Source organism: Brachyhypopomus gauderio, chromosome 12, assembly GCF_052324685.1.
Source record: "Brachyhypopomus gauderio isolate BG-103 chromosome 12, BGAUD_0.2, whole genome shotgun sequence".
NCBI lineage: Eukaryota > Metazoa > Chordata > Actinopteri > Gymnotiformes > Hypopomidae > Brachyhypopomus > Brachyhypopomus gauderio.
In genome coordinates this window covers 4,263,931-4,336,019 of record NC_135222.1, presented here as the reverse complement: position 1 = coordinate 4,336,019, position 72,089 = coordinate 4,263,931, and the positions used below count along the sequence as shown (strand labels likewise).

At 46.1% G+C, this 72,089-nt stretch overlaps 3 protein-coding genes and 1 long non-coding RNA gene across 6 annotated transcripts in view; 1 reads left to right on the top strand and 3 right to left on the bottom strand.

Annotated features, from left to right (window-relative positions):
- LOC143528376 (uncharacterized) overlaps window positions 1-2,182 on the bottom strand; it is a 6,793-nt gene extending 4,611 nt beyond the window's left edge. Inside the window, exon 1 of the long non-coding RNA XR_013134443.1 lies at window positions 1,421-2,182. This is a non-coding gene — a long non-coding RNA (uncharacterized LOC143528376). The remainder of the gene's footprint in view (window positions 1-1,420) is intronic.
- A 17,029-nt stretch (window positions 2,183-19,211) lies between these two features.
- On the bottom strand, window positions 19,212-37,979 carry tle5 (TLE family member 5, transcriptional modulator). Of its 2 annotated transcripts, none has more exons than XM_077024508.1 (7): window positions 37,465-37,979; window positions 29,654-29,742; window positions 27,867-27,930; window positions 26,933-26,977; window positions 23,448-23,510; window positions 23,018-23,092; window positions 19,212-22,099 (listed from the first exon to the last, which is right to left on the bottom strand). In XM_077024508.1, the coding sequence occupies exons 1-7, from the start codon at window positions 37,489-37,491 to the stop codon at window positions 21,872-21,874; spliced, it is 591 nt and encodes a 196-aa protein (XP_076880623.1). In that variant the 5' UTR covers window positions 37,492-37,979; the 3' UTR covers window positions 19,212-21,871. The 2 variants fall into 2 exon arrangements, with proteins under 2 accessions (XP_076880623.1, XP_076880622.1); XM_077024507.1 differs by having other exon boundaries at window positions 19,212-22,102; window positions 37,465-37,956.
- Window positions 37,980-38,343: 364 nt separating this feature from the next.
- On the bottom strand, window positions 38,344-57,852 carry LOC143528682 (guanine nucleotide-binding protein G(q) subunit alpha-like). The gene is made up of 7 exons (XM_077024506.1): window positions 56,588-57,852; window positions 48,217-48,401; window positions 47,665-47,819; window positions 46,811-46,939; window positions 43,899-44,028; window positions 42,859-43,012; window positions 38,344-42,534 (listed from the first exon to the last, which is right to left on the bottom strand). Exons 1-7 carry the CDS (start codon window positions 56,721-56,723, stop codon window positions 42,344-42,346), a joined length of 1,080 nt encoding a protein of 359 aa, XP_076880621.1. The 5' UTR covers window positions 56,724-57,852; the 3' UTR covers window positions 38,344-42,343.
- A 1,763-nt stretch (window positions 57,853-59,615) lies between these two features.
- Window positions 59,616-68,276, top strand: LOC143528681 (guanine nucleotide-binding protein subunit alpha-14-like). Of its 2 annotated transcripts, XM_077024504.1 has the most exons (9): window positions 59,616-59,772; window positions 59,872-59,957; window positions 60,389-60,543; window positions 61,517-61,701; window positions 62,741-62,895; window positions 63,762-63,890; window positions 64,616-64,745; window positions 64,990-65,143; window positions 65,681-68,276. In XM_077024504.1, the coding sequence occupies exons 3-9, from the start codon at window positions 60,393-60,395 to the stop codon at window positions 65,881-65,883; spliced, it is 1,107 nt and encodes a 368-aa protein (XP_076880619.1). In that variant the 5' UTR covers window positions 59,616-59,772; window positions 59,872-59,957; window positions 60,389-60,392; the 3' UTR covers window positions 65,884-68,276. The 2 variants fall into 2 exon arrangements, with proteins under 2 accessions (XP_076880619.1, XP_076880620.1); XM_077024505.1 differs by lacking the exon at window positions 59,872-59,957.
- Window positions 68,277-72,089: the final 3,813 nt, after the last annotated feature.

The following is a 72,089-nucleotide window of genomic DNA, read 5'->3' as shown; positions in this document are numbered from 1 at the left end:
ACGCACAAACACACCACACGCACACAAGCAAGCAAAACAGAGCGAGGATTCCTTCCAGAGAGGCAGGCACACCACACGGTGATGCCACTGCTCATCACATGTCAGTTGTGTAAGATCAGGAAGCTCAAAGGGGCGACGTGTACGGGGCTGATGTTCAACTCGTGTTCTCGATCGTCACTTTTGCATTTCTAGACGGCGACGTTGGTGATGTCGGCGAGGCCGGCGTGCGCGGCTCACGGAGGGTTTACCACGATCCGTCTCGCTGTTTGGCAGCTCGGCAGCTGTAGAAATTCCCGCACGCTGACATGTTGCAAATGCCCGGGACGCGTTTGTTTCCTGAGTTCTCTCACACCTTACCACTGCTGCCGGCCAGAAAGCCTTTCTGCAGCGCCTTCAACCCTCCAGAGTTTATTCACCGTGGAGAAAGTTCTCTCTCTCTTTCTCTCTCTCTCTCTTTATATCACCCCCCCCCCCCCCTTTATATCACCTCCTCCCCCCACTTTGGTCCTGACCCTGTGTGACTGCGTCTGCACAGAGACATTCTGAAGGGCTAGTGATTAGCCACTAATAAGTAGGTTTTTTTTAAGGGGAAAATGCCTGTTAGGCAGTGATAGATTGGGGAGTGCTATGCAGGGTGATATTTCATGCAGGCGATCACTGAGACAGTCCTGGGCTAATCGCTTCACGCTGTCTCTGGCTATAGAGGCTGGCTGTGGCATATTCGGCCCAGTGAGACAGAATTACAGATTCTCTGTGGTCTCAGGTGGGAACACATGAAACAGGACCTGACCCACATGTTTTCACCCCACAGCTGATAACAAGTACGCTTGCTGTGACTGGTCCTGTTTCTTACCACGGACTCAACTGTGCAACACTGGCAGAGGGTTATTATACGAAGTACAATACACACACACACACACACACACATACACAGAGTACTATTCTACCCACACAACTTAAAATAAACCTGCTCTTGAGAACACCTGGGTGCAGCTGACAGGCCTATGTGTGTGTGTGTGTGTGTGTGTGTGTGTGTGTGTGTCTGTGTGTGTGTGTGTGTGTGTCTGTGTGTGTGCACGTGTCTACGTGTGTGTGTGATTGAAAGCCTCTGAAGAAAGACATCTCTCTCACACCGATTGTTTCATCTGCCTCATGCCTCCTCTTACAGCTCACTCTCATTGAAATAGAGAGGCAGAGTGTGTGTGAGTGCGTGTGTGTGTGTGTGTGTGTGTGTGTGTGTGTGTGTGTGTGTGTGTGTGTGTGTGTGTGTGTGTGGTGTGTGTGTGTGTGTGAGTGTGTGTGTGCACATAGGCGTGTGTGCACGCAGGCGTGTGTGTGTGTGTGTGTGTGTGCGCGCAGGTGTGTGTGTGTGTGTGTGTGTGTGTGTGTGTGTGTGTGTGTGTGTGTGTGTGTGACTTACCGGGTGTCTACCCTGTGGGTACATGATCAGTAGAGGAAAAGTTCTGCTGCTGGGGGTCCGGTGGCCAGTGGAGCCCCCCCTGGCCTCTGCTCCTGTATGGAGGGGGATTTGGCTGGAGACGGAGCCCAGAATCCGGTGCCGAGAGCCCGGTTCTACCCTCGGCGTGGCCCGTCCGGAGCCTGGAGCCCTTCGCTTCCGCGGGCAGTCAGCTCATCCAACGCGGGCACGCTGAGACCAGGACACCCCCCCCTCCCCTTGCCGATACCTTCAGGACCGCCCCACCTTTCTCCTTAGAGGACCCAAAGTCACACTCACAGCTGTCTTCCCTACTCTCTCTCTCTCTGATACGTCCGACGAAGCCGCGAGGTCCGAGGAACCACGTCCAGCTGTCCTCCTCCTCCTCTTCGTCTTCCTCAAAGCTCGCCGCGGAGCCACAGAAAACAAACACGCACCTCCATCTGAATCAGGCGCCGACCTCCTTCCTCTCGTAACAGAGAGACACAAACCCGAAACTAAAAGGTTTCCTTTTTTTCCCCCTCTCCAGCCGGACTCTGAAAGAAGAGAAGAAAAAAGAAAAAGGATGGTGTGGGGAGAGAAGAACCTGGGGTGAGAGAGAGCGCTTTGTTTTTAATCTAAATCTAGAGAGAGTGAAAAAAAACACACACAGAGGAAAGCAGGAAAGAACAGCAGGTCAGTGGAAGATCCAGCAGGCTTTTCAGCAGCGAGCCCTAGACTGTAATATATTGTGCCTGTTGGCTCCAATACAAACAAGCCAGCCTGCTCAGGCTGCATTTAAGGTGGCCCGGCACAGATAGCAAAGTGGGGAGGGTGGGAGTGAGGGGGAGGAGACAGAGTGAGAGAGAGACAGATCCTTTTTAGGGGGGGTGGTGGATGGTGGTGGGGGGGGGGGTGTCTGACCAATGCTGACAGCAATACACGCATGTGATGTATGGAATGATAACAGACATCTCTTTTAAGCAATCTGTGCGCTGGCAGTGGTCTACACACACCCGGATTCAAAACACGGAGCACAACAGAAGGGGAAATGAGGGAGGAAGAGTCGAGAAAAGAGAGAGGGAGAGAGAGACATGAGAAAGAGAGGAAGAGAAAAACATGAGAAAGAGAGAGTGAGAGAGAGACGAGAAACAGAGTGAGAGAGACATAAGAGAGAGCCATGAGAAAGAGAGAGGGAGAGAGAGAGACACTAGAAAGAGTGAGCGTGAAAGAGATTCCAATATGAGAAATGATTCAATTTGCAAGCAATTCTGTGAAGGCACCCGGCGTGTCCATCCACACCTTCTAGGTTGTGCTTGTGATAGATGAACATTTATTTGCCCTTTGAGAAGCACGCAGGCCAGTTTTTATCTTAATGACTTTGGTCATGATTGCCTCGCCCATCCATAGCCAGTTCACCCTCAGCACGCCCGCACACGCTCTCTCACTCACGTTCCTCCTGTGACGACTTCATAACTACTCACACCACACAGGCTCAGAACCATCCCAAAATGTCACTGCCTTCTCTCTCTCCGGCTCCTGTCCCCCGTTCTTTCTCTCCTTCTGTATCCGTACCTCTCTGTCTACGCCACTCAATCCCAACTCCTGTCCCCCCCACACACACACACACCCCTCTCCCGGAGGTGTTTTCCCTCCCGTCATCCCATAGCCCGCGACCCCTCCCAGGTCAGGGATTGCCCTAATCAGCGTTATCTAATTGTGAGGATTAGGCAGGTAATTATTCACATGAGCCTCCCAGTGCCCGACGCCCATGGAGCACGGTAATTACCGCCGTCGCCGTTGCCGAGGCTGCCGTTGCCGAGGCTGCCGTTGCCGGGGCTGCCGTTGCCGTGGCGCTCAAACAGCCGACCTGTGCAGAGAGAAGTGAGGATGGATCCAGTAAGATCCCCACACTAATGTTCAGGCTTTTCTGCACTCTTCGTGCCAGCAGTTGCCTGGGTTAAAAGTACAGTGTGGTCCTCGTGCTCAATTAGCGCACATCCCATCACGTACAGCACTTTATGGTTTATATCTACATTGTAAGTATTTAGCTGACGTTCTTGTCAGGAGCAACGTACAACAGCGTGTTGTCATCCTGTGGAAGTACAGCAGGGTGAGGTCAAAGATACCTGTGAACTAGAATACTGCTAAACACAGGAATCAGTGCTGTATGTACACACACACACACACACACATTATATATATATATATATATATATATATATATATATATATATATATATATATATATATATATATATATATATATATATATATATATATATATATGCATTTTTTCTATTTGTTTTGACATGCTTGGCTCAGCCAAGCAGTCCTACGTCAGGTGTGCCTGGGCCAGGAAATCACAAACAGATGCTGTGACACATCCTCACTGTGCCCAGTCTGGAACCTGGAACCAGTCTGCCTGACTGGAACCCAGAACCACTGGACTCCCCACTGCCAGGAGAAAAAGACAAAGTTGGACAAATTATTTATTCTGAACGGAACTACAGACGCCAGCTATGGCAACAAGGGACATGACGAAGTCTTAACTTACATTTGTAGTGCCTCAGTCTTTTAAAACTTATTTTGAACAGATGCCCTTTACGTGAACTCAGCCGATGTTAATGCATAGAAACAGTGAACAGTTAGACCTGTGTGCCTGTAGAAACCCAGTGTCCTATTCACTAGATCACCGAGTAATTAGGCTACAAAATAGCAACGCCTGCTCCCATGAGACTACACTCTTATTTTCTACCGGAAAAATAAGATAAATAAAACATGACAGTAAGGGGGCCACATTATTCCTCATAATTCACTCCAATTCACTGATGACCTAGTAAGCTTTGCTTATTGATAACAGAAAATGTATCGATCGACATTCCCCTAAACAAAAGGCGCCTAATATCGCTTTTTAAAAATGAGACATTTTCTACTCAAAGGGAATTGGGCAATACAGCAACTCACACCGTAAACGTGCAAGTTTACGTGACCTAGTTTACATGTAAGGATGACCTGCATCTGTAGACCTGCCCTTCTGATACCAAGAACAGGGAGGTGAGCAGAGGTGAAGGTTTATAACCCAACGTAAAGCTGTACAAAAGCTAACCTGCATATAGATAGGTTCACTTCTAGGAAAACATCAACATTATTATGCGACAAGTTGCAACGACGACTAACGGTACTTTTGGGGGTTGAACAACGCATGTTCTGAATATTATAGTTAATTTTAAAGGACCGGACACACTTCGAATGCTTGGATATTGTTTTTTTAACGAATGTATATTTTTTTCCTTATAGAAGAAAAGAAATGTGGATTAAATTCAAATATTAAAACAATAAACAGTCTCAAAGAAATATTTAATAACGTTTCGGCTAGCTGCTCTCATCCTCCAAGTCCACCTTAAACGCTCGGGACTGTGGGAGAGTCTCTTCGTTGGTCTGATTGGTTAAAGTGACCCACACATCCCAGCCAATGAACGCGCTAATGTCCCACGTTGTGTCTTGACATCATATGGTAAAACCGACCAATCCTAGCGCTTGTGGCTATTGACTGGCTGCGGGCGATGAAACAGGGAGGTGTGCGGTCTATGGGGATTGTGGGCATTGAAGTTTCAATTATTCCGCACACCCCCCCCACCCCAAACCCGGCTGTCAGTCACGCCACATAAATGCTCGGTAAATTCCGCTGTTAATTTCAAGCGTACCTATGCCCCTAACAGCAAAGCTAAGCAACAGTGCAAGCTGATTTTCTAATTCCTCAACAATTAATATAAATCACAAAATATTCTCTTTGTATTGTAGGTTACTGCCACATTATTAGATACTGTATTCCTGGCTGTCTTATTACGCTCTGCAGATGTGAGTGAGAAGAGACCTGGTTTAACATTGTTATTTAGGAGCACGCTGGTTCCATTGAAAAAGAACACTGGACCATTACATTTAGAAAGGTGTGGTGTCTGCACACATGATCAGATCTGAGCCTCCTGTACATCTCCTCATCTGTCAACCAAAATGTGTGTGTGTGTGTGTGTGTGTGTGTGTGTGTGTGTGTGTGAGTGTGCGTGTGCGTGTGTGTGTGTGTGTGTGTGTGTGTGTGTGTATGTGTGTGTGTGTGTGTGTGTGTGTGTGTGTGTGTATGTGTGTGTGTATGTGTGTGAGTGTGTGTGTGTGTGTGTGTGTGTGTGTGTGTGAGTGTGTGTGTGTGTGTGTGTGTGTGTGTGTGTGTATGTGTGTGTGTGTGTGTGTGAGTGTGTGTGTGTGTGTGTGTGTGTGTGTGTGTGTGTGTGTGTGTGTGTGTGTGTGTGTGACAGCCCCTTTGTCAGCAACTATCGATTGCTCTGATAGATAGGATCTATTCCCTAACCAAGCTTGGCACCCACTGCTAACCCCACCACCACCACCTTCACCTGCTAACCCCACCACCACCACCACCCGCTAACCCCACCACCACCACCCGCTAACCCCACCACCACCACCACCCGCTAACCCCACCACCACCACCCGCTAACCCCACCACCACCACCACCCGCTAACCCCACCACCACCACCCGCTAACCCCACCACCACCACCACCCGCTAACCCCACCACCACCACCACCACCCGCTAACCCCACCACCACCACCACCACCTTCACCTGCTAACCCCACCACCACCACCTTCACCTGCTAACCCCACCACCACCACCCGCTAACCCCACCACCACCACCACCCGCTAACCCCACCACCACCACCCGCTAACCCCACCACCACCACCACCCGCTAACCCCACCACCACCACCACCACCTTCACCTGCTAACCCCACCACCACCACCTTCACCTGCTAACCCCACCACCACCACCTTCACCTGCTAACCCCACCACCACCACCCGCTAACCCCACCACCACCACCACCCGCTAACCCCACCACCACCACCACCACCCGCTAACCCCACCACCACCACCACCCGCTAACCCCACCACCACCACCACCACCCGCTAACCCCACCACCACCACCACCACCTTCACCTGCTAACCCCACCACCACCACCTTCACCTGCTAACCCCACCACCACCACCTTCACCTGCTAACCCCACCACCACCACCCGCTAACCCCACCACCACCACCACCCGCTAACCCCACCACCACCACCACCACCCGCTAACCTCACCACCACCACCACCCGCTAACCCCACCACCACCACCACCACCCGCTAACCCCACCACCACCACCTTCACCTGCTAACCCCACCACCACCACCCGCTAACCCCACCACCACCACCACCACCCGCTAACCCCACCACCACCACCACCACCTTCACCTGCTAACCCCACCACCACCACCTTCACCTGCTAACCCCACCACCACCACCTTCACCTGCTAACCCCACCACCACCACCCGCTAACCCCACCACCACCACCACCCGCTAACCCCACCACCACCACCACCACCCGCTAACCCCACCACCACCACCACCCGCTAACCCCACCACCACCACCACCACCCGCTAACCCCACCACCACCACCACCACCTTCACCTGCTAACCCCACCACCACCACCTTCACCTGCTAACCCCACCACCACCACCTTCACCTGCTAACCCCACCACCACCACCCGCTAACCCCACCACCACCACCACCCGCTAACCCCACCACCACCACCACCACCCGCTAACCTCACCACCACCACCACCCGCTAACCCCACCACCACCACCACCACCCGCTAACCCCACCACCACCACCTTCACCTGCTAACCCCACCACCACCACCTTCACCTGCTAACCCCACCACCACCACCCGCTAACCCTACCACCACCACCACCACCCGCTAACCCCACCACCACCACCACCACCACCCGCTAACCCCACCACCACCACCACCCGCTAACCCCACCACCACCATCTCCACCACCACCTGATAACCCCACCACCACCACCACCCGCTAACCCCACCACCACCATCTCCACCACCACCCGCTAACCCCACCACCACCACCCGCTAACCCCACCACCACCTTCACCTGCTAACCCCACCACCACCACCCGCTAACGCCACCACCATCACCCGCTAACCCCACCACCACCTTCACCCGCTAACCCCACCACCACCACCACCACCCGCTAACCCCACCACCACCACCCGCTAACCCCACCACCACCACCACCTTCACCTGCTAACCCCACCACCACCACCTTCACCTACTAACCCCACCACCACCACCCGCTAACCCCACCACCACCCGCTAACCCCACCACCACCACCACCCGCTAACCCCACCACCACCACCCGCTAACCCCACCACCACCTTCACCTGCTAACCCCACCACCACCTTCACCTGCTAACCCCACCACCACCACCACCACCACCCGCTAACCCCACCACCACCTTCACCTGCTAACCCCACCACCACCACCACCACCCGCTAACCCCACCACCACCACCACCCGCTAACCCCACCACCACCACCACCTCCACCACCACCTGCTAACCCCACCACCACCACCTCCACAAAAACTAACTTCATGCTGCAGCATCACACTACTGCTGACCACCACTACAGCATTATTACTGTTACGATTATTATTACTATTACACATCAGTACTAACCCATAGCATTATTACTATTATTAATACTATTACACATCAGTTCTCCCAATAGCATTATTACTATTATTATTACACATCATTACACATCAGCACTTCCCCATAGCATTATTACTATTACTATTACACATCAGCACTCCTGCATAGTATTATTACTATTACACATCAATACTCCCCCATTGTATTATTACTATTACACATCAGTACTCCCCCAGTAGCATTATTACTATTACACATCAGTACTCCCCCAATAGCATTATTACTATTACACATCAGTACTCCCCCAGTAGCATTATTACTATTACACATCAGTACTCCCCCAATAGCATTATTACTATTACACATCAGTACTCCATCAATAGCATTATTACTATTACACATCAGTACTCCCCCAGTAGCATTATTACTATTACACATCAGTACTCCCCCAATAGCATTATTACTATTACACATCAGTACTCCCCCAGTAGCATTATTACTATTACACATAAGTACTCCCCCAATAGCATTATCACAAGTTTGGTCTTGACATGAATGTGACTTTTATAGAGAATCCTTGCACCTACTGTTATATCATAGATCAATTACTGTAATTAAGAGGTAAAAGCACATTGGCCAAAGGCTCCTTTATCTTCCATGGTAATGGGGTTGTGATGTTGTCATTATCCAGGTGTAATTGTAGCAGTGTCTTTGTGCATGCTTGTGTGTGTGTGTGTGTGTGTTGGGGCGGTAACACGTCTGAGTAGCTCTCATAAAGGGCAGTCGTTTTATTTTTTGTCATAGCGGGCAGTGTGGAGCAGGGCCATGAAAAACCATCATACAACACACACACACACACACACACACACACACACACACACACACACACACACACACACACACACACACACACACACACACACACAGCTCGCACTCACCGTTCTCTGTGCACTGCCTTTGTATGGGCTGTAATGAAGCATATGCGCACACATATACCTATACACAAACTGTATGCCTTGTATATTATGGCACTTTGTTGTGCTCATGGAGCTGATCTCTACTGGTCTGGTTGTGTGTGGGGGCGTTTGTATTGTTCATGGCCATATTGCTATAAGTTTTTCAGTGAGCACCAGTGGCTTCTTTTTCTGTTTATGCTTCTACCTATTTCTTCATCCTTTTTTATCGTCAGTGGGTGACCTCGATGTGATGGGGAATACACGTCTGTGTGTAGAGCAACACAGGGCTAACCTGTTCATTAAGCTAATGACTGCTGCCGACTGAAGCTGTTTTCTAGCTGGCTGCCCTAAAAATGAATCCAGGACCTGCTTTACCAGCAGAGATGGCTTCATCCCATTTCACTCTGACTGGAAAGCTGACCTCAGATCAGCGGTAACCAAAAACCTCCGGCACAGGATAGGAGGTGGTTTGGTGCCTTTATTTGTGTGGTGGGAGCAGCGGGGAGCAGCGTGTGGGTGTGTGTGTGGCGTAGCGGCTGTGGGAACAGTAAAAATAGGGCAGAAGTGTGCGGCTTGCCTGGGTCGCGAGAGCTCTGAACATGGAGACCTGCACATGGAGAAATGTCTGAATGTTACATTATGAGGACAGGACAGTGAGGAATGTTCTCGGCTGGCTTTGGGACCACACATCTGTCGTGTGTGTGCGGGTTGACATCAAATGCCATTTCTAGGACCATACTGGAGTTTTGTCTCCCACATGAGAATCCTCTTCTCTTTCTGCCAAGGGTTGCTTTGTCTTCCTCTCTCGCTCTGATTCCCTCTTCCTTACTCACACACACACACACACACACACACACACACACACCCGCACACAGGCAATGGTTCATTATGTAAGTGTAAAATGCACTGGCAGAGATTCTGGTGAGCAGATGTAGCGTACGTGTTCGTGTGTGTGTGTACATGAATATGCGTGATGGGAGAGGCACGGCAAAAACAGCTAGCGCTCAAAAAAGATAAGCAAAGGAGGAGGTCCAAACAAGCGAGAGGAGGAGGAGGAGGAGAGAGAGAGAGAGAGAGAGAGAGAGAGAGGACACGAGGGAGAGAAAAACAGAGTGAGACGGAGCGATAGAGGTGGGTACAGCTCTTGGCTAAGGGGCAGACGGAAAATGTCAGTGCTGAAAAATTCCAGATGCCATGTTGTAGAATCCTGCGGGAATTCAGTTGTTTAAATGGCTTAAAAACAGCTGCGCTTGGTACACAGGGGAGAGTGGACAGAGGGAGAGAGTGAAAGAGAGTGAGAGAGACAGACAGAGAGAGACAGACAGAGACAGACAGAGATAGAGAGACTGAGATAGAGGGTGAGAAAAAGTGAAAAAAACATGCAAAGACTAAGTGTTAATTCTGTATACATATGGGCACATGCACTCGAGAGCAAAGGAGAGGACATAAACAAAGACACACACACACACACACACACACACACACACACACACACAATCACCAAATGGCGCTCAGTCACAAAATACAACATAAACACACTCAACATATTAATATACTATAGTATTAACACACTCTGGTCATAATAGCTCATCTGAACCAAACTCAGTGTGCACATATGAACATAAATCTACTGGTGAGGAACCCCCATCTCCATGTCATTATGAGCCTGATTATTAGTTAATCAGCTGAATTAACTGATCCCGGCCAGTCCTGGTGCTATATTCCAGATACATAAGCCACAAGGGCCAGTGGCCATGCAGCCGTCACAATGTTATTCTCTACATCTGACCTCACAGCGACCCAACCGGGACACACCCCAAACTGTTTAGATCATATATTGGTTTTTATATTTGGAATAGCTCTTCCAGAATGCTTCAAAGCCAAGACTCTACATATATTAGAGCTGGATGTATCCTCCTAGTATTTTGTAGCTGAGAAGTGAATGCATAATTGGCCTAAGAAAGGATATGATAAATGAAAGCCCTCTCTCTCTCTCTCTCTCTCTCTCTCTCTCTCTCTCTCTCTCTCTCTCGCAGCTGTGGAGGGGTCTGGCTGGTTGGCGCGGAGCCTGGCCCATGTCATGCCAATTAAGTTCAGCGGCTAAAAGTCTTCCATCTGGGACGGTCGCCCACTCCTGACAGCGTCAACCCTTCCCTGAACTTCGGCTAACTCACACACGGAGAGATCGTGTAAACACCCCCCCCCCCCCCCATGTCTGTAATACATACTATTCAGACACACGCACACATACACACACACACACACACACACTTGTTCACTCTCTCCCTCCTCCCACGTCTCCCACCCGTCCCAGTGTTCCTTTGGTTGGCTGCCAATTGTTGTTTCTCTCAGTGAGTCTAGAGTTACAACGGGCGTGATTTTAGCCCTAAAAAGACACAGGCCTTCCACAAAGAACCACACGACCTGCCTCACGAAACCCTTCCAAACATCCAAACGGTCCGTGTAATCATTCACAACTCAATACTCAATACACAACTCCCACAGGAACGGACGGTGGAGGACTTCGCTTGAAGGTCGTGCCCAAGCTCCGAGCTTCTAATCGTCTGGGCCGGAGTTCGACTCAAGGCTCGTCTGCGCGGCACCGTCCGTCCGGGTGAGCGGCGGGTTCCCCCCGGGGGAGTGGAACAGAAGCAGGTCGGTGTCTGTCTGCTTCAGACCTGTCGACAGCCGCTCCGTCAGTGTGAGTCATCGCGCCTGCACCTCTGGCTAATACATTCTCACCTTTCAACTCTTCCTCGCTCATCGGTGTGACGCAAGCACCTTTCCATGCAAACTTTGCCCTCTCTGTGACCCCCATCCTATCCTTTCCTTCGTTCTCTCTCTCTCTCTCACACACACACACACACACTGATATACAGCCTACACAACTCTCTACGGTCTCTAAATATTGAATGCTGAGAGGGTATGGGAGATGCATTATAACATACCTGATACCCTTATTCACTGCGCTGATGCACACCACACTGTCCTTTATTTTTGCCTCTCTCTGCCACACACACACACACACATATTCACACTCGCACATGCACACACTTTAAATGCCCTCCTCAGTGGCTAGAGTCTCACTGTATGTGGAATCACTCTCATATACGGGAAGGTGAATATCAGGTGAAGTAAAATAAGGAAGCTCACTAGATTGAGCAAAAGAGCACACCATGATGCTCTACACGAGCAATAAATAAATACTCTATACATCTCAAATATACATATCTAGAAGTAGAACGAGGAGTTTGGTGAAGGGACAAGCGTCCTTGAGACCGTAGCTCTGCTCTAATGGACGGAGTATTGCTTCAGAATGGCACTCCAAAATTCTAATTAAATAAGTGCAAGAAATGAATCCATTTCTTTCCTTTCTCTTGCCAGTTTGAAATCATCGTGTGTGCATTGATGATTACATTATCCATCCTAATCACCCACACTGTCAGCACTCCATTGTTTTCCATTAAACCATTTTCAAAAAGCTAAATGTCAATTTGAATGTCATTATTCTCTGAGCTCCTCCTCAATCAAATTGTCTTTTTAAGCATTGTGATGAACTTTTGAGTGTTTTGGCCAAAAAGTACAACGTGTCCTGTGGAAGAATTAGTAGAAATACCATAACCATGGTAACATTAACAATGCGTGTTCACAGAGGTGGGACCAAGTCAGTGTTTTGCAAGTCTCAAGTAAGTCCAAGTCTTTATACCTCAAGTCCCGAGTCAAGTCTCAAGCAAAGACACTCAAGTCAAGTCAAGTCTCGAGTCAAGACAGGCAACAGTCAAGTCAAGTCCCAAGTCTGAAACTTGGAATTTCAAGTCCTTTCGAGTCTTTTTTTTTTTACCAATGTTGCAGGTATATTTTAAATGTAAATAATAGACATTATCTTTTTAAAATCTGTATTCTCCTCAAATCTTGATAAAACATGTGCAACTGAAAACACGAAGTATAAAAAAAAATTAAAATTACACCTCTTTATTGCACAGTTCAATTTGTTAAACTTAGCTGCAAAAATATTCATACTTTAAACTACAATTTTCCAGAAATAAATATTATGTGAAAAAGTCATAAGTAGAACTCCATGTTCAAATAAAAAGTGCTGATATTTTCACAGTACAATACAAAGAACCATAACAGCATTTTCCCTCTCTTCTCTTATCTGGTTTCTTGGAGAACATGTGTGAGTGACACAAGACAAACAAATATAAGAACTGAACAATTAACAGGAATCTGCAACTTTAGACATTTCAGTAAACTATTCTGCATTGCATTTGCTGGCCAAAAGTCTGTATGTCATTTGTGCACGATGAATGATGTCCCCATAGCGGAAAACTCGCTCCACTTTTGTCAATATATTTTTTTCTCGACGTAGATGTCTTCAAATACACAATCCATGCTGAGATAGAACTGGATATTATGATGGTGACAGAGAGAGGCTCTCTTCCCCGAGTTCAGATACAGAACCCAGGGTTGCCAACTCTCACGCATTGAGCGTGAGACACACGCATTTGACCGTCTTCACACGCTCTCACGCCACACATCCGATTTCTCACGCCGGAAAAAAATCTAGTTTATTTACCTCTGATCCACATCTATGATTCAATGAGTTACTAGTTCGCTCTGGCACCAACCACTGGCGATCGATCGATCGCGATATAATACTTAATTTGTGTCCATTTTACACCCCGCCCGGTAAAAATTTACGTTCGCCAACCCCCCATTTGATTGGTTGTGCTGCAGCTCATGCACACACACACACGTACAGAGTGTGGAAAAGCAGAGGACTGGTCTGCGTCAGAAGGACGGAAATGAAATTAATGGGGCGCACTTTATAAATATTAATATGCGTTTTAAAATTTAGATTTGGGGTAAAAAAAATCAAGTCTTTGCAAGTAAACAGGTTCAAGTCCAATTCAAGTCCCAAGTTATTGGTGTAAAAGTCCAAGTCAAGTCTAAGTCTCTGAATATTTTTTCAAGTCAAGTCAAAAGTCTTAATATTAATGACTCGAGTCTGACTCGAGTCCAAGTCATGTGACTCGAGTCCCCACCTCTGCGTGTTCATAAAATGACAAGGGAGAAACAAGTTCACAGAGTAAACTAACATAATAGCAGGTGAGTGCCAACTTACAATTAAACTAGGTTCATTTACAATAATCCCCCTAAAACCCGTTGGTACTCAAATAAAGATTATGCAAACAAAACCTATTACTAAAGCTGCAACCTCCATGGGTGAGCAAAATATTCCCACATTCTTCCCCCAAAGACTATAGCACTAGTGATTATGCCGTTGTTACGATGGAGATGATCATTCTTCTGATCCACAAGAATGTGTGGTGAGAAAAGCTTCATGCATTCAAACTCTGTCAGCCCCCAGAACTACGTTTACCATGCAGTCGTTTCCAACTTACTCTCTCTCATACACACGCGCACACACACACTGACTGTTGGCCTTCAGTGAGAGACACAAGCACTCTGGCAGTTTTAACAGACCGCATGACAACCACACTGTGCACCCAGCAACCGCGGCTATACAGCCAGCAGGAGCACACAGACCTCTGGGAGACGTAGTTGAGAGACGGGCTTGGCACCCCAGGATTAAACCGTAGGCCACACACCCTCCCACATCATTGTTACCATGGGCACATGAGCCGTGGCGGCGTGCCTTAACGACCACAGTAATGTTGTTGGTGTCATTACCATGTAATTATGAGACAAGGACTAGCTGACTGGAAAGGACAGGAGTGTGTGTGTGTGTGTGTGACAGAGATATAAAGAAAGACACACAGACTTTAAAAGTACATTTATTGATTTATTGTACAACTTCCTTCAGTTTATATGCCCTTTTAAATAAATATTTTTAAATCTCATAAACCTTTTTTTTTTTTTGCAAACATCAAGCAAAGTTTATTGTGGACTAAAGGCTGTCCTTAGTCATCCAAATCCAGAAAGCTTCTGTGTTTGCACACTCACACAAACTCTTGCAGCTTGTGGGTCATCTTAGCTTAGCTGCCACTGCTCCTTACAAGGCTGTGCAGAGATCCACTCCCTTGTTTATAGTTGACATCAACTTTTACTTGACCTGACTGAACACATTTCCTGCTCTTGGAATGGCTACGTTTTGACAGTAGCACTGTTTGTCCTCTCTAAGCTCCCTACACCAACCCCAAAGGTCTACTTCACTGCAAAAAAAAGGTGTTCCAGGATCAGGTGAATCAGGACAGACTCTCCCTACAGTAGGATCAGTGTGCACATGAGTCTGCTGGAGATCACGAATCCATACGTGCACGGTCCACCTTCATCTCTGAAGGAGCCATGGACAGGGATCTCCAGAAGAAAACCAGCAACCCTGTAGAGGAGACCGTTGACCACATTGGGGCCTTCACACCAGAAAGTAAAGAATGTCATTGCAACTGACTGACACATCTTCCACGTAATGGCTTTTCTGGAGGTATCTGGAGATGTTCATTGATTGTGGTGTCCTACAGAACAGGAGCAATGCCTTCACCTCCTGCTGCTCCACCACACCAGCTGAGACGCCCTGAAGCACAGAGAGGAGTGAGAGGGAGGGAGGGAGAGAGGGAGAAAGAGGGAGAGAGAAAAAGTTGAATGAAGGCGAGATGGGAGGTGAGAGAAAGTTGACAAGCAGTTGAAAAGGATGCGGGCAAAAAAGCGGAGAGGGAGCTGGAGTTGGGATGGACAACGCAGGAATGATGGAGATAAAGAGATGGAAGAACAGAGGCCAGGGGAGAGAGAGAGAGAGAGAGAGAGAGAGAGAGAGAGAGAGAGAGAGAGAGAGAGCTTGAGGGGGTGAGCAGAAGGGGCACGTTTGTAGTTCTAGCCCGGGGTGCTTTCTCACTTCAGAGCCCTGCTGGATGGATGAGGCAGTAAACGTGTGAATAAAGGATGAGAGGCAGGATGAAAGCCTCCTCCACCAGGATCTCCACAGGAACCACCACCAGACATCACCAGAAAGTTGGGCTGCACCGGGACACCACGACGAAGCCCACGATGTGGACTGTTCAGAGGAGGTGGGCCCGTCCTGAGACTCGAGAGAGCGGTTCTGCTCTGAGCCCGGCCAGATCGGAGAGTCACGGCAATCGGCACCACATCTGTTCTCAAGAAATCGTAATGCGCGCTATAGTTGCTGCAAATGAACGTAACTGTCAGGTTTGGTGGGTGGAGTGAAAGGGAGGTTTAGTGCTGTAGGGTGTGGCCTGGGCTGTAGGGTGCGGCCTGAGCTGTAGGGTGTGGCCCGGGCTGTAAGGAGTGGCCCGGGCTGTAGGGTGTGGCCCGAGCTGTAGGGAGTGGCCCGGGCTATATGGTGTGCCCCGAGCTGTAGGGTGTGGTCCGGGCTGTAGGGCGCGGCCCGGGTTGTAGGGTGCGGCCTGGGCTATAGTGTGTGGACTGGGCCGTAGGGTGCGTCCCGAGCTGCAGGGTGTGGCCCGGGCTATATGGTGTGGTCCGGGCTGTAGGGCGCGGCCCGGGTTGTAGGGTGCGGCCTGGGCTATAGTGTGTGGACTGGGCCGTAGGGTGCGTCCCGAGCTGCAGGGTGTGGCCCGGGCTGTAGGGTGTGGCCTGAGCTGTAGGGTGTAGCATGAGCTGTAGGGTGCAGCCCTGTAGCGAGGAGCAGGCGGGAGGTGTGGAAGATCACCATGGGCAGCAGACCAGAGCAGTCGTTACCCTCACTGAACCGGTCATAGAGCAAGAAACAGACAAGGCCCCTTACTCTCATAAACAAGTGGATATACAACACAGCGATGGCACATTCATGTGTAAGCAGATCTAGAATATATTGACACAAAGCAGCCATTACCTTCAGAAACATCCGTGTAAAGAACATTAGGTAATCGCAATTATTCAAGCAGTATATAATCGGGCACAGAGCAAGAGAGGAAAGGGAGCAAACTCAAAACCACGGCATGTTGAGCAATGTAATTATTGTTATTATTGTCATTACACTAACAACTGGACAAAGAGAAATTACTACAAACACTGAGGGGTAAGTTACTGGAGTGAAACAAACACATCACATGGATCTTATATACAGGGCATTAGCTACAGTATGTTCCAGAGAAGGCCTGTGAACAAGACACTGATTTTGGTTCACGTCGCACGTCATTTGCATGGAGAACAAGGCTGTCAATACACACTTAATGTGGAATAAGTCCATTTTTTTCCCACCCAGTTTTGGCTGATTTAGAGGCAGATGCTCAAAAAGCGAACCACTGCCGAATTGGCTGTAATCTCCATACACAAGAGAGGGGGAACTGTGATGGAGGAATAAACAGATGGAGGAAGAGCGGGATTAAAAAAAACAGACTCGGACAGCTTTCCCTCTCTCTCGGTCCATCTCCGCGAGCATCTGCATGAGACTCAACACTGTCAACACGGAGTCCCTGCTGAGGACAGCCTGTATGCTCAAGATCAACATGTGAAGGATACAGAGAGAGAGAGAGAGAGAGAGAGACAGAGAGACATGGAGAGACACAGAGAGACAGACATGGAGAGACAGAGGGAGATTGTCATCAAGGAATAATCTGTGTGTGTGTGTGAAAGAATGAAAAAGGGATTAAGATGAGTGGAGGAGGGTGGGTGTGGGGTGAGAAGACAGCCCTAACCTGAAGAGAGAACAAAAGAGAGCTAGACAGTGAGGGAACGACAAGAGGAGACAGAGATGGACGGAGAGAGTGAGCGAATGAGAAAGACAGCCTCTGCGAAAAGGAGGAAGAGAGATAGAGAGAGATTGACAGCCCCACGCTCCCTGGGACATGAATAAACCAGCACAGCGTGTATCTCCTTTTCCACAGAAAACGTCTCCATAATCAAGCTCTAAGACCGGGGGCCCGGGACAAGGTGAGGGAGAGTGGGGAACGTGCTGAATGAATCAATCAGGACTAATCAGATGCTCTCTTCTCCCTTGCTCCTCCTGCATTTTCGCTTGTTTCGCACACACACACACACACACATTCCTACGCAGAAGTTTAACTCATAAAAAGGCAGCCTGACATGAGACGCATGTTCAAACTGTGAGCGAACAGATGAGGTTGCCCACACATAAATACATCATGTTATATGTCGGCCAAGGCACAGAGATCAGTAGTAGAATGACGTGTGTAGAAGAGCTGGAGAAAATAAATAATGGGCCTGGACTGTTGCTTTTTTATTAATGAAAGGTTTCTTCTTTTTTGAATTAGGTAATTATCCATACTGATTTCAATAAATAAACCCAAACCAGTGTGAGCCTATAGAGAAAGTGAATGTTCCCTACAACTGCAAGAATGAATGAACACCACTGTCTCGCAGGTCCAGTTGAGTGTTATTATTCGCTGAGAGCCCATCATGCCTAGAGGTCTTCCATCATCCTGTGGCCCTTATGGATTACAGTAGTGTTGCAGAATATCAAACAGGCCACCATCCAAAATCTTTATTTGTCTGATACTATATGCAACTGTAACTAAACTGGAAAACATTTGTCTCTACTTACATTTAAAACAGAATTCAGGACAGTGGGAAGACTTAGCTCAGGTATGAACTCGAGAGAAATCACTTAGCCTCTCTCTCACACACACACACACACACACACACACACACACACACACAGTCAATCAATCAATCAGACAACACAGAAACATCAGCATTTCTCATTTTCTCCACTGATCTGATTGATTTTATTTGTAAGGCACCAGCAGCATTTCCTTACTGCAGAAATATCCATTTATCTGGAGTAAAAGGTTATTTTTATGTGTTAATATTTCATCCTTAAGCTATTGTATTACACAGTTATTTTTGCACTTTAGGTTATACAATACTCAGAAAATAAAGGAGTTTAAAAATGACCTTTACAAAGCTCAAAATGCTTACGATGCTTTATGCAAATAAATGCAAATGACGAAGCAAAGGGCAAGCGATGATTGGATAAGGGGCAGGGGTGGGAGTGGGGGTTAGGGCATCTCACCTTTTTCACAAATGCCTCCAACTGTAGAGTCCTCTAAAACAAAACCTCTCAATACTTGAAACATGGATCCACTGACACAGAGATTTAGTTCCATGTAGAGCAGTATACATTTACTGTATCTTACTGTCTCCATGGGACAAACACATTTAATCTGAATATGAATCTCAACTACTTATACAAACACAATAGTAGCAAGAACTTCAAAAAGAAAACAAACAAACAAAAATAATAGAAAACCAAAAACACAGCAAAAAAAAAAAACCCTCTAGTCTTCAAAGCAAGTCACACATATGCATGGTGGTGGATATGCAGTGTATGCTTCTGTTGGTCTCTTTATTACAGTAGCACAACCAGATTCTAAACAGACACTTCATCCATTTTTTAATATCAGATCCATCTCTCGAAACATTCTTCACATCTTTTCTGATAAAATCACCTGTCCTAAAGCCAAGGTCCCTCCGTGATGAAGCCCGGAAAGTAGGAAACAGGGCTTGTTTTAGTGTTGTCATGACATTACACCCCCCCAATTATCTGTGTAATGCTAGTCATTGTCAATTCCCACCTGCCAACTCCCCATCACACTGCACTGATGGGTTAAGATTTGAGGAGTGGAAGTAAAGAATAACCATAAATGTCTAATAATTTCATGCCTGCTGAGATGAACTGAATGTTGAAAAATCGTGCAGGGTCCCTTTAAGAAACAATCTGACTACGAAACAGTCAAACGTGTAGTGTGCAAAGTAACAGACAATGTTCAAAACTCCACACAGTTTGAGTTTGAGAATGGTATACAATTTCTGCATGTTCATGGCGGTAGATTAAATTCATACAGACATTTAAAGCAACAGACCTAAAGACCTAAAGCACATACATTATTACCACCAAACCAACTAAAAAATTTTTTATATATAATTCATTGATACAATAAATGTCACAAGCAAACGGGCACAAGATGTACCTGAAAATAGTCAGCATCTTTAAAAAACAAACACAAAAAACCACCTGTACATTGGTACTGCCATTGGTATACTGTCACAACAAAGTAAGATATGAGTTTCCATATACAAACATTATATGAATATGTGTCTGCCATCTGTCTAAGTATTACATTTGAAGTCCCATACACACTAAATTTAGATTCCGTTCCAATATTTAAAATATAGCATTCGTTTTCAGTACTTCAGGAACACGATAAATCAGTTTCTCTTAATAAAGACAGGATGCACTGAACAGGAACGCAAACTCACAGTGATGTCCTGGATCGGAGCTGCAGGCGAGTGCAGCTGTTCTTGCAGTGAGGTCTTCAAACCATTTAAGAAGAGTGGTCTGTACTTCAAGTTGGTTGTGCAACACAATCTACTGGCAAAAAAAAAATTTGACTGCAGGTAATCCATCAAATAAATTGGATTAATTCACCAATCGTTTGGGCTTTTCTGCCGTTACAGTAGCAGCTCGCGCAGAGCTGACTGGGTAAAGGTGCATTTCGTTCAGATGCATCGTTTATCTTCTCATTCCGGAGAAGAGGGGGACATTTTGTGTAAAGGCTTGTGTAATGACCATCATAGGCTGCCTAAAATAGAAAGAGGGAGGGATTCCAAATCAGAGCCGATCATGGCTGCGGCAGAGCGAGCTCGCTGCACGGCTGCTGCCCCCTGTTGGTCAAAAGGAAGAATTTCGATGTGGACAAATGGCGCAACAGAAAATGAGGAGAGGGAGCATCATGGACTGGCACAAACGTGCTGTAATGATTTACTAACGGCCGTGAGACAGACCTCGTTGTGAAGGGATTCCTGTTGACGTAAAGACAACACGGTGCGCTCTCTGCTCCAGTCTCTGAACACACACTCGGTGCCTCCACCATGTGCTTTTTCGGGCCTTTCGGACCACTTACACACATCTGAGAGGGGAGAGCTACTTACACAAGGTGCTTCTGCTTTCTCAAATAATTTATTACAATTGTTTTTGTCACCATGCGTTTCTCTTAGGGCGCGTGACTAATGAAAACAACAAACACGTTTGTAACTGAGCGGACAGTAATAATACCAATGAAACAAACCAAAGGTTTGCACTTACAAGCAGTGTTTGCCCTCACTTGGTGAGTGGCTGAAGTGCTTGGCTAGCATCTCAGCGGTGCCGTGAGCACCCCCCCCACCCCCCCGTCTACGACAGCGACCTACACTTTACCATAATCCACGGACATACTAAAAAACGATTTCAGATGTATGAACAGGAAACAGGGAAGGGGCAATTCTGCTGTTGTAGCCCAGTTCTATTCCCCTGGCACAGACGGCCACAAGATCTGGGCCTGCAACAATCACACCTGGAGTCTACACTCCCTCCCCTCTGGAAGCAGGAGCACCGTCGGCCCGGAAGAGCAGCCAGCCGCTTGCGTCTGCGCCCGGCCCATCCGTCTAGCGGACGCGGTGCTACCCGGGACCAGGCCCGGAGCTGCGGCCCGGCTCGGCGGCGTGGCCGGACCGCAGACCCGTCAGACACGGCTCTGATGGCGGCGAGGAGGGGGGGCGTGTGGAGGAGAGGGGAGATGCTTTAGTGGGAGGAGAAGGAGGCGAAATTAAACGGAGCTCAAAGGAACACTGGTGGTGCCTCAGTGGAGCGACACGTGCTGAGACGAGGCAAAAAACGTGGATGGATGGATGCGTGTGTGTGTGTTTACATATATATGAGGCGCGCACTCAGAAATTACCATAAAATAGCCGAATATATAAAACAAAAACAAAAAGTAAAAAACAAACAAACTAAAACAAAACAAAACTGAACTCTCGCGTACATCGTAAAGGTGGAGTGGTGAGTATGAAGCTAGCGGAATGATCTGAAACGAACGATACTGGAACAGGAACACAACAGCAAAGAGGACCAAGACAGAGGGACAAAGAAAGGAGGAGAGGAGGCAAGAAAAAAAAAGAAAAGAAAAGAAAAGACAAGTGTCCAGCGAGCGCTGGGGCCGGGGCGCGGGCTAGTCGGACTTGTCCCCGTCCTCATCGCGGTGGCTGTCCGAGGCGTCCCGCGTGTTCTTGTCCTCCTTGGCCAGCTGCGCCTGCGAGGCCAGGATGCTGGAGAGGGAGAAGAGGCCCGAGCTGGAGGTGACGGCGGGCAGGCCGGCTGGCTGGCCCAGCCCCAGGGGGAGGGGGGTCATGGGCAGGGCCAGACCCTGCAGCTGGGAGAGCTGGTGGGCCTGGAGCTGCTGCTGTGGGCCAGAGGCGTAGGATTAGTCTGCTTCTCGTCCACCAGGCCGGCGCGCGCGCACACAGACAGGCGACTGGGCCCTCATATTCTTCACCTATTCAAACATCTTCCCCTATTCGTTTATTTATAGCTCTGCCAAAACTTTAGATACTCGTCAAGATACTTGTGGTGCAGCTCTGACCCGCCCCTGAACCTGGCCTGACCCAGCTTCTAGACCCACCCCAACTCAGCATGCAGACCCGCCCCTAACCCAGCATCTAGACCCGCCCCAACCCAGCATGTAGACCCGCCCCTAACCCAGCATCTAGACCCGCCCCTAAATCCAGGTCTTGGCTCATGTCCCCATCTCCTCCTCCCCAGAAAAAAACTCATTAACCAGAGTTTACTCGGATCACCTCTGTAACAAACAGAAGAGCCAGTGGAGTAAGACTATCCTGCTGAAGCCCAAAACACATGATACGAGTGCCTGCGTAAAGCAGGAGTGTGATCTTGGTTTCTCTCCAATTACAGAAAGGGCATGTGCAAAGAAGATCACACAGATCAGCAAACAAAAGCATTTACAACACCTGCATGGTTTAGTCACTAAGTAGAAGCGAATAACAAAGGCACCTTTTACCACACCTTCACACACACACACACGCACTGCACCCTTACACAGAGACGAAACGGAAACCACAAACAATGCCACTGAGATAAGTACACATACCCAGTGGAAATGTAACAACACACACACACACACACACACACACACACACACACACACACACACACACACACACACACACACACACACACACACACACACAACACACACACACACACACAAACACACACACACACACACAAACACACACACACACACACAAACACAAACACACACACACACACACAACCTTCATCATAGAGGGCAGCCTACCCGGATAATGGAATTCATCTCTGGTGGGGTGACCTGCTTGGCTCTCTCGATGGCCCCCAGGACCTGTTGCTGATGCTAGCACAGGCAGGAACACATTAGCAAAACGCTCATTAGAAACCCAGGGACACATTACCAACACCCTCATTAGAAACCCAGGGACACAGTGCCTTCCATTTCAGGGGGTTTATACTCCACATCTATCTATCCATCTGTACATCCATCCATCTACATCCATCTGAGTTCAAATCAACAGGCCAATATTTACACGAGGCAAAGAAAAGTCAATGCATCGACCGTCTTAAGGTCTATCAGTGGGATTGGACTGGCCAGGCGTGACCTGAGGCCAGCAGGTGAACCAGACAGGGTGAAGTGTGGGGAAGGCTACGGGCTAACGAGGAGCCGTGGTAAGTGCCACGACACTGATCTGTACCTCTTGAGACAGGTATGGCAGGACTTGAGCACAGATCGCATTTAGCCTCTTCACAATCTCTGCCTGCAGGTAGAAAACACACACGCATGTATTAAATGGCATACAGGGGCCGTTTTTATTTTGTTTTGATTTACTTAACAGAAGCGACAAGGTTATAATATTAAAACACGGCCCATGTTCTCAGAGTGCTCCAACTGGTGAAACACTGATTCACGCCCATCCTCATATATTACACTTGATGAAGGAGCACCCAGAATCAGACCGGAAAACAGAACACACACAGGTATGGTAATGCTCTCACACACACACACACACACACACACAACTGGACAAAAGAATGGTGGGGAGGCAGGCACAGGAGTGTGACCTGTGTAATTGCTGAAAGAGATGGGAGATATGGGGGTGGGGGACCAACATGCAGAGAGACAGAGGGTGAAGCACCAATAGGCCTGTTTCAGTACAGCCCTGGCACAATGCCCTGGCACACAGACACACTACACTGCATGAGAGAGAGAGAGAGAGAGAGAGAGAGAGAGAGAGAGAGAGAGAGAAAGGGGGGAAACACAGGGACAGAGACACAAAGAGAGAGAGAGAAACACAGATAGAGAGAGAGACAGAGAGAGAGAGAGAGAGAGAGAGAGAGAAAGGGGGGAAACAGGGACAGAGACACAAAGAGAGAGAGAGAAACACAGATAGAGAGAGAGACAGAGACAGAGAGAGAGAGAAACAGAGAGTGTGTGGGGGGCTGAGGAAAAGAGAAAGGACTGAATACAAAACACCAGCTTCTTCTTTGCATTCTTTTCTGCACTCCTTTCCTGCACCTCTCTCACCCTCCACTGCAGCACACACACACACACACACACACACACACACACACACACACACACACACACACACTCACAAACACACGCGTGTGCATACATAAATATTCATGCACTCTTTCACCAATGTGATGTCTAGCCCCTCATTTAGCACCGCCCTAGTCCCAAGGACACCGCCCACCTGCCATTTCTAATGTGCACTGTCCAAAAAATAAATAGGTAAAGAATGGATGGCTGTGTCAGTGGGTCTGCACTGTGGCCCACAAGTGATTAGACACACTGCATAGATTTACTCCATTACTCCATAGGTCTGTGCTAGGGATGTCCCGATCCAGCTTTTTGAACTTCCGATCCAATACCGATATTTATTTGCACTTCTGATCCGATACCGATATTGGCCGATACCGATCTATCCGAGCATGTATTAAAAGTTTCAAGTTATTTAGCCAACTTACTTTGTTGTCAAACTCATGTTGAAAAGCGTTTTACTTTTGATAAGTAGCCAGCTGAATTAGGTGTTTTTGAATAATACACAATGGTTGGTAAGGAGAAACTGACCTGTTTATTTAGCAATTAATAAACTCAAAATAGACAAAATAATAAATAACAGAAATGGCATCAGTAAACCAATGCTTAAAAAGCCATATGTGCAAATAATATTGTAAATTGTATTTTTAAAAGTGGCAATTTGTCACACTTCGCAAACGTTTCTGCCAGTGTTAGAACCTTTCTTTTTGTCTTCTGTTTTCTTTAGAAACTCATGTTGTTTGTGGTGGTATTTCGCTAAATGCTTGATTAGAATGGTTGTATTAAAAGTTCTTACAGCTTTACCACCACGCTTGACTTTACTGTGGCGTATGTTGCACTCTACCTCTTCGTCTTTGTCTTCTTTTAAGGTAAAATAATCCCACACAACTGACATTTTTACAGATAACTTCAAATTTACATGGCCATCTTAATGGTTAGGAGCTTAATGCCACGAGCTAAATTGAGGAGATGCTATGCTCGTGTGCTGAAGGTGTGCTGGAAAATGCGGACCGGATTTTACTCTTACTGGTGAAAACACAGCAAAAACTGGAATGGATTATCTAAATGGGTGAGCTGAAAAACCGGATCGGACAATTAAAAAACTGGATCAGGAGTCTGGCCTGCCGATCCGATACGGATGCGCATTTTTTGCAAATATCAGAGCGGGACAAGCCTATTCTGTGCTCATGAAAACATGAGGGAAGGGCTTTACTCTTCAGGAATTTAAGTCAGTAAATAAGTAGGTCAAAACACCAACATAGACTTAAATACAACTGTCATGTTTAGGATTTGCACAGACCACAAGTTTGATTACGCACAGTAGAGCTGGGCGATATGGCCCCCCAAAAAATTCTTTGATTGATTAAATCCGATTTTCGATTTTAATAGATTTATTTTCCTCTACTAAAAAACTACAGATGATAAAGGAATGATTAAAAAAAGTTTTAATTTATTTTTCACTTCATTTTCCCCTTTGGGGTTAAAGTGCAACCAGAAACAAGCAAAAAAAAATTGTAAACAAGTGAGAACATCCAGTAACTTTTAGAAGGCTTTCTCCAACATAGTTTAAGCACGGACACAATGCACCCTCAAACTTAAAATAAATAAATAAACACACCCTCAAAAAATAAATAGATATAAATAATTTGGTGCCCTTTTTAATAAAATGGAAAACAAATACAATTTAACAATTGTTGCATGTTGTGTACTGACAGTCACGCTGTCTACATTCTGATTAAGAACAGGGCTGCCCTCACTTTAGCCTAAATTCCAGCACTTTTCAAACCTGGAACACAATGCAACATTAATTTTCGTCAGGTAAATGTTCCTTCTCCTGTTTTTGAGGGGTGTTTCTTTATACTACCACATATCGTTTCGGACGCCACCGCCGTGTGGAGCCGCGCGCTATGGTCACTCGCGAAAGTATAAACCATTAAAGCGGGTTCGGTAACCGAGGCAGAAACTGCTTAATCCAAAATATCCCGTGGAGGGAAACTTTATTCACAACGCAACTGAACAATAGTACTCTTCGCTCTCTCCCTCTATCGTTTTCAAACACACCTTACAGCGAGGACTTGTTTGGTCTACGTCTGACGCCGCAAAAATGAACCAACTCCAGATCACGGAGCTAGTTGCTCTTTTCTTGGGCACAAGCTCCGCCGTCACGTTTGTGTGTGTGTGTGTGTGTGTGTGTGTGTGTGTGTGTGTGTGTGTGTGTGTGTGTGTGTGTGTGTGTGTGTGTGTTGAGGGTGGGTGGGTGGGAGGTGCTAAACTCATTCTGAACTACGGGAGCCCACAGTGCAGCATCGGTGGTGAAAATTAAAACTCAGAAAATAGATTTTCATAAAAACACATCGTGTTTTTAACTGTAAATTCGAATTAATAGATAATATCAACTAATCGCCCAGCTCTAACGCACAGTATGTAACAAACAGACTGAAACCTACACCTTATGGTCTTTGCAGAGATTCTTTTCTTTGTACCGCTCAGACTGAACATATTTTAGGCTTAGAGAAAAGACCAGATATCACCTTTAAACAACAGCACCTTTAACCTTTAAACATTTGGTCTCATTAATGCAATTTTAAGTTTAAACCACAAGACTTTTGTTTTTTTGTGATGAGAGAGAGTACATACCTGCTTGTGCATTTCAATGTTCAGTCCATAGGACATCTCATAGTACTGTGGAGAGAACAGTGATATTAGAGGAAAATACACAACAATATCCCACAGAGTCACACAAAGTTAGAAAAGTGGTTGTTGGGAGACACACTGTTGTCTCTGACAGGCTTTTGTATATGTATGTGTGTTTGTTTGCGAGCATGTGCATGAACAATTCTTGAGTTATCAACACTAGGTACTACATACACATGTAGGCCAACATACACAGACACGTACACACACCCACATGCATCCTAACAAAAGCAACAACGCTGGCACCTCAGGCAGCGCGCGCGCGCACACACACACACACACACACACACACACACACACACATACCAACCACTGCTTATACTACAGTCTGAATTGGTAGCCTTACACCACCGCTCCCTAAAGCAATTTGTGTCCACTCATCTAAACCCTCCTGCCCCCTGCCAAACACAAAAACGAACACACACACACACCCCTCAGGTTGGCCTGGAAACAGAGCAGGAACCTGATAGGCTATTAGATAGAGAGGAGGGGGGCCTGGATGATGGCGTGAGAGCAATGCTGCACAGATTAGATCAGATTAAGCCACCAGGCGGATCAATTAGAGGCGGGATATCAGAGAGCTACACAGAGCCTGGGCCAGCTACAATGAGATTAGAGGAGAGGTGGGAGAGTGCAGAGTGAGTGGTGCAAGGGGGGGGTGAGAGAGAGAGAAAGAAAGAGAGAGAGCACAGATAAAAGTGATTGGAGGGTCAGCAGAGTAGGACATATGTAGTAGCTAGGGAACAGGTCACTGTGTAGGAGGGGGGGGGTTAAGGTGGTGACAGGCATCCGGAGAGGCATGTAGCTGGGACACAACTTCTCCCTTGGCCCCGCCCCTTGGCCCCGCCCACCCAAAGGTTACAGGCGCGCCACTCACCATGATATAATGACGCTGCATCTCTGACTTCTCACTGGCCAGCTTGTCGCATTCTAGCTTCAGACTGGAGGGAGAAGAGGAGACTGGTTAACATCCAGAGGCACAGAGGGAACTCACCGCCCCGACCGGGCCGCACGGAGAACCGTGGCCAGGTACGGAGCGCAAAGCCCAGAAATAGCATGAAGAATATAAATAGAACAAAAACGTGCAGCAGTCATGGGCCTAGCCTAGGATTCCAGATGGATACGCTACGTCGCCTACGTGACGCCAACGTGACGCCTACGTGACGCCTACGTGTCGCCTACGTGACGCCAACGTGACGCCTACGTGACGCCAACGTGACGCCAACGTGACGCCTACGTGACGCCTACGTGACGCCAACGTGACGCCTACGTGACGCCTACGTGACGCCTACGTGACGCCAACGTGACGCCTACGTGACGCCAACGTGACGCCAACGTGACGCCAACGTGATCAACAAAGCGCTGGAATCTGGGAAAGGCAGAGAGTGTTCTACTTTCAGTAGAATCACATTAATAACCGACGATATGAATATATGTCTTATATGAAGTCTGTGAGTGTTAGTAGTGGCTCTACAGGAAAACACTGGCCTTGTGAGGGCGAGCACACGTACACCGTATATGCACAATGAGCAAGGGCCCAGTCAAAGCCCTTAAGCTGAAGAAACGCTGTCGGGCCGACCGCAAAGAGAATCAGGGGCAAGCTGGCAATGGAGATTTTAGCCCGTCCCCTGTCAGCCATGACTGACGGGCAGGATCATGCTCACACACTTCCTCACTGCATGGAGCTTCCTCTTATTAAAAAAAAAAAATCATCCTCTCCCCCCCCAAAAAATCAAAAAAAAAAAAAAAAAAAAAAAACCAGCCCTAACATACATTCAGGGTTGTCATAGCGACCATCCTCCCTGCTGCCAGGCTACCTGTGATTGGCCATGCCAGCCCCTGATTGGCCGAGGTTGCCCAAAGCTTCCTAGGATGCTGTCGGTGGGGGGAGGGAAAAAAAAAACAAACAAACAAAAAAAATATACAAGGAACACTGATGTAGTTTTATTGCCATGCCTTTCCACATCCAAATCGTTCCTACTGTCAGCTTTATTTTGATTTATGTATTCCCTGATCTGTTTATGCACTGGTGGGGGGGGGGGCAACAACAGCTCACCGGGGATCTGGAGACCACCCGCTGCACCTTCCCTTTAAAAGGCAGAACACATAACAACAAAAGGGGGTGGGGGAGGGGGCCTAAAGAAGAGAAACGCCTCGAATCTCGGTTGAAGTTGATGGCGGTAGATTGAGGGTCTGAATAGACACAGGAAATGGGGGGCCCTGTTCTTCTAAGCGGCACACGTGTAGACAGGGACTGAACGCCTGCACTGGCGTTGTCATGGGAATAAGAGGTGGGAGGCTGGGGAAAGACAGGCTGCCTTAAAATATGAGACAGTCAGGCAGGCGTCCTCTGTGATGGGAAAGGGGGGGGGGGGGGGGGGGGGCTGTCAATCACAGTGTTGCATTACACTAGACAATACATCACAACCTTAGACTTATTTCAATGCACGGGAAAAACGCAACAATTTTTCAATCATGTAAGCATGCATTGTAGCAGGTAATGTAATAGAAATGAAATATCAGTGTAATATTGTTTGGGGTGGGAAACTGCATGGGGAGGGGGAGTGGGGGAAAAAGTGAAATAAAAAAATAGGGAGAGAGAGGGAGGGAGAGAGGGAGGGAGAGAGAGAGGGAGAGGGAAAGGGGGAGGAGTGCGATACACACCTGTGATATTGTGCTTGGAGGAACTGAAACTCGTCCTTAATGCGGTCGCAGGAGTCCGATGTCGTGAACTTCAGCTGCTGCGATGAAGCCTGTAATTAAAGCATTAACAGTGAGCCGGTCGGACACCTCCACCCCAGACACAGGCTTGCCCGGCCACGCCCGCCTTCCTGCCGGAGATTAGCACGGTTAGCGCTGCGCTTCTTAAAGGGGCAACGACAGGCGTGTTCAGGGAGCCTTGTGGAAATGATTACATCCCAGAAGCGGAGCGATACAGGGATCCTCTCCAGGGAGGTTTTACTGTCGCCGGCTCAAAACTAAGTCCGTGAATCTGGGAAGACCTTATTCAAGATATGAGACAATTTTTGGAAAATTCCCTGCGAGTTGTTCGTCAGTCAGAACGGCTGGTTACCAAATTCCAGTTGTATTACACTGGAGGCCTTTGCCGCCGGTATGATTTCCCATGTCTGTGTGCTACAGGAAAAAGCAGAGAGAATATTACCATGGAAGTTCCGCATCCTATCGGAGCGCACGCCCAGTAGACGGGGCGCCACACCGCCGACATTACGATGAGGCCAAAAGAACACGTAATTCTAACTGGCTTCTTTATTAGCACAGATTGCCGTGATATTCAAGAGTAGATGAGCTTGGGAGAACTCGAGGTCTTCCTCGTCCCTAGAAGTTGAGCACTCCAGCATCACTCACGAGAAAGTATCGAGCCCCATCAGCTACAGAGCAGCGTCTCGAGCACGCAGGCGAGACTAGGCCAGCTGTCGTTACTCTCATTAGCAGCCCGGCGGCTTGGCAGGGTCGCTACCTGCTCCGACAGTGAAGCGTGAAACGCCTCATCGCCACATCCCTCCGCCGCCCGGACTCGTCCCGCCACTCCAGAACCCCCTGGACACGGAAGAGACGAGAGTCCAGCTGGAGGACGGCCGAGTCTCCGCCGTTCGCTCGGAGCGTCTCTGACGGACGGGGCGGGCGCTGGAGCGCGGGCGACCCCGGTGCCCTGGCGTCGGCAGGCCCCACCTGGGGCCCGGCACGTGGTGGAGTGCTCCAGGGCACTACGCCCACGCAGCAGTGGGCCACCGGGTCCGCCCGCCAGCCCGCCAGCAGCCGGAACTGGAGTGCGGCACAGTTCAAGGCCGGCTGCTCCGTAGGAAAGGGCCAGAAAACAGGCGACGGAAAAGCACAGCATTAGCCTAAAGAAGAGGGCAAAGGTTATTGAGTGCTATGAAAGATACATGCTGAAAAGCCAAACCCCACATCTCTGAGCTACCGGGCTTTAACTGAACTCAAACCTCCCATTCACTTCACAAAGAAGCAGAATGGATGATCTCACCAAAGTCAACTAAACTTTTTCCTTAAACACACACACACTCACACACACACGCACGCACACTTCCAAAATATAGGACAATCCCCTAATTTGATCCTTGCTATTCTGCTCTGCTCCTTTGAGATGCAATTAAAGCATTAAAAGGCTTTATGTGCTGGTGGGCAAATTGAGAGTCTTCAACAGCTAAATAGGATTCATAATTCCAGTAATTTACCGCCAGCCTACAACCCTCATCACTTAACAGGAAAAAAAAAACACAATCAAACTATTGCAGAAAATTCCCACTAAGCCATAATGTCTATTTAAAAGGGTGGGGGCAGGGGGTTACAAACAAAACCCACAGCCGTTCACAGCAACTCCACCGACAAAGATTCATCCGTATTAATCAGGGGGATTCGTCTGTGATTTTTTAGAAAGACTCTCTCCCTCTCCCTCCCACCCCTCCCCCGCAGGGCAGGACACCTCGGCCCTCAAATCTGCGTTTACACAGAGGTCTCAGTTACGTCTCCTGCGCCACCCAGCGTGATCCGTCACACAGGAAGCAGGATCATGCCGTTCACCTGCCATCAACGATACTTTCCTCTTCTAAACGTCTCTATGAATCTACATGGACACACACCTAGACACACACATGCCACAGCAAGAGATGGCAGTGTCCCACCACACTGAGCCAATCTGATCTATTTAGCAGTGACTTTCCTACAGCCTCTCCCTCTAAGGGAAAGACCAAGCCAGGACAGCCAAATTCCTCAAAAACGACCGCCAACGCTGGCTACAGACGCCTGCGGTGGAGATAACTGGGGGGGGGGAGTGAAAAAGAAAGCCAAAGAGATAGATTGAATGATATTGTGAGAAAGACAAGAACACAGTCAGAGACAGTCAGTGATAGAGGTGATGAGATTGGACGATTCGTCATGCCTGGTGTGAGGTGTGTCCCAATTTCGTGCTATTCACCAATACTACCTTGTTTTTGAGTACATAGTATAGTATATGATAATGTCAAATTCAAATATACTCAAAAAGTCAAGAACTACAACTGATCGCCGGAGCGATGAACCAAAATTAGAATGAGGTCCCTCGGATGAGCATGCCAGCTCCAGCGGGACAGGTCAGAAGAGCGCCCCCAACAGGCTTCTCCACACAATGGCACAGCTAGGACTTTTGCACTGTCCTTACTGGGGATGTAGCCTCCTCACTTTGTACACCCCTACAACACCAGATCACAGAGGCAGTCGGTCTCTCTCTCACACACACACACACACACACACACACACACACACAAATATGTGGAAAGCACAAAGCACATGTTGCTAAGACAAGCCCACACCAGAACCCTTTGGCACAGGTTGACAGTGGAGGAACACTGTGGCCATGGCCTAATTAAACTACAGCGTGTCCTTCACACTGAAGGCAAGAGAGAAATGCCAAGCGGGCCCGTCAACAGCAGACAACCTTGAAAAGTACTGCAGCCCCCACCACGTGTAAGGCAGCCCAAAGGAGGGAAATGGGTGCGTCTGGATGAGCAGGCTAAAGAAATGCCGGACTGTGGGACTAGATGCAGGCGAAAGAGCAAAACTGAGAAACAGGGTTTATGTACGTGAATATTACAACAACATTTATTATGAAATCTGATAACAAAAGTATAACAAAAACTCTCCTGGCACATATGACAATCAAAATGTAAACGATAAGCAAAAAGACATATTAGTTTTTTTTTAACCTTAAAAGAGGTTGTGGCGCAGGAAGATGATTGTGTTCAATTTTTCAGGCTTAATTCTGTGTGCCTATTAATTAAAGGCAACCCAGCAACAGATTGGCCAAGCAGTCCTTTGCTGTTCCATTACACCAGGTCAGGAGGAGAATGAGTGTAGCTCAAAGCACCAAATCGCCATGGGCTGTAATTTCACTTCAGTTCATTCGTATGGTAGAAACTGGAAACATTTGGTAGACGTAAAAGTACAGCCAGGAAGATTCATGCATGCTGCCAAGAAAATTAAAGAAAAGAAAACCAGCACAGTTGTGTAAAGTCAATTCCCTTACCTCCAAGCCAAAACTAGATAGTGGTTTTGCTTACTGATTGTCATCAGTTGTTCCGTACATGACATGATGCCATCATGTGTGATGCCATCATGTGTGATGCCATCATGTGGGAAGTGGCAGGACAGGTTGCGGTGGAACGTGTTTATATAGTGCACTGATCAGCCTGAGGTGTTTCCATGGCGTCCACATCCCTGTGCAAAAAATGGCTGATTACTGTAGCATGATTGAAGGGGAACCCAGAGGGAGTGAGTCGCTCCACCATTTTTGGGAGTGTCTCTGGACACAAAAAGGGAGGAAAACCAATGGAGCAAAGAGCAAAAATAAAAAAAAGAAGAAGCAGATGGCTATAAATGGAAAGGTGTGTAATCAGCGTTTCCAAAAGGTCGACGGTGAGGTAAGCATCCATCCACACCGTGGACTAACCGTGAACCCGTGACGACCGGAAGTGGGCGTGCTGCCGTGAGTTCGGAGGACACGCTAACACTCTGGGGGCTTCCGAAAAAGGACAGAGCTCCTTCCTCTTTACCCAAGAGGCTGCGGCAAACCTTCCCGCCACAGCTGAGGACACCTCTCCTCATGGGTGGTGCTGCTCCTCCAGCACACCACCATACAGGTGGTGGACGGAGCCATGAAGCAGAGCTGAAACCTTCATCTCTGGAGGACACAGGAGCAGGGCGTACAGAAGGCCAATATCAGCCCTTAGCCGATAGCCCATTAGCCAACATTAGCCCTTAGCTGCTGGATCCGCATCAAAAATAGGATATCCCCTAACTTAGCTGGTGCCTGTGTTTTCAGTTAAACTGCCTGGGGTGTGATCTAAAGGACATAAAATAATTCCATTAATAATTCATCATTGCTTTATTGTTCAGATGAAAATTGTGTAACAATCTCACCGGTGTCCTAATGCACTGCCGAGTGGAACATAAGCACATAGTAGAACACAATGCTTATGTGCTTACCCTCCAGACTTTCCCCTGGTTTTTAGTATCAAGTTTCTACATGAATTTCTAATGGTGCTACAGACATATTGGCAGGCTTCCAAAATGTACCTGTCCTAAATTCCACGTACACGTTAGACTAAACAATCATTACGGACATAAAATACAAAACCAAAGCTGCTAGACACAAAATCTTTACACTGCCAAATACCCCAGTGAGCTGAACCTGCTCCTGAACTACTCAGTACAGGACATGGCTGTAGCATCACGTGAGAGTAGAATAAAGAACCTCCATCGTAGCGGGCACGGCGGAGTCTCGGGTCAGGTGCACAAGGCCGACGAGGTCGGGCACAGGTGGTGCGGAAGGCGTGTCTAAGCTAGAGTGGGCATCTTAATTTGGTATCAACAGTAGAAAAATGTAGCAAGATAGCTACAAACGCCGTGGCAAAATAGGTGAGCAGAGAAGTCCAGTTGCCTGGAGGGAAAGGAGACCTCCACTACTAACAGCCCCACGCTGGCCCACTGGAACACGAGGGGGGGTGTTTTCTTACTCACAGGTACAACAGCTTGCTATCGCTAGCTTGCTATTGCCAATGTTTATAATTATTTTTGATTACCTTATTCTGTAGGATGGCTTTGAGCGCATGGAAAAATGGTTATTATTCATTACAGCGTTAAATTAATAAATAAACATATTTCGGTCCCATCCATTGAAAAAGGATATTATTTTTTTCACCTTAAAAAAGTCAATCAATCTGAAATAGAAATCTGAGAAATGTTTGCACACCTGACCAAATCTCAGGGTGTTTATTAGGCTACTACCAACCAGCACACACAAACGGTAAAAAGCTAATCATGGCACAACTAGCTAAGAAGATAAGGGCTTACACAAGGTTTCAGTATCACTGTTGGCTTAAGGGGGGGAAGAGTGTCAAATAGGGCAGGAGGAGCCTTAGGGTATGTGCTGGGGGAGACAACGTGATCGCAGCTGAAAGCCATTCAGGTCAGTCTCGGTAAACACCTTCTCTGTCAAGAATGGTCGTTGCTATGGAGTCACACTGCCGTGGCAACAAAGTACCCCTATGCCTACCCCCCCCCCCCCCCCCCCCCCCCCCACCCCAAAAAAATGGTCTGAGGCAGGCTGGAACAGAGCTGGTGATGTGAGAGACCCTACCACTCTCTACTAGAGCAGACCACACGTGTGACTACACCCGCAAGGACTACACGTGTGACTACACCCGCAAGGACTACACGTGTGACTACACCCGCAAGGACTACACGTGTGACTACACCCGCAAGGACTACACGTGTGACTACACCCGCAAGGACTACACGTGTGACTACACCCGCAAGGACTACACGTGTGACTACACCCGCAAGGACTACACGTGTGCTGCTTTTAATCTGGCCGTGATAGCGATTGGGAAGTGACTGTTTGGCATCCAAGGTATTTGGTGCATGGAACGTGAGACTTTCAAGTTACGAGGAACACACTCGACACACTCTGATGAGTCACAAGAAGTTGGCTGTATGCAACGCCATTGCGCAAATCGGTGTACGTCCTGTGATCGATAGCAAAACAAATAAACAAACAAACAAAAGCAGGCGTTAGAGCTGTCTGAATAACCACAGGCACTTCCACATAGGGGGCTAAGTATGTATGGAAATAGAAGAAGAAGAAAAAACCCTGCACACTGCGGTGAAATCCAGAGAAGGGTGAGCAGGAAGCTGCCTTCTTCCTGTAGTCGTGGTGCTCGTAACCAATCGAAGTCTCCAATCTGCTCCACGGTCAAAGCAAGCAGAATCTAAACATCATCGTGGACACTCACAGCAGATTCAGCAAGACTACAAGGAAGTGTGGTCCACGTAGTCCAATATAACTGCTGCAATATGAAATTGCAAAAATGTTATTGGGAATCCAGTATATTAATGACCTCTGCTGCTTAATATTGACCATAAAATCTATGATTACATTATCCATGTCTCAAACCTCAATTCCCATGAGGTATATGGGCACGTGAGGTAAAAAAAACAAGAGTAAACATCTTTGTTTTTGGATGACTGGGCTAAAAATATCAAACATAAAGGTTTTTTCCTCCTCTACTTAAGAGCTGCCATTTTGTAGAGACAAGGTTTCATATAACAGCTACAAAATGTTTTCATCTTTCACGTGTTCTAGGAAGCACTTCTCATAGTCTTTTTTTCTGTTTAATGTTTACTGGCATAAATTCTGTTACAGTAAAAGCCTTGCAAAATTTAATAATGATATTTTCAGGCTGCATCAACAACCCCTAACCTACCTGCACATTCTGTCATTACTTCATCCAGCAATGTTGAATGTGTTTAGTTATAGACATGTGTGTGTGTTTAAAAGTGCTGAGCTGACCAGACTGGTCATTTATGTAACACTATCAATGACAAAGTCTCTTACCCAAATTAGTAATAATGTAAAAAGGTAACCCACACTGCATCCTTTCTGCAGTGCACCTGCTGTGTACTACCTGTCAAAAGCCTACTAAAGAAATCAAACCCAACCCACTGCTAAAAGTTTAACTACATACATGAAAATACACTAAAAGTATTAACTGTGGACAATTAATTGCAAAAAATTACGCAAAAACGCACATTCCTCAGTTCAATGTAGTGAACAGGTATGTAAAAGATAACTTCATATTTAGACTATGCTATTTACAATTCTGTAAAATAAGAATGCTAATTTGTGGCACAGGGTTTCATGAGCCCTGTTAAGTTGCGAACAAATGAATAACTACCTGCAAATGAAGACAAATGCCTTTTAAACGCACAACATATAGGCAACGTATCTGATATGAGTTGACGCCTGATGGACACACATTCGTCTCTAGCGATATCTGAACAACGAAGTGGAACAATATTACAATGTATATAAAGACAGGAACTTGGGTGAGCTAGCTGACACCCGTCGGCTTCACGGGGGGAAGTATAGGTGACAAACCTCGGGCGCCGTTAGCTGCTTAGCCAAAAGGCTAGTTACAATATCTAGTAAACATTCCTAAGATTTCTTTTTTTTAAATTTGAAAATAAAATGTCACTGGCAGCTACAGACGATACATTTTGTTTTAAAGCACGCGTTAAAGTACACGTTGACGGGCAGCCATCTATACTTTCACCTAGCTTTCAAAATAAAACCATTTTTTTAAGCGTAGCTTTAAACACGACTCGATTCTCCTTCGAAGATGGTGTAGGTTAGCCACGTAGCTAGCGGTGTAGCCGCTCGAGTCACGGAGACGACCGTTAGCTAGCTGACTAACTCACTAACTAGTTACTAACTAACTAAATACATTTGTGAAATAAGTTCGCCTGGAAGCTAGCTACGCTGACTAGCTGCCCTCGGCTAACTAGCTAGCTAGCGTAGCGGCACGAGACGGTCGGTTAACCGTTCAAACGGACTAGCCTCGTATGCTAATGTCATTTGCTAGTTCTAAGTAAACCGTCAAAGAAATCAGGAAACCGCTTACTGAGTGCCTGGATTGTGGAAACATCATGACAGTTTCTTATCCGCGCCGTTTCCTCAAATACCACGTAGACGTTTCGCGAAGCAAAAAAAAGGCTTTTTGAACGGTTATTTCTCCCCCTTCTTTGTTCGTCGCGGCGAGCTCTCTCTCTCTCTCTCTCTCTCTCCGTGGCCGATGGAGCTGGCTAGCTAGCCCGCTAGTGTGGCACCGAAATAGGCAGCGTTAACGTCGTGCGCCACCGCGGCCAGCTTTGCTCCGATTATGGTTCTGTCTTGTGGCTTTTCTGAGGTACCATTCGGCATAGAAACAAAAAAAAAATATCGATCGAAGTGTTTCGAGTCCTATTGGTTTTTCACTTGTGAAACGCTGACGATAAGCATTTGGTTTGCCCACCAGCTCCTTTTTCCTCCCAAGCAGCCTACACGCCGTCGAGGCTTCAGAGGTCCTAGTGTTTGCCGACTCTGCGGCCGACGGGCTCACAGGATTGGTGGGGTGTGAACCACGGTGAAGGCGCCTGGACGCGCATACACACGTAACGCCAGACCACAGAGATTGCTTTTTACTTATCTAAAGCTAAATAACTTTTTATTTGTATATATTTAAAAAGTTCAAGGTGTATTAAAAAAAAAAAAAAAAGTTCCCTACGCTCAAGTGAAGCAATACACCGCTTGCTATCTATAATCACTGCATACCACTAGGGGGCGACAAAACTACCGGCAAAGAACTACTGTACGTTACCATTCTGAGAAACTGACAGTTTTATTAATGACAGTGACCGCGCCTTGGCGTTAAATCATTGTTTATTAGTGTTTTTAGTCCTCTGTTCATTTTGTTGGAGCCCATAGCTTAGTGGTTACAATAAAAAAAACAAAACACGGCAAGTATAGGAACAAAGTTTATTCCAATTTAAAACGGATAAATTTTGTTTGCAGGAGAAGGCTATGAAAATCGTTTTCATGTCTGAATGCGTTTCAGGCAACAGTGGTTGAAATGAAACATACAAAAGAGAAACATGGCTAAAATACTGTAAATGATCAATTAGCCCCCCCCCCTCCCCGAAAGACTTCCTCATTAACGAAGGTTCTCGCTCACCCAGTCCTCCCCCCGCAAAACAAATACATGCATGTAAGATGTAATTCCATTTAAAACAGCAGTTTATCATCTTAACCTTAAAGAACACAAAGAACTGCCCTTTTTCTAACTTCATTCTATACTTGGTGTTTGCTTTAAAAACAGGACAGGATAAAATACATAAACCTATGTCCTTTATGATTTTACACAATATTGGCACTTGTTAATGAGTCTGGCTCTACAAAGAAAGGGGGATTGGCACACATAGTACAACAATTTACAATATTGGTATGCTTAAAAAAACAAAAACTACATTAGCTTGATTTTATACACAACTACAAAGATTTGAACCGTTGTTAAAAAAAATAAAGAAAAACAAAAGCAACCAAAAATATCCTTTATATTAAGTGATCCTACATACAAGTGTTCAGGTAAGATATCAGAATTTAAAAGGAGAAAAAAAAAAAAAAAAAAAAAAAAAAAAAAGTTAGCTTAGCATTTTTAGCATCCACATCAGGGTGGACGTCAAGCAAAAGCATCCTCGCCATTAGTGTTCACGCATCCAGGCCCCCGAGACACGCTCGGATAAACATCAGGCGCAGGACCACTGCCACTGTTGCCAAAGCAGCTTCAGCGCACTGACTCGGGGAGAATTCAAATGACCCATGAACTCAGAGGCTGGGCAAGGTTCTGGAGAAGCTGCCCTTTTGGACGGCCCGTCACTGGAAAGCCCAAGAATGAGTGAAGCTTCTTCACAGTTCATATTGTGTTTTGTTGTTTTGTTTTTTTACATGAGCTGCATGAACACTGCACTGATAGTGTTTTGCCATAATGTTGCTGTTAGTGGCAAATTAAAATGTGTAGTGTACGTTGCTTGCAAAAAATTCAGTCAAACCGTAGTGTTTGTATTAACAGAGTACACACTGCCATTTGTGATACGATGACGTGTCTAACAGACAGAAACCATCCATGCAAGTAAATGCACCATTGAAAGTTTGAGTTTGATTTAACTGAAAGTGTAGTATAACACCCTACCAACATACTGCATTCATAAAAGAAAATAAAAAAGATAAAAATAAATAACCAGAAAGTAAACCTGTGGTGGTTTTACTGGCCTGGCCCCTGAATTCTTAACCCAGGATATGACCTCATTAGATTGAGCACGTGACCATCACAACTGCTGCTGTCATATATCTGTTCTACTTCTGTATTGGGCCTATAGTCTATAATACTACGGTATATCAAAGAGAATCAAGTACAGTGCAAGCAGTGACAAAATAACATCTCCAATAGTCCAATGCAGGCAAAATCATAAATTACTCATAAATGATGTGGCACTTATTACCTAATTACTTGTACCTGCAGTTGACACAGCAAAGATGAATGCCATTCTCAATCTGCACCACCTGTCTGAATCCACTGCCCTGATAATGACAAGCACCAAATATCAACAAAACATACTGATCACTGTTAAAGGGAAAATACTACAAAGCAAGTCGTTTTAATAAATGGGGACATGATTCTTCACTGTTGCAAATGCAATCCACATCCATGTGGAGGTATGACCACAAAATAAATGCAAGTACTTGGAACAGGGCCAGAGCACGATCCTGTTATCAGACAGGCCCCCGTACTCAGACAGGCCCCCGTTATTGCACCCAACCAAAAACTGCATAAACGGATGCGAAGCTTGTGAGAATTATTAGGAATGATGCACTCTAAAACATACTTAAAAGTTCTACATTGTTTCTATAAAACATGTTCCAGGACTCCACATGGCAACCTCGACAGAGTACGGTGTTTATTAGCAAACTGGAGTTTGGATTCTTTAATGACTTACACCCGAATCCCATGGTTACTTCGGGTCTCGTATGGTGGTCTACTTAAGTTCAACTGAACATATGGTTTGAGAGCCTTATCCCTGGGACACCTTGAAAACTGAGCCTGTGCTGACAACAGCCCCACCCAAACACCACCACCACCCTGATTCAGATACTCTTCATTGTACCTATTGGTCAGTAGTCTCAATGGAGTCCTTTCCTTTTACCAACTTCACCCTTAATTAGCCCTTGTAATGAAAGTATGAAAACTCACCTGAATTACATAGCAAAGACAGAAAACATCCTATCTACTCATATCAGCTATGAATTTTCAAGAGCTACCAAGAAAGATATGGTACTAAAATCAATACTAAAACTTTCTTCAGTTACAAAATGCAAGCAAAGACCAATTAATAACCACTGAAACCCTCAAAAGTTTCCTATTTGCATAAAGTGGCATCCATGAAAGAAAAACATACTTCATTATCAAGCATTTAAAAAAACCAATATAAAAAAAAAAAATAAAAAAAAAACCCTCTTAGCATGAACTGACACAACGACCATGTACGAAGTACTGAAAGCAAAGATCACTAGCCAATACACCTGTACAGCAGTACGGATTCCTTCCCCCCTTCATTTGAAAGAATCATAGGAGGGAAATTAGTCCGATTAATATTATATATCTGGTCCATAAATTACATAAATAGAAAATAGTGATTTTACTTTGTACAGCACTCGTTCGTGTAGCATGTTGGCCAAAGGAAAGCTCAACGTGGAAACAGCAGTTTCAACACTTTGAAAGTTTTGTTGGGGACGATGCAGCTTTTGCAACGGACTCCAAACTGTTGCCCTTTACCTCTTTTGTACGAACGCAGCTTTCGGAGATTAATCTCATTGGTCCGACAAGAATGATAGCGCACCACGCTGCATACTAATAGTGTTCCACAACCATAGCACACTACCTAAACAATAGATACTATGTGGCAAAATAAGACGTGGATTATTTAAATTTCGTGAACCAGTTTCTGAGCAATGCATGTAAACATACATAAAATACAACTTTGCTTTGCAAACTTCTGAGTACATCAGTAAATATATATTCACGCTGTCCCTTCAACAGTACTGAATATGCAGCCAATACTGGCAAAACATCCGTAACAAACAACTTGGTTAAAAACAGCTAAAGATAAATTTGGCAGAAATGGTACAGATGGATGAAGAAACCTACTGCAAGTTGCATTAAACGTCCTAAGTTAACTAACTGATGTTGTAGGCCTGTCTTTGATTTATCTTTACAGTATGAACTACGAATGGGACATCGGGAAGGTCACATTCAGCTACCCCTTAATTTGGTGTGATTCTATTTTCACATAAACCACCATTGCTCTTCTGAGCAGTAGACCTAGATTGTAAGAAATCTTTTAATTATTCATAATATGCCCAAAAACAAAAAATAAAATGCACACGGTTCCTGCCATTCTCCACAAAATGTCTATAAACCCATTTAATTCCAGAGATCACACCAAGTTACATTCAAAGGTGAAGGTTAGCCTTAGGGAGGCATGCCGTGCCAGTGTGGCCTTACAGGAGGAGGGCGGAGTCTCGGATGTCACGCTTACCTCGGGTCTCCCATGGCAGAAGCTCACCCCGCCCCAGGAGCCGGTGCCCTTTTGCCCACCGCGGCTCGCACTCAGCCCAAGTGCCTGGGCCCTCCGATCAGAGAACCAATCGGAGGGCGGCGGAGGGCTCAGCAACCAATGGGGTTGGTCGAGAGCCTACATAGTAATGCCAGGATGAAACCAATGGCCACAAACAAAAGAGGACTACAAATGAGAAACATCCGTGCCTGGGGAAAAAACGGGGCCGTGTTGGTCTTGGTTATGGTACAAGTGTGTGAAAGAGTGCGTGCGCACGTGTGTAAGGGTGTGTGTAATAGTGTTGTGCACGGGCCGCAAGGGTGCGCGTGTGTCCCCGTCTCCCCCCCCCCCCCCTCACACCAGGTTGTACTCTTTCAGGTTGAGCTGCAGGATGGTGTCCTTCACGGCGGCGAAGACGAAGCGGATGTTCTCAGTGTCCGTGGCGCAGGTGAAGTGGGAGTAGATGATCTTGTCGCTGTCGGGATTCAGGTCCACGAACATCTTCAGGATGAACTCGCGTCCTGCCTGGGCGTCTCTCTGCGGACCTGACCGGGCAAGCACACAGGCAGAGATGCACTAAATCCCACTCACTACAGCCCAACAGTGTTGAGGGGTTTTAAGTAGCCACTACGTTTGGTCAAAAAATAAAAAAGGCATATTTGTCACTGTTCTATGTGCCAAAGGCGTCAATCTAAAAAAAAAAAAAAAGGAACTAAATACTTCTATTTAAATAGTAACATTTTTGTGTGAACCTTAGTGGTAATACACATCTTTTCCACTTGGTGGCTCTAATCTTCCATTCAAAGCTTTTCCAAGCTAAAACTAAAAAAAGAAAAAAAAAAAAAAAAAAAAAGAAATTAAAAATTTACCATCAAATTCAGGGAAGTAGTCCACAAGGTGAGAATACATGATTTTCTCCTCCAGCAGGTCCTTTTTGTTGAGGAACAGAATGACTGAGGAGTTCTGGAACCAGGGGTAGGTGATGATGGTGCGGAAGAGCGCCTTACTCTCCTCCATTCTGTTCTGTATCAGAAACCAGAGAAGGAAAGATGAAGACTTTGGTCTCCACATTAACAGCGCCCGTGTTCTTATCCTCCTGCCTCAAACGCAGATCAGCGCCAGCAGCATTCTGAGTCCCTTAGGTTCAGGTGTGTGGGAAGCTGAAACAGAATGAAAAATGTGCCCGGGCTGGTGTGCCAGAGGTCTGGGTGGAGGAACTAGTCACCGGAGCACCGCTGCTCAGCGTGTTTAGATCTTTAACCAGCAGAACATGTACACCAGACCTCCTGGCCCTTTCTGGGTGGGGAAATGGGGTACATTGTGGTCAAATATGATCAAATATGAGGTTAACTTCCTGCCATTTCATGGAAACCCCCCCCCCCCTCTTGGATATTAAAACACTCCATACGAGCTCCAAGTACAACCTACAGCATCCTAACCCTTGAGGGTGGTCATTTATTCTTCTCGGCAGAAGAAGTACCACTGATTGTCTAAAGCTTCAAACACAGGGAATGGTACCTATAAGCAAAATGTGGGATGTGCAGCTCACATTTGTTTACCATCTTAAAATTTTAAACCAATAAATGCGCTCTCTTTACCGTTAAAAAGGACCATTTCCTTTGGTCAGATGAGACCCTGTTTTCTCCTCCTGCCCATCTCGCCAAGTCACTACTACAACACCAAACTGTGTTGAGTGCGCAAACTACGGCAGTAGAAGCCCAAGAATGACGTAACCACTCCTGCCGACTAATTAAACATACCTGCTGCAGTTTTATTCACACAACCCCTGCACGGGTCACTAGGCTGAGAAAGGAGACACTCGCTCTTTCAGTGCTAACAAAGCACTTTGGTACGTCTACACTAAGTTTTACCATTAGTTTTAACCCTCTTCCCCCAGAGCTCAGCTCACCTCGTTGTCGGACTCCACCAGCACCTGGTCGTACTCGCTCAGGGCCACCAGGAACATGATTGACGTCACGTTCTCGAAGCAGTGGATCCATTTCCTACGCTCTGACCTCTGACCCCCGACGTCCACCATCCTGTGATGGAGGGAAAGAGGTCAGCCAATTAGAGCCACGATGAGTGAAGATCTCGAACGTGTGGTCAAGACATGTCCATTTCTGGATACGCTTACAATGACAATGAAAAGTAAGCAACGGATAAGCACGTACTGTATTGTGCTAATAAATTAGCAAGAGCTTGAAAATTCGATGAAATAACGTTAACCATGCTGGACAAGCCAATGACTGCAGCCTATACAGATGGCACCAATCACAACACTCCTTTCCAATAATCTGCAAATCTTGATCTTGTCATCTGATACTTCTTTCCTCATGACATTCACAGAAGTCTTGCAAGGCCAGTAAGTGTTTTCCAGGCACCAACAAGAAAAGACTTACAGGAACGGTTTGATAAATGTACGGCTTAATTCACCAGGACATCTGTCAAATGATCTCAGGTTTCAGAGTCTAGCCAGCATCCATGTTCAGTCTTCTGCAGTAAACAACTCTGGTGCGACTTGATCAAGAGCAGGAGTTTGAACGAAGCACACGTCCATGTTCGTTAGATTTTTTTTTTGTGGAAATACCAGAGAACTAGGATGGCACTACATTTTAACACTAGCAAGACACCATTAAGAACTGCTTTCAGTCAACACGTGTCCAAATGAAGGAAACAATGACTACTATACCTTGAACTATCCCATTTTATATATTTGTCAGAACGTCAATTCGCAAACCGGCTAATCTGGTGAAGCTAACCAGCAGAAATAAGTGCAACAGCTAATAATCAGACATGCTATCTATTCACCAAAGCTGGCAAAACCAGATCTAAATCCCAATCTAAACAGACAGAACTATTATAAAACTATTAGCAGTGGCAAGCGAAAAACATGAACTCCACCCCAGTGATTTCTAGCATCTCCGCAATGATCCTGAGGATAATGGTAATGCTCTTATGGTCCGATCAAGCAGAAGGGTGATGGGGTACGAAGCAGACAGCAGCTACCAGGATAAAGAGAGAACTGTGTGCAAAACGACAGGCAGGAAATGTGACATTCTGTTAGGAAACGGCATGTGACGGAAAGATCAACATGCAAAAAGCGACACTGACAAATGTGCAGATTAGGACGCATTCTTCAGATCCCGGCAGCCCGGCAACAGGAACGGGCCGCACTTGGGGTGCTGGGGCATGAGTATCGGCAAGACGAGAGGGCGCACAGGGCGTAGAAGGGCAGAGGACCTCTGGGGTTCAACAGAGGGGTGTATAGGAGGCAACAGAGGGGTGTATCTACGACACATCTCCCAATCGGTCCTTTTGGAAGTGACTCGAGAAGCATCTGAGCTAAACCAAATCAGCACAACTTAGCATTGCGGTGCTCAGGAAGACACAGGCCATGCGGCGAGGTAAGGGAGTGTGTGTGTGTCGTAGGAGCGCGGATCTGCACCGCGCAGGCACGTCGTCCCCGCTACCTGCTTCGCTGGCGGCCAGGCGCGTCCGCTTTGATAAATGGGCTCACCCAGGAGCGGCGGCTAAAATAAAGCGCCCCGACGTCACGCAGCCTCCTTTCCTGCAGCTACCGTGACTGACTGACCTACTTACGGGGGATAAGTGCTCCCAAGTAGGATGAGCTGGAGGAAGGAGCACACGCGAGACAATCTCATCCACTTCCGAGGCAGTTAAACGTGTGAAGACGAGCCACTTGGCCCGCTACCATTCCGCCATTACGGCTCTGGACCGCTCCGGCCTCTCTTGTTTATTTTTTGCACGTCTTCCGGCGCTTCCGTTCGAGATGCCCGAAGTGCGGATGACTCCAGGCTAGGTTATTCCGCTAAAGGCCAGGTTCAACACTCGTTCCGTGTCGAAACAACCCTGCAAAAGCGGAAAGAATGCGTTTAAAACGCACTGGATTCGACAGGCCTGCAGAGCGGAGGGAGAACCTCTCGAGCCGAGCACCGGTGGCAGTGGGGCTATTTCTGGAGCCGGGCCGCGTGGGCGGGCTCAGCGCGCTGGCTTCCTGTCGATCCGAGCGCTTTCGTAATCGCTCCGCCTCTCCTACTCGGGGCCGGAGGAAGACGGACGGCGGAGCGCGGTGGCACGGAGCAGCCACGTCGGATCTCCGTCCTGCACGCTCTCTGCCAAACGAGCGTGAACGCCGCAAGGATTCTTGGTCACGCTAACGTGGTGGAGTGAATCGGTAAATCCTGCCGCGCTGCATTCCAGCTCTCAGCACAGTCAGTGCTCCCAGCCAAAGATCAGAACCAGCCAATCACGTTCGGCAACCTTGCCGCGCTACAACTGGAACTGCTATAACAGGGGTACTCAACTGGCGGACCGCGGTCCGGATCCGGACCCGAACGCAGTCCTGTCCGGACTCAATCTCATTCCTGATTAACTGGATACGGACCAAAACAAAACCGTAGCATTTATTTCAGGGCTATTGAAAAAACACTCCGTCACGAGTGTTACGTTCGCCACCCCCCCCCCCCCCCCCCCGCTCAACAACTTACGTTCGCCACCCCCGCCCGCACCGGACCTCGGGTCACAGGTATCTGCCAAAATTGGACCGCGGACAAATTTAGTTGAGTACGCCTGTGCTATAAGGTTTGCAGGACTTTGGGCTCGTTTTAAACGGGATAGAGACGGTTAATGAGTGAAAGGAACATTCTATAAATGGGTTAAGACACAAACAGCACTTAAGATTTCAGTCAAACGCAGGAGACAAAATGTGACTGGCTGTGATGTGCGAGAAGAAAAAATAAAAAAATAAAACAAAAAGACTGACATGCAAACAACAAATGACATTTCCATACTGTTTTCTACCTGAAAATGATGCTTTGCAAGTCGAAAGGGTATTCAATAATTCCTGTGGTAGGGACACGAACCCTAAGCACGTCTTGTTGGGTTGGCAGATATGATGGGTCTGAGATACGGTCCAAATCAGTTAGATAGCTAGGGAAAGAAGAGGCAAAGAGATGCAGCAGGAGATGGAGGGAGTGGGAGAGGGAGAGAGGGTGGAGAAAGACATGAGGGCAGGTAATCAAATCTCAGTCAAAGCTCTCTCCCCCCAACAGCAACACTAAGGGGATCTTGGGAGTCCCAGATGTGAACCAATCATCCCTCTGCGTCTACAGTCCCTCGCAAAAAAAAAAAAAAAAACCCATATGACCAGTGACCTGGCTGACCCGCTCATTCAAACACCAACCAACACCGCTCTTTCACGCGGTTCTGAGGTATTGGGTCTAGAGCTGGCAGTAGCAGCAGGGCTCCGGGCTGGGGCCCGGCTGCAGCAGCTCTGGACATGAGCATAACCTGAAGACTAGATTCTAGGTGTGAAGGGGACCCCATGATGCCCGAGGTGCAGCGGCTACGCCTTCTAAATCCCCACGGTAACCGTTTCGGTGGACCGATTGAGAAACAAAGCAAACGTACACATGTACCTAAGCACTCGTGACACACACCGAGGTGTTATAAAGTGTACACAACCGGCAGATTGAGCGTGACGCGCACAGATACGTCGAGTCTTGGCTGCTATACAACTGGTAGCTAAATGTATTTTTAACAAAACCAACACGTCATTAGAGAACAGGTGTCGTTGGCCTTGAATTAAAAAGGTACAGCGCACGCAGAACCAGAACCGCGGGTAGGCGTGGCCATGGTGAGGAAGCCACACCCACTATTTGGTGGAGTCGGAGAGCTGGTACTCTCTCCTCCGGTCGTAGGCCTCCTGAATGCCTGGGTCCGCCCACAGCATCTTCACCGCGTTGATGTAGGGCTGGTCAAAGGAGCACACCTTCTCCACATCCACCTCCCTCACCTGCAGAGCATTGGCCTGCAGACGGAGATCAAACACCATCAGCGCACACACTACAACTGTAAAAGGGGGGGGGGGCATCGAAATGATCCAGTCCCCTTTCCTACTGGAGAAACACCAAGTCACAATCATGGGCTGCATTCGGAGTTGCAATTCATCACGAACACAGGCACCTCTTTAAAGTGTTAAAATCGTATTATAATAACCTTGAAATTTCATAGATATTCTTTACATTCAATCTAATGTGATGTGAGGCTTTACACAGATTACCGTACTAAATTATGGTAGTTGCGACCAACAGTTTATTTACTTTTTACACTTCACACCACTTAACATACCGCAACGCGTCCCTTCACATTCCTGCCGTAATTTACCGCGTGCCCCCCCCCCCCACGCCGCAGCGGTTGGTCCTCACCTTGTTCTGCTCGTACTTGTACGGGATCTTGAGGTTCTCCGTGGCGCGGATCATGGACTGCATGGAGGTGAAGATGTTCTGGTAGACCAGCTTGGTGTAGCTGCGGCGGTCCTCGTCCGTGTAGCCCGCCCCGTGGATGATGCGCATCTGTTTGATGAACGTGCTTTTGCCGCTCTCGCCTGTGCCTGAGGGGCGGGGCAAAAGGGAGGGGCGTGAACCTACGGCAGCCAGCGCAACACCTCCTGATTCATCACAAGGCTGGAGAATGATTGTGCTTCTTTTGTGCCAGGAAAGTAAAAATAAATAAATAAAAATTATATATATATATATATATATATATATATATATATATATATATATATATATATATACACACACACACACATACATACATACATACCACACGTACGTTATATACATTACATACACTATATATAAAAGCAGACTTTACGGACATTAGAGGAAGCAATTACAGCTAGTGTTGTGATAAAACGGCTAAATTGGGTGGATAAAAATTCCAGCTTATCACATGCTGACCTCATCCTCCGTCTTTCTCTCGCAAGCACACACACGTCCAGAGGAGAGCGCTCCATTAAGCAGTAAGGTTACATAACCGGCAACTCCCTCACTCATAAGAATGAAGTTCTGACTAATCGATGATGCAGAGGGACCTGCAGACCATCGTTGTGGCCCCTGGGTCATCACCCGCCCCCTGGGTCATGTAAACTTCCTAGCGGTTAGTCAAACTACCATCTGGAGCCGTAACTAGGAATAAATCAGTAATTCACTTCAGGCTTTACTTTATTCATGGGTTAAGCAGGTTGCTACCATATCCAAATATTTTAGAGAAATTATGGCAGATAAATAAGATTAATCAAACTTATTTTTAAAAATCGAAATAAAAAGTGCCTTTCTGATCACGCTCTCAGGACAAGACACCCCTAGCCTGACGTTTTTAATGACAATTCTTTTGGAGCGCTCCATTCCTTCCCTGCAAAGTCGTGAAGTTGAAACTAGGTCAGGCCTCAAGACACTTCCTTGTGGACCAGCCACCGTACGAGAGCCCCAACCTGTTCACGGCCGTGACCTTGCAGAAGACGAGCTTCGCACAAAAAAAGGTAAATATTTTAACAAATAAACAAGCAAGCAAATAGATAAATAAAAACATCAGGATTACTGGGCTACATTCTCCACTGCACACAGGCCCGGTGCGAGCCCGGTGCGTTGTCATGGCAACACTCCGCGGCATTCAGCAGGCGGTAAACGGAATTTTCAAAGAGTGGGTCCAGAGTGTCCCCTCCCCGTGGCAAATAGGCCCCGCCCTCAGACGAACCAGGAATAGGAAAAGATCATTTTAAATATAGCAGTCGAGCTTAATGTGGACCACTTGTCAAGCACAATACGTTTGTTACCTGATGGGATTTTGCTGGACGCAAGGCAATGCATTCAAGCTAATGGGACGCACACACACGAGAAGTGAGGAGGGCAGGTCAAGGTGTTCAACACTGAGCACTTCATCCGAGCAGCCAATCAATTTAGTGTGACTGAAAAGCTAAAAATGGACAGGAGCGCAGAGAACATGCCGTCTTGCTGAGGAACGGACCCGAGATCTCCAAGTGGAGGTTAGATGTTCAGAAGAGGCGTGGAGTGAAACAGAATGGCGCCCCTTCCCTCACGTTCGCAAGGACACTGGCCAGGTTCTGCCAGTCGCACTCCACCTTCTAACCCCAGGACCTGCTGTAGACCTTCAGATGAAAAACACCCGCTCTAGATCATCCATTAAACTGGTCTACAGCCATCTCAAACCACGCCGACTGCTAGTTACCAACAAGGCAGATATACAAGCAAACGGCCCGTCTGCATGGAGCTCTGTTGCGGGTGCCTTCTCCGTGTTCCCTGCAATATGACCGACGTCGGTATCTTTCGTCTCATGTTCCGTCAAAACTCTTAGCGCTACTTCTGCACTACTTAATACACACTAGGCTAGAAGTCTAAAGGTAAAAGGGGACAAACAATACAGGCCTGTTTACACTGGCATGACGCATTCACTCGTATCGCCATTACACGAAATGAGAATAATTGAGCACAAAGCTACGCAGCTCTGGTATTTTAATAACTTCAGCCCTATACATCAACGGTTAAAAAAAACCTCACATGAACCGGCGGTCTATTGAATATTCATGCTGAAGAGTAAATGATTTCGATCGACTGTGACTAAGAAAAGCCCTCAGCCCCTCCTATACGTGGGAGGCAGACTTCTCTTCACCCAGAAACTGATTCTTTGCGCATGGAAATCATGAGGGCAGGAGTTTATGAGGCATTAAACTCGCATGCAAATTGACAGGCGCCTTCTTGCTCTGCGGTCAGAAATATGCGGTTAGCTTTCTAAACACCGCGGCACCACAGCTGACCGCCGACAGCCAACAAATCAGGAAGTGTCCGACACAGCTGACTCCTGGCGGTGAAGGTTAGCCGGAAAGATGATCAAGCTGAGGTCACTGCACACTACAAAACGTCTTGTCCAAATCCATATTAAGTAAACACGTTTAATGAGGATGTGGCCAAATATGAACGTTAAGGGCTACACACGGTAGCAGGCGTCTACGCAAACTAGACATAAACCATTACTGGTAGCACTGAAGTGTACCAAACGCAACTGGGATTTACACTGGAAAATGATATGGTGAAACCAGACCAAAAGAGAATTGGCAAGCTCAATCCGAGTGGTGCAGTGTTATTCTAGGCCCTTTATTGCTGGGTCTGTTAAGGTCATTAGCATCACAATCTGTAACGGAAAGGACCAGGCAGTTTCAATATCACGTGAAAAAAATAAAATAAAGTTGTTTGGCCACGTTCACTTCGAATCACAGGTATTTACCTTCCGCAAAACTGAAAACAGCAGGATTACTTCCAACGCTCTGCAGGACACTGCGGCTCTCTGAAGCGTACGGCAACACGGCGCCCGTCTTCGCTGGGTGTGAAACCTCAGAAACGCAGTGCCCAGCAGCGTTATGCTGTTTTTCTTTCACATAAGCGCACAGACGAGCAGCGCGTCAGATGGTGCAGACGTTCAGGTGGCTTCCAGTCTAAATAGCGACGTTTGCATGATACAGTTAGGATTATGGATTCTGAGATTGGGTTTTAGAATGCTGTGGGGGCAAAACCTGCAAAAGCAACTGCCCCGGTGATGACCGACCAACATACAGGCTGTTTGGATGATTTAAACAAAAGCAATATTTTTGCAACAGCTATCTTGGCTTCTAGATTAAAATCCAATTAAGGATCTAGGACCAGACCTAAACAGCCCAGACCCATGATCACAGCTCCAACACTAATGCAGCGTTAACTCGCATCAGTGAAAATGTTCTCCTGTGTCAGGGGTTCTAATAATCGACACTTTCACGAGATTGAATTAACGCACACTAGCTCCGCTCGTCAACTCCATAAGAATATTGGTTCTGGGCAGGGCGTGTCCAAGAACAAACATACACTTCAGCACCTGTACCTCACAGTGCGCGTCTACCACACACACCAACACTTCTTAAGCAGGTAAATATTGGCGGGAGTACACAGTGTGCAGGCGGAATCAGTCGAGGCTGCAGTACCGTTGTGCCAGGCCAGAGGGCAGAAGGCAGAGTCAAGTACATTTCCCCTTGGTTTAGCCCAAACTGCTTTCCCTGCTGCCAACAGCTGGAGGCCAGCGGCCACATTAGCATGATGTCATTTGCGCTGCACTAATTGACTGACGGTCCTATAAACTAAATCCTCAGAGCTTCTCGCCTGTGGATCATGTGACACCGCAACAGTGTCTTCATGTGCTGGTGTGTAGCAGTAGTGTGGGCTGCTATGGAGAGCTACCGGTCCAGGTCTCTCCAGTGGAGAACGCTAACAGACTTTCCCCTCTCATCTCACACACAGAGAGAGACACAGACACACACACAGAGACAGAGAGAGACAGAGAGCGAGAGAGACAGAGAGCGAGAGAGACAGAGAGCGAGAGAGACAGAGAGCGAGAGAGACAGAGAGCGAGAGAGACAGAGAGCGAGAGAGACAGAGAGCGAGACAGAGACAGAGAGCGAGACAGAGACAGAGAGCGAGACAGAGACAGAGAGCGAGACAGAGACAGAGAGCGAGACAGAGACAGAGAGCGAGACAGAGACAGAGAGCGAGACAGAGACAGAGAGCGAGACAGAGACAGAGAGCGAGACAGAGACAGAGAGCGAGACAGAGACAGAGAGCGAGACAGAGACAGAGAGCGAGACAGAGACAGAGAGCGAGACAGAGACAGAGAGCGAGACAGAGACAGAGAGCGAGACAGAGACAGAGAGCGAGACAGAGACAGAGAGCGAGACAGAGACAGAGAGCGAGACAGAGACAGAGAGCGAGACAGAGACAGAGAGCGAGACAGAGACAGAGAGCGAGACAGAGACAGAGAGCGAGACAGAGACAGAGAGCGAGACAGAGACAGAGAGCGAGACAGAGACAGAGAGCGAGACAGAGACAGAGAGCGAGACAGAGACAGAGAGCGAGACAGAGACAGAGAGCGAGACAGAGACAGAGAGCGAGACAGAGACAGAGAGCGAGACAGAGACAGAGAGCGAGACAGAGACAGAGAGCGAGACAGAGACAGAGAGCGAGACAGAGACAGAGAGCGAGACAGAGACAGAGAGCGAGACAGAGACAGAGAGCGAGACAGAGACAGAGAGCGAGACAGAGACAGAGAGCGAGACAGAGACAGAGAGCGAGACAGAGACAGAGAGCGAGACAGAGACAGAGAGCGAGACAGAGACAGAGAGCGAGACAGAGACAGAGAGCGAGACAGAGACAGAGAGCGAGACAGAGACAGAGAGCGAGAGAGACAGAGACAGAGAGCGAGACAGAGAGACAGAGAGCGAGACAGAGAGCGAGACAGAGAGACAGAGAGCGAGACAGAGAGACAGAGACAGAGACAGAGAGACAGAGACAGAGACAGAGAGACAGAGACAGAGAGACAGAGAGCGAGACAGAGACAGAGAGCGAGACAGAGACAGAGAGCGAGAGAGACAGAGACAGAGAGCGAGACAGAGAGACAGAGAGCGAGACAGAGAGCGAGACAGAGAGACAGAGAGCGAGACAGAGAGACAGAGACAGAGACAGAGAGCGAGACAGAGAGACAGAGAGCGAGACAGAGAGACAGAGAGCGAGACAGAGAGACAGAGAGAGACAGAGAGAGACAGAGAGAGACAGAGAGAGACAGAGAGAGACAGAGACAGAGACAGAGACAGAGAGAGACAGAGAGAGACAGAGAGAGACAGAGAGAGACAGAGAGAGACAGAGAGAGACAGAGAGAGACAGAGAGAGACAGAGAGAGACAGAGACAGAGAGAGAGAGAGAGAGAGAGAGAGAGACAGAGAGAGAGACAGAGAGAGACAGAGAGAGACAGAGAGAGACAGAGAGAGACAGAGAGAGACAGAGAGAGACAGAGACAGAGAGAGAGAGAGACAGAGACAGAGAGAGAGAGAGACAGAGAGAGAGAGAGAGAGAGAGCGAGAGCGAGAGCGAGAGACGGACACGTCCAGCGCGCCCTCATTCTCTCACTCTAGCCTCTTTTCACAGCACAAGAGTAGGGCTGCAATATACTCTGATCATGCAGCTATGTATAGCCACTTTGGGGGGGGGGGGGGGGGGGGGGGGGGGTTTGTACATGAAAAATAAATTTATCGTATTGGTGGACACTTAATGGGGGACTCAGCTTTGGTGCAGGAGAGCCAGAACAGCTTGGTGACCCCCCCGCTCCAAGATGCCCGATTCAACTCTGCAAATCACCAGGTTTGGACAGTAAGTCAGAGTAGGGGAAATCTCCGAGCCATGGTGAAGTCCAAGCCTTCAGGGTTAATTAGGCCACCCTGCCTTAATATGACATGATTAGACAAGTGACCTACATTATTCCAAATACAATCGTGTGTTTGCTTAGTCATGTCATTGCCTCTGCTCTTCACAATATCAGGAACATACGAGATTTGTCTAGATGCTCACTACACACAATTAGATCACAGGATCGCGCAAGGGCTTATTTACATGTTTACAACCATCCACAGCACAAGTCCAACACAGGCCAATAACGCAATAAGGATTAACCCAAGATATATTACATCGCCTTACACAAGAACGCCTGTGCGTACTCAAACTCCAAAAGTGTCCAAGCTAAACCTACAACACCAACACAAACTTTAACCTAGCACACACGGAGCCGGCCGCAGCTTCTTCGTGTAACCGCAATCTGTCGGAAGGAGGAGAGGGGCAAGATGTTGGCCGTAAAAAAGGGGGACGGGTGCAGGTGACTGAACATCACAGCCCCATCACCACAGTGTGGCCCCCGACAAGGGGACACCACCCTGACAAAGTACTTCCTGCCGACAGTTAAGACGCACTCGTTCAAAAGCAGACCGTGCCCAAGTCGATCCACAACCATGAGCAGCGGCACAGATGTACAGTGGCACCAGTTCAACGAGTAATTAAGATCAACGACCGATATGATTTGGTGTTCACTTTATGCAGAAAGAATGTGTGCCATATACAGAACCATCTGTACCAATAGCACCATGTCAAACATGTCAATCTAAATACAACTTGGCAGGAGACTTTCAGAAGGGACAGCAAGTCAGATATGGTTACATATCAATTAAAAGCTCAGCCACCTGTGCACCAAATGGTGAAATTATAATTAATGTTCAAATGTGTATGTAGTAGTAGTATGTTGAGAACCTCGGTAGACCTCTGCATTGGCTCACAACTTCAGGTGTGAGACATTTAACAACCCAGCATTCCTCTTCTGCATGGTGTTCAGTCTGCAGCTTATCTGAACTTCTGTGGGCCATAGTTCCACTCCTCGAGTGGTTTGTTCCTGCCATAAGTCCATAATTCAGAGATGAAGTGAACCCAACACTATACTGCAGAGTCACCAACGAGCACGCCTCTGTGAGCAACAGCAAGGCAACGTGTTTAATGTGCAGAGTTATATGTAACTACTACTATACCAAGTAGATGCTTGATGAGAATTTTATTAAAAACAATATATAAACTAAATGCCACATCATGTTGGTCCATAAAATACAATTAAATTGGGACTGCCTCAACATTTAACAGCATTACTGCAGTCTGTCTTGAGTGTTCAGAATATTTAGGCACGTTATAGCACCCAAAGTAACGTTTCAATAAGATCGTTACTTGTCTAAAAACAGGGCAGCAGACAACCAACATACACCTAGAGCAGACGGGGGGGGGGGGGGGGGGGGATAGCATGTGAATCAGTAAAATTCAGGCTCCAGTCTTAGGATGAAAAAGAAGATGCGGTGGACAACTAAATGGTCATGCAAGTTGCTGAGGACTTGTGAAACTACTGTATCCACTCTCACGGGCAGACACCTACCATTTCCTCCGAAGGATAACCACAATTACCAGGTGAAGCAATATAGAAAGCAAAATGCAGCGCATCAAGCATTCTGACAGCATTTGTGGTGAACGACAACGACTCGAACCACTCTGCTCGCTTCCACGGAGAGGAGCACACCACATCCGCACATCCTCAAGACGGCCCGAAGCAAGACCAGGCTGGGAGTGACACGGGGCAGCCACACGTTTCCTGTCCTCTTCCCTTGGTGCCTATCTTCGCTCCTTTCTCTTCCATGACTCCTCGCAAAAGCCTCTCGTTTCTTGTGTGGATTCGCTGAGAATTCATGCCATATAAAACATCGCCTTCATGAGTCAGCCAGTTGACCACACCACAAAAACAGCCCCATGAGTGCATGGTCAACAACACAACGCATTATTCCTTGCCTTAAAGCTGGACGTCCTAAGAGTTACTTCAAAAGTGCACCCTTCACAAGATAGCGATTTCTAATGCTGTTACCCGATAAGCTTATTTGCAAATATTTCTCACTCAATATTACTCAATGCAAAGTTACCTGGAGGAATTGCATAAGTGTCGTTACAATGGCACTTATGCCACTCATTTAGCATTAATTTGATTTGTTTATTAAGCTGTATACAATCTAAATGCATCTAAATTGGGGTTTTCCTTGAAAAATACATCTGTGAAAACGTGGACATGGGAAACCAGGCTTTCATAGTGCATGGTAGATGGTGTTTACTACTATAAACCACCCAGAGTCTGTATGCATCGTAATGCAATATAGCTACAAGTCGCTCGAGGAGAAACGTCTAAAAATACTGCCATGGGCATTAAAGTTTAAAAATTAATTGCACAGCACAATGAATCTCCCATGCAGGCTAGCAACATGAGTGCATACACAATTCGCAGAAGTACGCTACACGCTGCAGTTTTGACTTTGACAATGTAAGTGTGGAGTCGGAGGAAGATCTGCGGTCGTACCCAGGAGAAGCAGCTTCAGCTCCCGCCTCGCGTCGCGTTTGTCTCGGCGGAGCTGCTTATCGATCTCGGCGTTGATCCTCTTGGACTCCTTCGCCTCCTCACTCAGACAGCAGGCCATCATGGACTCCAGGGTCATCACCGCAGTGGTTAACGGCCGATTTGTTTGTCCAAGACACCCAAAGACTTTGTTATATAGCGGGCGGTGGCCCTTTTCTTCCCCCCCCCCGCACCAGAACCGGGGGGCAGGACGAGAATACTTTAAATGTTATGCGGCTATTAGTGCTGAGAAACACGGCATGTCGAGTAGGCCTTTATATGTGAAACACTCGCCAGTTAGCTCGCTGGCTAACGAGATAAGAGAGCGGAGATGCTGCAGGGCCTGTGGGGATTCCCAACCCTTTCTTTTAAAAAAAACAAAAGTGAATTGGGAAATTTAAAAATGCGCCTTATAGCACCGACACACGTCTCTATAACGTCGAGTACTAAAATAACGAAACTAGTGTCACCGAAGCGAGCGAAACGCCGAGCCGCTGCGGTGAGCGGGAAGCCCGCTGGAGTGTGGAGCGACGCGGCTGAGCTAGCGGAGGTGAACCGCGCGGCTCATTACCGTTAAACACCCAAACTCTTCACTCTAACGTCCCGACTACCAACTCGAGCCCCGGCGGGACAAACTCGCCTGCCACGACATCCGTGCGATATACGTGTGTGTGTGTTTTTTTCTCCCCCGACTAGCTTAGCTAACCGCCCCGATACCAAGACCAAGCAACGCCCGAGTAGTCGCACAGGGCGCCCGCAACACCGTCCATGGGCCGGCTTACCTCGCCAACACACGTCGCAGTGACAGGAGGACCATTAAATCGCCCGATAATAACTCTGCATTAAACACGTTTATACCTCCCCACCTCGGTGATTATCTGTTCGGGGCAAGCGACGCGTTTGCTTCTACAATTCAGGCTTTCATTTGGCGAGCCGACCTAAAACGTAAGATAGAGAGATAGACAGCTGCCCTTTTTTTGTACCGCAAAACATCAATGCAACAACTCCGTTTGTCTACTGCATTTTTGTCAATCACCGTTATGTCTTACAAAATGTAAAAAAAAGAAAGAAAGAAAAAAAAAACTTATTGGTGACCGGAATCTTGTAATTAACAGAAAAAGCCCGAGAAGAATTCCCAGATCATAGCGCGTCCGCCTCCGGCAGCCTATAGATCACATACCACCCTGGAACTTAAGAGCTGTTGGTGCGGGTGATTGACGGGGGCCTGGGCAAATCAGCACCGCAGCTGTGTCTCAGGGCGGGCACAAAAATGAACAAAGTTTGGTGGACAAACACGACTTTTAACTTAAAGGGCGTGCCTCATCATATTGCCCGAGATTTAGCTGGCGAGGCAACGCCCATTAATTTCCAATATTCCTAAATTGTAAAACGTGGGTGGGGGCGTGTTTAATAATCAAATGGTCTCAGGCGTGCTTCAAACGTTAAGTGAAAATTTATACTTGTAAGTAATTTTTTTTCTTAATCATTGTCCCTGGAACACCAACATCAACAGCAATAATGATATTTTTGCTGATGTTAAATATCATAATAAATCTTGCAAACATTTTAAAATTTACAATGAATCTGCAGTGAAATTGTAGTTCAACAACTAGAATTGGGCTTTTAAGGAATGAAAAGAGCAGAAACAGATGATTTTATAATCAATTACTGTTAACTTTTTATTACAATTAAATTTTAGTAATGTTGGAAATAATCTAGAATGTGTCTCTCTTGTGAATTAAAATGTAATTATATGAATTAACCTAACTTCTAAAGAAAATTAGCATTTCAATAGCCAAGGCTCGTTACCACATTTAAATTTTATTAAGTGCTCCCCCCCCCTCTCTGACTCACTCACACACACACACACACACACCTTTATGCTTAAATGTAGTCTTATAGGATAGAATTAAGACTTGCAGTGATCATTTTGTCCAGGTGGACTTAAACAAGTGCTGTAAGTTTTTGCTCAACCCTGAGGATTTTACTGAACTCTAGCATGAAAAACTTGATACACCGGTTTTGCATGTGGGGACAAAAGATTGACATCCAGAAAGTTGGAAGAGGAACAGGAGTGTCAAATACCAGAAAAGGCATTCAAAAAAGGACCTCATGTGCTCAAATACAGTATGACTATTGTGAGTGAATCCATAGAATTAGTATATAACTCAACATGGAAAAAGCAAAGACTTATCTCTAACTCAAAGAAAAGTTTCTAAGTCATTGAAAGACTAAAGCAAATATGCATATCCATACAATATGAATTAATAAATGTAGTTCTTACTGTTTACATTTATTGAACCACTTCATAGACAACAAAAGTTAACACGTGCACATGATAAGCAGTGGTAGATGCAGAATTAGGTCTTCTTTCTTAACAGCTAGCCTATTTCCAAACAGAAACACAGAGCTGTACACATTAACACAGTGATTCATTATTGTCATCCATACTGTCAATTACCTATTATTCTCATTTAAATGTCATTAGTGATTATCTGTTACAACAAAACAACAAATCTTATGTGAAAATTTGTAACTTGCCACCCCAGGTAACAAAGAAATAAAAATATTCCATGCAAACCTATGGAATATATATATATATTTTGGAAAACATAGACATAAAAGCTGTTCTTCACTTAAATTATAAAAGTGCATGTATTTAGTTGGGGATAAAAAATAAGAAATCAAACACTAGTAATTACTGATCTAAATTAGAGCCCATCACCTTGAATGTGCCTAGTATACATTATGTGAAGTCGTTAGGAAAAACATTCAAATGTTATCTTGAAAATATCCATATGGGAAATATAAAAAATACATATGGGAAGTAATACAGACTATTGCGGGATAACCACGGGCTTCATGATGCAGTAAACATCTCCGAAGAATACTAATTGATCAATTGTAATTAATTTTAAGAAGCTTATTTGTGATCCACAAACTTTGTGAACACCTAGTGGAAAGACAAAAAATGCATGCACAGTGAAGGCTGAACGTGAGAGCAGGCCAACGTTCAGTAGTGTGCAGTTGACTCACGGCGCATTCCACTGATACACAATGGGAGAGCCCTCGGTCAGCAGCTCACATACCCGTCATATTCGGTGGTAGAGGTACACTTTCGTGAGTTTCTGGCGGTCATGATGGCATAGGTGAGAGAAAATAATTCAAAATGACCTTAATTTGCTATCAGGTCTAGTTTTCGAAGAGCGCTTTAAGGAAAGTTAACGCTGCGGTTTGTTTAACTTAAGTTTACCCTAGCAAACATGGATCGTATTTCTCACTGAAAGTCGTAGAACATTTTAACCTTCCGGAACAGGTGTGACAACGAATGAAGGTAAGTGGTTTTACATTCTCGTCTTCTCTCAGGTCAGTCGTTTGATACCATGTTCTCTTGTAGTCTGTTGCCAATATATGCTATAATTGCTTTACAGCTTGTAGTGAGGTATTTCCTTATTGGGGAAAGTCCAAGATTGATAGCCGAACTGTGTCAGTGTCTTTGATCAAGACTTTCTCATAACAGCAAAATGGCACCCAACGAAATCACTGCTCGCTTACACAGTAAACTATAGAAAATACTGAGAATTCTTCATGTTTGGTGTAGTCTACGTTTTTGTTCGACAGTACTCCAGTACATACTGTGGTCTAGGCTACATGTCATGGTCCTACATGTCATGTCGGACGCTTGCGAAGGTTATTAAACCGTATCCCGAATATCCCGAACCACTCCGTACTGTAACCAACAGAAGTTCCGATTCGTTATTATAGGGAGATGGGAGGCTGTTGGAGATGGTGCTACCGAACTTGCACCTGCTGTCTGACGGACGAGGAAAGGAAATCAATCGCAGTAGACAACGAAATAAAAAGAATACTCGCAGAGCAGAAAAAGCGAGAACGGAGAGAAATAAAGGTTCTCCTGCTGGGTGAGTGGTGCTTAGCCTATCCAGATTTCTTATAGCCAAACTTAGATTAAGTTTATGTATGTTTCTCCTGATTGTCTGAGTAATAAAACTTGATAAACATTGTAAACTATGGTTAATTAGGACATATAAATTGATATTCATGGGGATATGAACAAATAAATGAATGCTTAGTACACTGGATTCATTCACTCAGCGTGGTCAGTCAGTGTGGGGCATTTCAGAGATGCATTGTTCATGTGGTTATCAGTTAGCTTGTCCTGAAACAGTTAAGGTCAGAGAATACCACAGTCAGAAAGTGACATGTTGCAACTCATCTAAGGCTACCCTTTTTGGTGTAAAGGGGAGGATCTTTGTCTGCTTCTGTAAGCGTTATGATGATGCTGTTCTATTTTTCTACAATCGTGTCCCTGTTCCCAGATTGATATGATGGTGCTTGCTTGCTGGTTTCATTAGCAAATATTTGCTCTTTGGGAAACAGTGATTAAAGCAGGGCCAGCTTTTGCAGCTATGACTCCCTAATAACATGAACAGCTTGTTTGCATTAGTAGGAGTATCCCTACCACACAGAGGATAAAAAAACAAGGAAAACACAATTAAACAAGCCCTTCTGTGAATGGATATAGCTAAAGCAAATGGAAGCGTGTGAATTCAGAGCTTCTTGGATTCACGATTCAAATCGGCCCCTATGCAACACGCCCTGTGTCAGTCTTTCTTGGTCTGCCTGCCTGTGATTAAAGTTCTCAACTCATGGCCTCATTCTTAGCAGGATAGTTAACATTCCAGTGTATATTGTGTATGTGTAGCAATGCAGAAACAGGCCCGAATCAACTATTTACTATTCAACTATTTACCTATTTACATTTTTAAGGGGTTGATAGGAAGAGGTTACTCTTCTTGTTTGACTGACACATGAATTTTTATGCTTGGAGTTCTTTATTCCTGTTTCACGGCTGTTTTTCTGCCACTCTGGCAGGCACTGGAGAAAGCGGGAAAACCACTTTCATCAAGCAGATGAGGATCATCCATGGGAGTGGTTTCTCCGAGGATGACCGGCGTGCCTTCGCCAAGCTGGTCTTTCAGAACATCTTCACAGCAGTTCAGGCCATGACGACAGCCATGTCCACCCTGAAGATCCCCTACACTAGCAAGCAGAATGAGGTGGGAGGACCAGGGCCCTGCATGTCTTTTGAACAAAGTCAGCTTTTTTTATTTTACATCATATTGTTCATCCATTTTAGCTTAAGTTGTTGTGAATACGGGTCAACGTGGCTATTCAGTCTGACTTCATCGCAGTATATTCACATCAAAGGCTTAAACCTTCAAATGTTTGAGACTTTAGAACACATTTATGAATGCATGCAGCAAATATACAATTCAATAAAAACATACAACAGCAACAATAATACAATAACATTTTTGCAAGAAGATTGTGCTGAGTCCATGTCAGCCTTTATGTCTCGCTCCGAGCTATTAAAAACACATCAAGATTACTTTGCAATTGTACCATAAAGTCCTGAGTTGGTCTGACTCTAAAGACATTTTCAAATTGCCACTCAAAGCAGCTCCCGTGTCTCTCGGCCGTCAGGTGACAGCTATCAAAGCTCATTCATATCATGTTTTATGTTGAATGCATTCCTTAACGGAATGACACTTTTATGAAGAATGTATTTCACTTTCCAATTGCTTCTCCTAACTGACATCACCAGCACTAGTGACCATTAACAAACCACACAGCTTCTGTCTAAGAAACCAGAATGTTAACAAAGTCATTACAATAATCATCTTTTTGCAAAACTGCGGGATGCCACGTTTCTCCCTCGTCACCAAGTAACTTTCAAAAATGTAAAAACACTTCCTACTTTTAAACAGTTTCCCAGTCTTCATTATAGTTATAGTATGTCTGCCCAAGTACAACATTGAATACAGGTGTTCCTTGCATAATGGCATGTAGGTATATATATATATATATATATATATATATATATATATATATATACATATATATATATATATATATACATATATATATATACATATATATATACAAATAGAATATTAATGCTGAAGATAACGATTGATTGATGAAAATAATGTCGGTTAAAGGAGACTCGATGTAAAATATTATCTAACTGTACTCTTTGTATGTTCTTTATTCCTGGATTAAAAAAGAAAAAAAAAACTTTCTCAATATCCACAGAAATATGCACGGTTGATTCAAGACGTAGACATCCATCAGGTGAAACAGCTAGAACAGTGCTACGTGGAGGCCATCCAGCACCTCTGGGCAGACAATCGTCTGAAGATCTGCTACAGTCGACGCAGAGAGTACCAACTCCTGGACTCCACAGAATAGTACGTCCTGTCCACGGCCGTGTTACTGCCGTATTACTGCTTCATCCAAATTCATATGAGTCATGGATGAATTACACAACGGGATCATTTATCTATGCGTGTAGATATGATATCATTGGTAATATTGAGAAATATTGGAAAATGTTGTGATACATTTTTTAACACATACACGCATGGTTTCGCTGGATTACGTTATGCTTTGTGATGCAGTTAATGCAGAGCTAGATACATCCACCAGATGGAGCCACAAATCTGAGGTTTGAAATGAAGTTTGCACAATCTTAAGAATATCACGGTTCAGATACTTTCAATTACCTTCACAGTAAATGCTAATAACTTGTTCTTAGCAGTGAATTCTTGGCTTATTTTTAAAGCTAGTAGGTGAGATTAAAAAGCAAACTTACATTTCTGTTAATTAAACCCCTCATTGTGGATTATCATCAAATTTCCTGTAAAGGAGTGAAACCTTTTTTACTGTTAGCTTTTACCATAAGCCCTTCCCCTCCACACACACACACACACACACACACACACACACACACACACACACACACACCATCTCTTACTACTCACTCAGTCAGTTCTCAGTACACTTTCATGATAAGAAGCACAAACAAACATTTAATTAAGGCAGAAACTAAACCAGCAATGTTGAGAAACCGGCTAAACCATAACACAGTGTACACATCTTCAGAGGATACGACTTCCATGTCATCCCCATGTAATCAACTGCCTCTGTTTGCATACCTCTGAGATGTAATGTTTTGGGTAACACAATGACCCGACATACAGTCTGATGACCCTGTGCACAGTACTGCATGATTACAGCAATGTTACTAAGCTTGCTGACAATGATCCGTTTCTAGCTTCATGACTGAGCTGAACCGGATAGCGGCTCCAGACTACATCCCCACAGACCAGGACGTGTTGCGGGTCCGCTTCCCGACCACGGGCATCAACGACTACTCCTTTGTGGTGGAGAAGATCACCCTCAGGTACAGCTGGGTCCAAAAATGATTCATGGGTTGATGACATTACCAAGACGCCGCCGACTCGTTTTTTCGTCACGCTTGATTTATTATCAGTTTTCATGCCAGCATTAGGATTTCTCGGACATGCCGTTGTGCCCAGAGACGTTAATGTCCTCTGTCCATATCCGGTCCATTTCCTCTCTGCTAAATGGATGACATGATCAGGCAGGGGCTGTTACTTAAATCAACTCCAAAAGCTGCCGATAAATGTAAAAAACACAAGCCAGAGTGGCACACAATTCCAAACATGAAAAGCGTCATTGTGATGCCTTATGTAGTGTGTGTGTGTATGTGTGTGTGTGTGTGTGTGTGTGTTGCTCTGGCATAGATAACAGAGTTGGGGTTTGACAGGCTGTGGGCTGCAAGCTCTTTTAACACCAAAGTATTTAGTCTGCATTTTATGAGTAGATTTTTCTGGCAAGTGAATATTAGAAAAATCTCTCTACCTGTCTGTCTCTCTCTGTGTCTGTCTCTCTCTGTGTCTGTCTCTCTCTGTGTCTGTCTCTCTCTGTGTCTGTCTCTCTCTGTGTCTGTCTCTCTCTGTGTCTGTCTCTCTGTGTCTGTCTCTCTGTGTCTGTCTCTCTGTGTGTCTGTCTCTCTCTGTGTCTGTCTCTCTGTGTGTCTGTCTCTTTCAGTCTCTGTCTCTTTGTCCCCATCTAAAACCCACATTTGTCTCCTTGCTGCCGTAGGATTGTGGACGTGGGGGGGCAGAAGTCTGAGAGGCGGAAGTGGATCCACTGTTTTGAGAACGTAACGTCGCTAATCTACCTGGCGTCACTCAGCGAGTATGACCAGGTCCTGGAGGAGAACAGCAAGGATGTAAGTGGGAGGAATTTGTGCACCTCACATCTTCATACTTCTCTCTCATCTTCATACAGTCTCTCGTGTCCCCTCTGCTGCGTGCTCCAGCCTGATGAGAACTTTCTCTCAAAGCATCTCAGTTCCTCCGACATCCTGATTTGCATTAATAAGTGTCTTTGTTTCATTCTCACTTCCTGGCGGTGAACGATTGACCCCGCCCCCCCCCCCCCCCCCCCCCCTCTCGTCTGCCCGCCCCCTGCAGAACCGCATGCAGGAGAGCCTCACGCTCTTCTACACCACCATCCACTCCCCGTGGTTCACCAATGCCTCCATCATCCTCTTCCTCAACAAGATGGACATCTTGGCCGAGAAGATCAAGACGTCGGACCTGCAGGCGTACTTCGCCAGCTTCAGAGGTGCGACGAACGCCGATGCGGGCGGCTTCGATTACAACGTGCCGGATGGCAAAGCGTGCAAAATCGGTCACGATTTGCCTGGCAAAGACAGCGCTTTGCTTTCAACCTACGTCTTTCTCTTTAGATCTCTGTATCTCCAAACGCACAACCTTCTCATTTACCTCCATTGTGTTGCCCATGGCAACCATGAAACGCTCAGCTTTTTTGTATGGGTGAAAGAGGCAGGATCGCCGTCAGCCCAGATTTCAACCTGGAGCTGGGTGGAGGGCTTTGGCTCTACTCCACCAGCTAAGATGGCTGCATGTGTGGAGGGTGGTGGTGGTGGTGGTGGTGGCCCCATCATTGCACTGAAGTACTCATTCGAACTGATCAGCTCTAATTAAGCCATTAACTGTAAACCAAATAGAAAGGCTCGTTTTGAAAATGACTCCTGCAGGTTTCACAGTTGGTGTGGTTTAGTGTGTTAGCACAGGGCTCAGTCATACAGCACTGTTTCCTGTACTGACCTTTATCTTTTCGTTTTGGCGCCACCTGCAGGAAAGAGGCGTGACGCGGACGCGGCCAAGGACTTCATCCGCGAGCTGTATAAGAGCCAGGCTGTGAACCTCGACAGGAAGGAGAGCAAGAGCATTTACTCACACTTCACGTGTGCCACCGACACCAACAACATCCGCAGCGTGTTCGGCGACGTCAAGGACACGGTGCTCATCAAGTCTCTGCAGGAGTACGGCGTGCTGTGAGTGGCCCAGATCACGGAGGGCTCCGCCCCCAACCCCCAAACCACACACACACCCACCCCCCACCCCCGCCTCTGTGAGACGTTGAGCTCACACGCTACTCTTGACCTTTACAATGGCACATCTCATCAGCCTAGTTGTTTTGGCTGGTACAACTCTAAACAACTTTGTCCTAAAAAAAAAAAAAAACAAAACAAAAATACAATGGAAAAAAACCAAAAACTATTGCACAAAAATGCACAGTTAAGCTGAAAAGACCACTGAAAACGCTCTCATTTCTCCCACCTGGAAACATTGTCATCAGATCCTTTTTCGTTGTCTACTTTTGATCACATGAATGAAGATGATGCTTCGAGTAGTGATGGCATGATGAAGGTGCTGGAGGTTGTGTCCTCGTCTGGTGTCGGGCCGGCAGAGGGCACATATCTCTACAGACACGAGGGATCGTGCGGACTGCGGGACGCGTCTCTCGCCTCAACACATTGCAATGAAGGAATATGCATTTGGAGTGGTGTAGAAAACCTTTGGTGGTCTTGAAGGTGCTGCTGTGTGCAAATTCTGGCTGCTTTTCATTTACACAGCACCACGTGTAGAACTGAGCAAGTCAGGATTCTTCAGACGTCTTTGCAAGCGCGCCAGCTTGCTAATTTCAGGTCAAATAGCTACCTTAAAGTCATACCCCCTTCTGCTTGCTCACCTGCACAGACGGTTGTTGCTACAAACTTCTCTTAGCGTCTTTTCTTTACTGTGAGATCTTCTGACTCGGTCTTACAGCCTGCATTTCCTACATCCTCATTGTTAATGAGCGTCTACTTTTCTGTGCCACTTTTATTTATCTAATGATGTTAGTATTGGACCCAGCCCACATGATCCGCCTGCTGCTTGTGTGCTCGAGTGCAAAGGGGCTGAAATATGAGCAACATACATTTTTCTTCCAGTGTTATTTCTAAATATTTGCATATTTATTTAAATATATGAATATTTTTAAATAACCTAAGCTGAAGTGCCTGAGAGTAATTAAAGACAATTTGATGTGGTGTCTGTGCTCACGTGTTACGCTGCAAAACATTTGACTTCCAATTGGAGAATAATGTTTTGTTTTGACAAATGAAGGAATTAAGCAACTCTTAAATAGCTATGTAAAATAAACAGTGGTTATTTGGTTATAATGATTAAAGTAGTTATTTTTGTAAGAGTTTTTTAACTGAAAGATAACTTTTTAATGATTGGTGATTAAGACACTGTTGCTCTGTAAAATGCCTAAAGTCTCTGATTGAAATATTATGTCACTGTGGTCATTAGCTAGACTGCTCGCAAACTGCATTTTAAGTGATACATCTGCAGCTGTTACTATATGTAATGAAAATCAGGCTTCACATTTTGATTTTAGTACATGAACTATAAGGGGAAAGGGAAAACTACAGGAAATTTATAGGTAAGATTGAAAAACACTGTCACTGGGAGAAACTTCAAATGGACTAGGTCTAGTTGTTTGGGAACGTACACTTTGGGGGTATTTTATTCCGTAGAGGGTGGTATGTGTCCCCACTAACATGTTAAATGGTATCCTTACCAAATTAAAGAGGTAAAGGTGTTGAAATCTGAGAGGGAAAAATTTGGAAAACTCTTAACATTTTGGATATAGTCATTGACTGCACCTTCTTAAAAACTACTCAGTCAGGGTTTGTCAGCTGTGTTTATTGTGTAAGCAAAAGGATAGTATTATTCCAATATTAGTCAGCCTTTAAATATACTAGACATTAGACAATGTCCAGACAAAGCAGACTTTAGCAAGATGTGATACCTACAGTTGTGACCAGGGCTGAATTAGAATCATAGAGAGCCATGTTATCATGAGTCATGCCCCCACCATAAACTTCTTATTAATAGCTATATGTTTTTGCATTAGACCCTTCTTCTCATATATCAGTCAATCAGGTTTTGTTTTTGTTTTTTTGACACTCGTCATCCTTCCTTAGCATGTCCTTGCCCCCCCCCCCCCCCTTTCTCTTGATATGGTTGATGCCACTTTCAGTTGTCCACGCCCATCAAACCATATCACACCTGTGATACTGACACTACCCTTATATATGTTATTCAGTATAAACAGTATACACACAGGACTCAACCAGGCTGGCTAGTTCATCCAACAACATGGATAAGAAAATCTTTTCTGTTGCCAGTTGGTTAGCTCACTACAGGAAGCAGTGTGTGTTTTAATTGGTTTTGTATAATATTCTACGGTGACTTCTACTGTATGGTTGGATGTTTGCTTTCTTTCTGTTTTTATATGTAAACTGTAGCTGTATTTATGCTGTACTTTGAGCATTTTAGGAGAATGGCCGTCCGGTCCTGTTAATCTGTGTAAAGAAATTAAATAAAACATCAGGACTTTGTATCAGACTCACAGGAGCATTCCTACATCCTCCCTTAAAAGGTATTAGCTGACATTTTAAACCCTCTGTTTCATAATATTTATGTTGTGTTTTCCAAAAAAAGACCTTTTTTTTCTCTCTCACACATTGAACTAAGTGGAAATGTCAGTGTTTTTAATCAAATGGATAATTCAGCAGCACTTGTTCCATTTGGAGGGCCACTATACTGATGTGTACATGTGGAGCCCAAGTAGTGACACCAGGTGAGACGCGTGTTCCGCCGTGTTTGAGCATGATGTTTACTCAGCAACTCTGGAAAGCCACAAAATCTGACGTCATGTGGAAATTCCAGTGTTCGTATGTACAGACATCTGATGCTGTTGTTGCTCTGCTACGGTGATGTACTGCTGTGGCAGTGGTGTTGACTTCTGGCACGGTTTCACAAACCCTTATGTATCGGATCGACTGCTCCGCGTGCTCCATAAGCAGACCAGACGTGTTGGATGTCTGTTCCATTCCGTCATACCAGAAACAGACTCGCAAGCTGAAGTGAAAGCAAGGCCATCCACCTGTACTCCACCTATTGCTCCACCTCCAGCCCTATACTCAAGCTCCTCCTGGTGGCTGAGACCGGCTCAGAACACAATTCACACAAAGATGCATCCAGTAACTGTAACAATCCTTCCCCACACCAAGTCTCTTGCTACTGTGCATTTGGGAAGAATAGAAGGAAGAAGGTCTTTGCCCTCTTTGGTTAAGCGTCTCCTCCTGTGGGAGATGAACTAGTGAAGGTCTTTGCTACACCTTTGCTAAACTGCTGCTTTGTGGGTGGTTTTCATGGCTGGCCACTCGAGAGTCTCTTACTACATGGTTTCTGAATTCTGAAACTGTGCTGGAGTGTTTACAGGGAGCAGTGAACACAATGGAACAAACGTTGAGGACTCTGCTTGGTTTAGACCCTCACTAACACTTCCACTGGGTTTGGACCTTTCTTTGTGAGCGGCATGTTGTCGGATTGTGATTTTTTTTAAATCAAAGCTGATCACTCTAGGCCTCACATGAAAGTTCATAAATCCCCCCAAAGTGTAGTGACTCAGCTCCATGGTGGTGCTTTGGTGAAGCATGTGAATTATTTGCCTGATAGAAAGAGTGTTAGAAATCCTCAGCTATGAATGCCAGTGTCTGCTGAGGATCGCCAAGAGCGAAAGCAGTTCCCACCTGCGGCTGGTATCGGATCCCCCCAGAACCAATTAATGAAGGTGCTGGCCATCTAGCTGTGGAAGGCCAGACACTGGGAATGGTCTAAGGATCATAGGAAGAAGACCTTATACCAGGCGATGATACCTGCTGGTCATCTATGAAGTCATAACTTTGTGCACTATACTATACAGTTGTGATCAAATTTATTCAACCCCCAATGCTGCGAAGGGTTTTATGGAATTCAGTGCACATTTGTAATTGTGTTCATAATGAAATCTTACAAGGACTTGTTAAAGAACTAAATGCAACTAAGATAGCATCAATTTTTTTTGTCATAAAGTATTAAATGGCCTTTTTGTGATTTCTTCATTGACACAATTATTCAACCCCTTTACGACTACCACTCCTAAGAACAGAGGTTCATTCCAGTGTTTTCCATCAGGTATTGAAAACCTCTGTGGATGTCAACGAGCAGCAATCAAGCATGATAAGCACCAATTAGGCAGATTTAAAAGGACTGTGATACTCAGCTCCTTCTAGACATCTACTGGTGTGTTTCCAAGCATGGTGAAGGCAAGAGAATGGTCCCAGAAGACAAGAGAAGAGGTTATTGCTCTTCACAAGAATGGCAATGGATATAAAAAGATTGCGAAGTTGTTAAATATTCCAAGAGACACTATCTGAAGTATCATTCGCAAGTTCAAGTTAAAGGGCACAGTGGAAACGTTACCTGGTCGTGGCAGAAAGAAGATCCTGACCGCGACTGCTGTGCGCTACCTGAAGCGTAATGTGGAGAAAAATCCCCGCGTGACTGCTAAGGAACTGAAAAAAGACCTGTCAGATGTGGGCACTGAAGTTTCAGCTCAGACAATAAGGCGCGCACTGCATAACGAAGACCTCCATGCCAGAACGCCCAGACGCACCCCCTTGCTGACTCCAAAGAACAAGAAAAGTCGACTGCAGTATGCCAAAAGTCATGTGGACAAGCCACAAAGGTTTTGGAACAGGTTTTGGAAACTAAATTAGAACTGTTTGGGACAATGGACCAGCGCTATGTTTGGAGAAGGAAGAACCAGGCTTATGAACAAAAGAACACCTTGCCTACTGTGAAGCATGGCGGGGGGTCAATTATGCTTTGGGGCTGTTTTGCTTCTAATGGTACAGGAAAGCTTCAACGTGTGCAGGGTACCATGAATTCCCTTCAGTACCAGGAGATCTTGGAGGAAAATGTGATGGAGTCAGTCACAAACCTGCGGCTTGGGAGACGTTGGACCTTCCAACAGGACAATGATCCGAAGCACACATCCAAGTCCACTAGAGCATGGTTGAACATGAAAGGCTGGAACATTCTAGAGTGGCCATCGCAATCACCAGACTTAAATCCAATTGAGAACCTCTGGTGGGACCTAAAGAAGGCAGTTGCAGTGCGCAAGCCTAAGAATGTGACTGAACTGGAGGCTTTTGCCCATGAAGAATGGGCTAAGATACCCATAGGTCGCTGCAAGACACTTGTGTCAAGCTATGCTTCACGCTTGAAAGCTGTCATAACTGGAAAAGGATGTTGTACTAAGTACAAAAAAATAATGTCACTAGGGGGTTGAATAAAACTGATAATGATGTGAGCACAGTAAAGACATTTGTGGTTATTCCATCATAAATATTATGTTATGTTTGTCTAATTTATAAGTGCCTCTTTGATATAATTGTAAATAAGATGACTGAAATGATCAAAATCAATGTCAAACTGGCCAAAACACTTTATTTCAGTGGGGGTTGAATAAATTTGATCACAACTGTATGTAGAGACAAGAGACTTCCAGCAGCGATGAGATCGTGAACAATAAGAAAATCAGCTCTGTTAATACAAAAACATAATGTCTGAGGCACAAAGGTTCTGTATGATAATTCTTACTGTAGACTGGCGTGCATCTGGTCCACTTGGCCTTAAACAGCACTTCTACTTTAAGCAATCTGCCGTCACACTCCCTATCATACGCCCACGTTTGTAACATCTTCTAAAGGTATAAAGACCAACAATCACATGGCTGAGCTGGGCTTCAGTAGCTGAATCAACTTCGTAAGGCAGCCGGTTCTTCTGCTGGTGCTCAACAGGTCATTTACTCTCTTTAACTTCATCGTTCCCAGGATTCATATAACAATGTTTACCCAGGTTTGAGTCAGTCATATGCCTAATGAAGAAGTATTGTGTATTCTACAGAACGATGTCATCACTGGACATTAGATAGGCCTACTACAGTCTCAGTGTTAGACTGGGTGAAACATTGCCCCATGTTTAGACTACCCCAACCCAAGTATTAAGAACGCACATGGGTGTAACCAAACTGCCTTTGATTTAAGTTATTGTGTAACTATATAGGATTGGTTCAGTGGTTTGTTGTTAGCTGGACTCTGTTTTGATGTGTCATCCTTTTTGAAGTGAATACAGTGTGTGTGTGTGTGTGTGTGTGTGTGTGTGTGTGTGTGTGTATGTGTGTGTGTGTGTGTGTGTGTGTGTGTGTGTGAGAGAGAGAGAGAGAGAAAAGAAAATGCAGGCTCCAGCTCATTCTGAATTGGGATCCAACAGCCCTGGTTACTGTCAGTCCCCATTAATATAACTGACATTCCTCCCTGCTG

Bases quoted from the DNA above. Each gene is read 5' to 3' on its own strand.
- tle5 (XM_077024507.1), bottom strand. From the start codon at position 37,491: ATGATGTTTCCACAATCCAGGCACTCA. The intron at 29,743-37,464 runs GTAAGCGGTTTC...CTTTAATTACAG, and splicing joins TTCCACAATCCAGGCACTCA to GCTTCATCGCAGCAGCTGAA. The intron at 23,093-23,447 runs GTACAGATCAGT...TGCCTGTGCTAG, and splicing joins TGCCATACCTGTCTCAAGAG to CATCAGCAACAGGTCCTGGG.
- LOC143528681 (XM_077024505.1), top strand. From the start codon at position 60,393: ATGGGAGGCTGTTGGAGATGGTGCTACCGAACTTGCACCTGCTGTCTG. The intron at 60,544-61,516 runs GTGAGTGGTGCT...CCACTCTGGCAG, and splicing joins AATAAAGGTTCTCCTGCTGG to GCACTGGAGAAAGCGGGAAA. The intron at 63,891-64,615 runs GTACAGCTGGGT...TTGCTGCCGTAG, and splicing joins GTGGAGAAGATCACCCTCAG to GATTGTGGACGTGGGGGGGC.
- LOC143528682 (XM_077024506.1), bottom strand. From the start codon at position 56,723: ATGACCCTGGAGTCCATGATGGCCTGCTGTCTGAGTGAGGAGGCGAAG. The intron at 48,402-56,587 runs GTACGACCGCAG...CCCGCCCCTCAG, and splicing joins GCTGAAGCTGCTTCTCCTGG to GCACAGGCGAGAGCGGCAAA. The intron at 46,940-47,664 runs GTGGGTGTGGCT...TTCTTTCCCTAG, and splicing joins CTCTCCGACTCCACCAAATA to CTATCTAACTGATTTGGACC.